The sequence below is a fragment of the Nyctereutes procyonoides genome, unplaced genomic scaffold (assembly GCF_905146905.1).
Source record: "Nyctereutes procyonoides isolate TBG_1078 unplaced genomic scaffold, NYPRO_anot_genome, whole genome shotgun sequence".
NCBI classification, from domain to species: Eukaryota; Metazoa; Chordata; class Mammalia; order Carnivora; family Canidae; genus Nyctereutes; species Nyctereutes procyonoides.
This window is the reverse complement of record NW_026575047.1, coordinates 18,485,150-18,535,847: the sequence shown is the minus strand read 5'-3', so window position 1 is coordinate 18,535,847 and position 50,698 is coordinate 18,485,150. Positions and strand designations below refer to the sequence as shown.

The following is a 50,698-nucleotide window of genomic DNA, read 5'->3' as shown; positions in this document are numbered from 1 at the left end:
TAAGAGGTAAAAAATTTTGGTTATAAAATAAGTCACAGGGATGAAAAGCATAGTATAGGGCACAGAGTCAATAATATGATAATAACTACTTCAATCAAAAATAAAAAGTTAAATCAAAAGTGAGTGCAAACTCTATTTTTTTTTATTTATTTGAGAGAAAATGAGCAGGAGTGGGGGGGGGGCGGGGAGAGCAGAAGAGAGAGAAGCAGACTTCCCACTAAGCAGGGAACCAATGCAGAGCTCTATCCCAGGCCCCAGGATTATGACCTGAGCTGAAGGCAGACACTTAACCGACTGAGCTACCCAGGTGACCCTATTTATTTATTTCTAAGAAACTATCATTTAAAGTTGGATTACCTATAAGAAACTGCATCTTAATTCTTAAATTTTAGTGATTGCTGATATTTAAAATGCAAACATTTAATACTGTAATTTATGTAACAATTTCAGTTATAAAATATTTTAGTGGATAAATTTTGACAGTCAGAAAGAGCAAGATATTTTGACTCTTTAATTTTAACCCTTGCCATTGAATCTTGGAGGATTTCACCCAGGGGATATTTGAAACTTGCCATTGGCCATTGTTCTACTAACATTTTATGCAGAGGGCAGAATGATTGAAAGTGTTTATATAAAACTTAGATTCAGATATAGTCAAAAAATCATGGACAATAAAAGATTCTTGAAATATCTGAGGGTGTATTATATTTCTCATAATCTGCTAAATCAGAGATGACACACTGGTGTTCAGCAAGTGGATTACAGGCCAGGTGTGAGATACTGACTCCCCCATATCGTCAGAGCAGTGAGACAGTGGCCTGGGTTTTAGGAACCCTGGTTGGTCTCCTGACATCCACTATCTGAGAAGCACCAGAGAAGCCAGCTGCAGAGAACATGGGTCAGCACATTATGTACAAAGAGCCCATGGAGCTTACTAGGGAAAGTTGTCTTTCAGGTGCTCAAGAATAAAATAACCAGTCTGAGGCCATATCAGGGGTAGGGGTAGGTAAGGAAGGAGGAGGTCTGCAAGAATGCTACCACAAAGAAAACTCACAAATCAATAAAATTTGATGTGGACAAGAGAATTTATCAATGAACCAACACGTTGTTCATAAAAAAAAAATAGATACTAACAAAAGTAATTTCAGTAAAATCAGAGTAGAAGAATAAAGAAGTGGTTTACTTGCCCTTTTAAAGAAAATTGATCGAGGAATTAGACTAACTTGATAGTGTAACATCAGGTTAATATTTTCTTTTTTTTTAAGATTTTATTTATTTATTCATGAGAGACACAGAGAGAGAGAGAGAGAGAGAAAGAGAGAGAGGCAGAGACACAGAGGGAGAAACAGACTCCATGCAGGGAGCCCGATGCGGGACTCGATCCCGGGACTCCAGGATCACACTCTGCGCCAAAGGCAGGCGCCAAACCGTTGAGCCACCCAGGGATCCCCCAGGTTAATATTTTATTTTTTTTAATTTTATTTATTTATTTATTTATTTATTTATTTATTTATTTATTTATTTATTTATTTATTTTTAGGTTAATATTTTCTTGATCAATTTCTTCTCTAGTAGGAAAATTATGGTTGGAATGTGTGTATTTATAAATAAAAATTAGGGAATCAAAACAAGGTCAAATGGGGAGTAGAAAGTCCACTGTCACTTTGCCATCTGTAGGATGGGAAAGAATTAAGGGACAGAGTCTCTTACCCCTTTCCACCAGCATCTTTACTGAAGACGCTGCCGGACTCGTAACACAATATATCTCAGTTCAGTAAGCTGTGTAGGCATTGACTCTCATCAACTCCTCTCTTCCTTAGAATGACCCTGATGCTATTCATAAAACAAGTCTAACGTTTGAAGTTCTAGTCCCATTTTGACTGTCCTTAGATTCAGTTTTTAAGGTCTCTTAACCCACTATTCCCATCTGTCCATCAAATCCCCACACCCAATCAGAAGATGAGTCAGTTCATTTGTATTCACAATCTATCCACAGGACAACCTCTGTTTCCTGCCTCCTGCTCCTCACTCACCCATTGTTTCATCAAGCCCAGGGTTGCAGGGGTAAGAGCAGATAGGGTGAATGAAAACAGATGGGGTGATGGAGGTACCAGAGGGAACCAGCAAGCAGAAATTGATTGGAGATACCCCCTACCATTTTTTTTAAAACCAGAAGGCAATGGAATAAAAGTATTTGTTTGCACATATTCTTTTTTAACCATGGACTTTTCTTACTCTTCATTTGTATTCTAAAACAAAGTATTTTACTTCACTGAGATTACAATGAAAGATCATTTTTTTGAAACGAGAACTGACAGTGTAGATTTGGTAACAGTTGTCACACTGTTTATAGGCATCATGATAATGAGGCCCATTCCACTGCCTTATACATGGTTGTAAAGTAGAATTGAGATTTTGGTTTATCCTTACATTCATCCTCACATTTATACTGTTTACTGTCTTACAGACACACTCTTTTCTGAACACCAGGATGCAGTTCAGCCTGGTACATATAAGGGGTCACCAATCATTTAATAAGCAAATGAGGAAATGGACATGACTGACCATCATTTTATTTTGGGTGTCTATATTGTGGGTTTATATTTACTCATACAGATTGGTAAATGTGGGAAAACAGCATCAAATCCAGATGAGAACAAGACCCCTTAGCCTCTTGAGATCTTTTTTTTTTTTTTTTTTTACTCTTTCTTGTTTAGAAGATAGTTTGAAAGTGTCTTCCTTATTAGATGGTAGTTTTCACAATGGAAAGTGACTCAAAATGAAGTCTCAGTTCAAGCCCTCTTTTTTTTTTTTAAGTCTTACCCAAAAGGAAGTGAGTATGAAGTAAATTGCATAAACTTAAAGCACCACAGAGATGAAGCCCGAAGCAGGAAGAAACATGCTACCGATGTCCCAGAAGGGAACACATTGTATCATGTGAAGAGACATGACAAAAACAGCCCTCTTTAAATTACTTTTGGCAATAGTGGTCACATTCATTTTAATTTTGCCAGAATATTTTAAGACATCAAAAGGTGAGTATGTAATTATAATTTATCTTTTCTTTTTCTAATTTTTAAAAATTATGATAGCTAATGGTTACAGGAAAGGTCTTTTTGGACACATGCTGCATGAGCTGAAGCTCTATGTCTGAAAAGTTAGGAAAATGAGATTGTAATTTTAGCTGTTAGAGAGCACAGTAACCTTATTCACAGTACGTAATTATTGTGGCACACAATAATGAGATAAAAAATGAAGAGAACTATTTAAACTCTATAGATTTTAAACGTTAATTTACATTAATTTTATCACATGATTTTGCTCTTTGAAGGAGTTTCCTTCAAAACAGTGTTAAGTATACTTTTACATTCTGGAATTATTTTATAAAGCAAGTAATATTTATTATGTTAAAATGCGTGATTTCCCTCCATCACAGCTATTTCACACAAATAACTCACTATTGCCTTTTGACAAATAAGAGTATTGAAAAATACAATTAAAATAAGATGAGTGAAAATTTCAGCAGGTGTGTGTACGTGGATTCGTAACTGATGAAAAAAATGAACTCTATGGATAATTCAGGGACTTGTGATCTGATTGCTGAAGCCTAGGATAAGAAAACAAGTAAATGTAAACTATTTTTAATTGTTTTGAAAATATATTAATATGACTGTTTAGATGATCACTGTGCTCCTCAGCATTTAATAAGAAAAAAGGATAAAAAGAAAGTGCTGTATTCTATCATTAAAGTTACATGAATTTGCTTAAAATCAGGGAAAAGCTTATTTTTGAGACTTGCTGGGGTGATTATGGTTGCATATACATGGCATTAAGTGGCCAGAGAACAATATTTTACTAAATAAACACTATGTGCAATTTTGTGAATGACTGGATTTTTCAAATTTTTCTTGCTTTTCTGGCATTCTGTTGCTTAGGTTAAACAATCATAACATGTGTTTTAAATTTTTGATTCCACTCAGTGAAAATATAAAGAGAATAGTTAGAATTGGAATAGAGATAACATATTTCAATTTTTAAGCTTTTTGTGGTGGAGAGTAAGCTCATTTAATAGTATCTAAGGTAGGCCATAAAGGTGCACCTTGTACTTCCAAAAAGGCAGGTTCATCTAATGAAAACCAGGTAATCAGCCTTTCATAAACTGTTTGCTGTCGGTTAGTGTTTTATAAGACCTGGTGATTGCTAGACAGTAATCAACCATCAATGATTTTTGTTTTCTTACTTTCATAACTGATTACATCAGCTCTCAATACTCCCTGTATTGCCTCCCCAAACTGAAAATGGCCATTTCTCTTTTCCTGGTCCAAGAATAGCATAGATATTTCCTTGGACGTTTTGGGGGGATGGATTTACTTAGGAATTTTGTTTCAAAGGGACCCTCCCTGGGGCCAACAAACAAAAATGTTTGTAAACCATCATCTTAATCCTGATGTCATGTTGTGGTAGAAGGAATTTTGCACAGAGCCACCATCAATGAAAGGTCGATGGTTGAGCAAAATATTTTACACATGCAATAGTGCAATAATAATACTTTATATTTTACAATGGCTTATGGATCACCAGGAACAAGTTCATATAGCCTCACCTTATATAGTTTAATATAGATTCAACTAAGGGCACATATCGTTTCACTTTTTCTCAGTACTTTTTTTTTTAAAGATTTTATTTATTTATTCATGACAGACACAGAGAGAGAGAGAGAGAGAGAGGCAGAGACACAGGCAGAGACACAGGCAGAGGGAGAAGCAGTTTCCATGCAGGGAGCCCGACGTGGGACTCAATCCCGGGTCTCCAGGATCACACCCCAGGCTGAAGGCGCCCCTAAACCGCTGGGCCACTGGGGCTGCCCCTCTCAGTACTTTTTAAATCACAATAATAGTTGCCTCATGAAGTGAGTTGACTTATCAACTATTATATTTCATAAAATAAAATATATGGTAAAATTATTTATATGATAAGCTAAGAGTGTTCAAGAAGTGCTAAAATTAACCGTGAGACTCTCCCTATCAGTTACTTGGGTTTTTTTTTTTTTTCAGTTTTTTCTTATAGTCTATTCACTTTAATTTCTAAGATAAATATTATAAAATGATTTTTACTTATAAATTATTCACAGATACTGTGTTGTTAAGATATCAAATTAATTCAGAAGGAATCTTAATGAGGAATAATGTATTCACGAAGTTTAATAGATTTGATTTCAAAATAATAAACCCTCTGAAGGCCTAAGTTAAAAATAGAGAACCGTGTTTGATCATTTTTCATCAAGAATGTATCTGAGACCCTGAATAATCATTACTCGGAATATTCAATTATCATAATTACACAGTATAAGCTATCTAGTCTAACTTCGCCAAAGAAGAGAAACTTCTTCAATGGTGTTTTGGACTTTTAATGAGTTTGCATTGAGCATGCACTGGCAAGAAAAACCACTTTAATACTTTCAGTTTATTTGAAAGGCAGCTTATCCTAAGATACAGTAGTTAATATAATGATTTGATACACGCATATTGCATATAGATAATAGAGATAGAAAAGGGAATGCATATATTTTGATTCAGAACTGCTTGCAATTAAGGGAGCCTGGGTAGCCCCAAACAAGAGACTTCACCAACCTTTTATTGAATTTACAGTGTTTAAGAGAGAACTGGTTAACTCCTATAAATCTCAGAGATCTTTTATTTATTTATTGAAACTTCCACTTATGAATAGTGCCTACCTGTGCTCGCTTTGGCCCATATACTGATATTGAAATGAATAGTGTCTACCTGTACCAGGAACCCAGGGCCACAGAAACAAAAGGCAATTCTTCTTTCAAGGAGTTTTCAGTTAGGGGGATGCCTGACTGATAAATAATTAAATATAATACTGTAATTACTAAAATAGCAATGTAAAAAGTGTGATGGGAACATAAAAGTTGCTTCCATTCCTGTCTGGGGTAGATGTTCCTTCCATTTTTGTTGCAAAGAAAAACCACTGGCACAGTTCTAATGATCAGCTAATATTTCTCCTTACCTGCTTGCAGAAGCACTTTCTAAGAGCAGTAATTATTGTTGATTTTCAAATAAAATGTACTCATCTAAATATCTCAGAAGTTCTGGAAACCAGAAACTGTAGTGAGTTATACAAGTGCCTTACTGATACTGAGGCAAGGCAAGACAGGAATAGCAGAGATGAAAATACCTGAAACCTAATTTTATCTAGCTGTCTGACTTCCTCACTTACATTTAAGAACCAAACTGACATAAACCATGTTTACCAGCTTTCATTTCCCCCTTGCATTTCACACTTTTTGATGGAAATGGTAGTATAATGGTCAGTGAACTTTAAGAAAACAATGGATAAAAGAACTTTACTCATGAACTATAGGATAAACCCTGAAGTATATGAGCCTATGTACACTTTACTCAGGTCTGTATGATAAAGAAGAGTGTTATCAAGGGTAACTGCAACTAATTTGCCTGAAAGGATTATTTTAGTTCTTAGAGATGGGCACTTTATTTCCCTCCTATTGACTGGCTCATTAAAAAGTTAATCAGTAATTCCCAGTGAGGTCTGGGAAAGAGACTAGTGACTTAAAAAAAAAAAAAAGATTTTTTTTATTTATTTGAGAGAGTAGAGAGAGAGGGAAAGAGAGAGAGCGGCGTTTATGACCAAACATGGGTGGGGGAAGGGGCAGAAGGAGAGAGAGAATCTCAGGTAGACTCCTTGCCTACCTCAGAGCCTGTTGGGAGGCTTGATCTTACTACCCTGAGATCATGAGCTGAGCAGAGATCATGACCTGGGCCAAAATCAAGAGTTGAAGAGCCCAAATCAAAAGTTGGATGCTTAACCAACTGAGCTACCCAGGCACCCCTAAAAAAGTTTTAAAAATATAATACTTACACATGTACCAGGTACCATACCAAGTACTTTTACATATAAAAGTTTTTTTAAAAAATATTTTATTTATTTATTCATGAGAAACACACACGGAGAGAGAGGCAGAGACAAAGGCAAAGGGAGAAGCAGGTTTCCCATGGGGAACCCAATGTGGAACTCCAACCCAGGACCCCAGGATCATGACCTGAGCCAAGGGCAGTTGCTCAACCACTGAGCCATTCAGGCATCCCATGTCTCATTACAACACATTAAATATTTCAAATCATTCATGGTGAAGCATCATTCTGAAGAGTGACTTTTCTTGAAATATTCAGAGAGAAGGAATAAAATTAGATGGATAGATTTACTTTGTTGTAACATTTTTTTTCTTATGGAATTTTCTGAATCTTTGTAGCATGGAAATGGATAATAATCAATACAATATGTTTACTTATATTTTTAGACAATAGGTGCTGGTTAAAAAAAAAAAGGATATTGATGAATATAATGCTTTCCACTGCTTTCTTTTTTTTTTTTTCCACTTTCACAGAACTGTTTTATTCTCTCCTCTCTTAGATTATATACCAGCAACCCTTGCTTGGGATGCTTTTGCTATCAGCTTGTCTTACTGCATTGGTAGATAAATGCTCTCTCTGTATATCTTTTTTGTTTTTATAGAAAAAACAACTTTCTTTAAAACAGCATGTGGTGATATATCTTACCCCTATACTGCTCTGTTTCTTTTCTCCATAGCACTTATACCCTATATAACTGACTTATTTATTATATATACTTCTTATTTCTCCAAATAGAATGTAAGCTCGTTGGAAATGAGATTTTTGTCTATTTGGTCATATTTTAAGCACTCAGGACAGTACATGTCACATTAGGAGGAACTCACTAAGTATTTGTTGATTGAGTGAATTTTCTGAGTCATATTGTAAAGGAGATAAAAGGGAAACATATTTAAAGGAAGCATTTTTTGGCTGATCCTCACAACCACCTTCTGATTCAGGCAGACCAGGCATTATTATCTTCATGTTACACTTTTGAAACAAAATTTTACTGCACACCTAGAATTTTTAGGGTCCTAGGATTGAGACGTGCCTCTAGCTTCTAGTTCAGTGGAGTGGAGAGTCTGCTTATCCCTCTGCCCCTCCCCCCAATTGTGCACACACTCTCTCTCTCTCCCTTCCTCTCAAATAAATAAATAAAGTATTAAAAAAATAAATTGTCTTTTCCAAATGTTCTATGAATAAATCCATTCGTAGGGATGCCTGCATTCAGGTCAGGTCATGATCCTGGGGTCCTGGGATGGAGCCCCACATCGGGCTTCCTGCTCAGTGGGGAGTCTGCTTTTCCTCTACCCCTACCTCCTGCTTGTGCTCTCTCTGTTAAATAAATAAAATCTTTAAAAAAATTTTTAAAAACAAAACTAAAAAAACATCCTTATCATATCCAGATTCCCCCATTCCTTATCTGGTAACACCATGGATATATTATTCATTTGCAACATGATATATTTTTACCCTTTCCCACTCAATATTACTAGAGAAGCTTCAGTTACTGAGCCCCAAATAGAAATAAAATGATTTGAGCTTTTGCTATTGAAATTGGTATTCTGTGAGTCGTTGCCAGTTGTTAAAGAGGCTGACCTGTGACCAAAGGACAGCAATGTACATTAACTAGTATCTCTGTAAATGAGGCCGCTAAGCCATAAGCTTTTTTCTCTCCTGGCAGCTAATATTTTTAAATTGCTGAATTATGATACATAATCTCCAATAATGATGAAAGATACTTAGAAACCATCGTCTGTGTTTTGTTTAGTTTCGTTGTTTTTAAAGGCACAACTTACAATAAAATACAAAGATCTTAAGTGTTTGGTTTTATAAATTTTGACAATTGTATGTGCCTCTGTAACTACAGCCCCATACAAAATACAGATTTTCATCAGTACCAGAAAGATTCCTTTTGCTCTTTCCTGTCAAATCTCCTCCTCTCCCCAAGGCAACTTTCCGACCTATGTCATCATAGCTTAGCTTTATCCCTTCTTATACTTTATATAGATGGAATCATCACATAGTGTCTACTTTTGGTCTGGTTTTTTAGCTCAGCATAATGTTTTTGAGATTCATTTGTTATGAAGTACATCAGTGCCTCATTTCTATTTATTGCTAAATATTCCATTGTAAGAATAACATCACATCTGTCCTTTTGGCCACTGGGTTGTTTCCAGCCTTTGGCCATTATAAATATGCTGCTATGAACCTTCTTGTACAACTCTTTGTATGAAAATATGTTTTTGTTTCTATCAGGTAAATAGTAGTAAAATAGCTTACTTTTATTAAAAAAAAAAAACCTGCATGCATCTTCAAAGTGGCTGTTTCTAGTGGTAAAAATTTCTTATTTTCTTCAGCTTGCATTTCATATACTGAAGAAATAACACCTAAAATATGTACTGTCTGAAATAATCAATGCTTCCTCCAAAGTTTCTTGACAACTCATTAACAGAGAAATAGCTTAGGTATTGAGAAAATATGACTTGACATATAGTAGTTTCTGGAGCTCCTATTGTCTGTCAAACAATGAAGATTTTCCTGTAAATTCTCACTTTTTTTGAAGGTCAACAGAGAGTTGAGACTTTTGTTCTTGCAGTTGTAACTTGGAAAATACTCTTGGCACAAAATATCTAAAAATGTGAGATTAAAATATTGAAGACAACAACCAAAAAATACATAGTTGAAGTAGTAAGAAAATAAGAAAACTACTTAAAGGTGGAAAAGGATTAGAAATTATGAATCCAGGGCAGCCCAGGTGGCTCAGTGGTTTAGTGTCGCCTTCAGCCTAGGGCGTGATCCTGGAGACTTGGGATCCAGTCCCACATCCGGCTCCCTGCAAGGAGCCTGCTTCTCCTGCCTGTGTCTCTGCCTCTCTCATGAATAAATAAATAATATCTTAAAAAAAAAAAAGAAATTACGAATCAAGATAGGTAAGCAAGAGTGAACAGATTGGTGTGATCTGAGGAACATCTACGAATTCCTGGTGGCCTAGAGTCTTGGTTTCCTGGGTCACACATGGAGGGACAGAAGCCAAAGCTTAACATTGGGATGCAAAAGGTAACACGCTCTGTGAGGGAGTAAGGAGTAGTCTAGGAAAAGTCTTGGCTGTGAGGAAATTTGTCTATCTCCATCTAGGCCGTAGAGAGAGCAAGGAAAAAATTTCCCTGGAGAGTTTGTGAATATGAACTAGCCATAACTTGGATATTAATACTCATTGCCTATGAGGTGTGAAAAGCCAAATCCAATTGGGCTTTAATTTAATTAATTAAATTAATTTTTGCTTTTGTTTTTTTTTCTTGGATAAATTTGACATATGACTTTGTATAAATTTAAGGGGTATAGCCTGTTACTTTGATACATTTATATATTTGTAATATGGTTGCCATCATAACAATAATTATCATATCACATACTTAAAGTAAAATGTTACTATGATCAATATACTGCACATTAGATATCTATGACTTATTTAGTACTTATTTAATTACAAATGTGTACCTTTAAATACCATCAATCTTGTCCCCCCAGGGGCACCTGGGTGGCTCAGTGGTTGAGTGTCTGTTTTTGGCTCAGATCATGATTCCAGGGTCCTGGGATTGAGTCTCACATCAGACTCCCTGCAGGGAGCCTGCTTCTCCCTCTGCCTATGTCTCTGCCTCTCTCTGTGTGTCTCTCATGAGTAAATAAATAAAAACTTTTTTTTTAAGATTTTATTTATTTACTCATGAGAGACAGAGAGAGAGAGCTTGGCAGAGACACAGGCAGAGGGAGAAGCAGTCTCCACACAGGGAGCCCGACGCGGGACTCAATCCCGGGTCCTCAGGATCACACCCAGGGCAATGACGGCGCCTAAACCGCTGAGCCACCTGGGCTGCCCCTAAATAAATAAAATCTTAAAAAAAAAATCTTGCCCCTCTATCCTCATCCCTTGGTTTGTTTTACTCTCTTTTTTTAAATGCATTTAAAAAATATTTTTAAGTTTTTATTTAAATTCCAGTTAACATACAGTGTAATATTAGTTTCATGTGTACAATATAGTGATTGAACACTTCCATACAATACTCTGTGCTCATCACAAGTGTCCTTAATCCCCATCACCTATTTAACCCATATTTCCAGAATGGCTGCACCACTTTGCATTCCCACCAACAGTACAAGAGGGTTGCCCTTTCTCCACATCCTTGCCAACATCTGTTGTTTCACGTGTTGATTTTAGTCATTCTGACAGGTGTAAGATATTTCATTGTAGTTTTGATTTGCATTTCCCTGATGATCACTTATATTGAGCATCTTTTCATGTGTCTGTTGGCCATCTGTACGTCTTCTTTGGAAAAATGTCTATTCATGTCTTCTGCCCACTTTTTAATTGGATTATTCATTTTTGGAGTGTTGAGTTTTAGTTTTGTTAAATGTTTCCTTCACACTGGAGAAGCTTTTTATTTTGATGAAGTCCAATAATTTCTTTTTGTGTTTGTTTCCCTTGCCTCAGGAGACGTATTTAGAAAGAAGTTGCTATAGCTGATTTCAAAGAGGTTACTGCCTCTAGGACTTTTATGGTCTCATGTCTCACATTTAGGTCTCTAATCCATTTTGAATTTATTTTTGTGTATGGTGTAAGAAAGTGATCCAATTTCATGCTTTTGCTTTTTGCTGCCCAGTTTTCCCAACACTATTTGTTGAAAAGCCTGTTTTTTCCCCATTGGATATCCCTTCCTGCTTTGTCAAAGATTAATTGACCATATAGTTGTGGGTTCATTTCTAGGTTTTCTACTCTGTTCTACTGATCTATGTGTCTATTTTTGTTGCCAGTACCATACTGTTTTGATCATTACAGTTTTGTAATATAACTTGAAGTTTGGAATAGTGATGCCTCCAGCTGTTCTTTTTCAAGGTTCCTTTGGCTAGTTAGGGTCTTTTGTGGTTCAACACAAATTTTAGGATTATTCCAGCCCTGTGAAAAACCCTGTTGGTATTTTATTAGGAATTGCATTACATGTATAGATTACTTTGGATAGTATAGACATTCTTGCAATATTTGTTCTTCTAATCCATAAGTATGGAATGTCTTGTGTGTCATTTCCTTGTGTCATCTTCAATTTCTTTCATCAGTATTTTATAGTTAGAGTACAGGTTTTTCATCTCTTTGGTTAGGTTTATTCTTAGGTATCATAGAATGAATATGGAAGTTTTCCTTTCTTTTCTATTTTTTGGAATAGTTTGAGAAGAATAGACATTAACTCTTCTTTAAATGTTTGGTAGAATTCACCTGTTAAGACTTCTGGCCCTGAAATTTTGTTTTTTGGGAATTTTTTGATTCTTGATTCAATTTCTTTGCTAATTATCAATCTGTTCAAGTTTTCTATTTCTTCCTGTTTCAGGTAATTTATATGTTTTTAGGAATTTATAAATTTCTTCCAGGCTGTCTCATTTGTTGGCATATACTTTTTCATAATATTCTCTTATAATTGTATTTCTATGGTATTGGTTGTTTCTTCTCCTCTCTCATTTGTGATTTTTTAAAAAAAATTAGGTTCTATCTCTTTTCTTTTTGATAAGTCTGGATTCTTTTTGATAAGTCTGCCATTGATAAGAACAGAACAACAATTTGTTCTATTGTTTGTTTAGTTTCTATATTATTTATCTCTGCCCTAATCTTTAGTATTTCCCCTCCTTCTTCTGGCTTTAGGCTTTGTTTGCTGTTCTTTTTTGAGCTCCTTTAGGTGTAAGGTTAAGTCATTTATTTGAGATTTTTCTTGTTCCTGCAGTAGGCCTGCATTGCTGTATACTTCCCTCTTAAGACTGCTTGTGCTGCATCCCAAAGGTTCTGAACCATGGTATTTTCATTTTTATTTATTTTCATGCATTTAAAAAATTTCTTCCTTTTTGATTTAAATTTTGTTTATTTAACATATAGTAGAACATTAGTTTCTGGAGTAGAATTCAGTGATTCATTACTTACATACAATACCTAGTGATCATCATTAATTTCTTCTTGGATTTTCTGGTTGACCCATTCATTAGTTAGTAGAATGTTTTTTAACCTCCATGTATTTGTGGTCTTCCCTATTTTTTTCTTTTGGTTAACTTCTAGTTTCAAAGTATTGTGGACAAAAAAAGGTGCATGGTACGATTTCAATCTTTTTGTATCCGTTGAGCCCTATTTTATGACCTAATACATGATCTATTCTGGAGAATATTCTATGTGCACTTGAAAAGAATGTGTATTCCGCTGTTTTACAATGAAATGTTTTTTTTTTAATTTTTATTTATTTATGATAGTTACAGAGAGAGAGAGAGAGAGAGAGAGAGAGGCAGAGACACAGGCAGAGGGAGAAGCAGGCTCCATGCACCGGGAGCCCGACGTGGGATTCGATCCCGGGTCTCCAGGATCGCGCCCCGGGCCAAAGGCAGGCACCAAACCGCTGCGCCACCCAGGGATCCCTACAATGAAATGTTCTGAATATATCTGTTAAATCCATCTTATCCAGTGTGTCACTGAAAGCCATTATTTCCCTGTTCATTTTCAGTTTAGATGATCTGTTCATTGATGTAAATGGGATGTTAAGGTCCCCTACTATTATTGTATTATTATTTATTATTCCCTTATGTTTGTCATTAACTGTTTTATATATTTGGGTGCTTCCATGTTTTGTGCATATTTATAATTGTTAGACCTTTTTGTTGGATTGTCCCTTTCATTATGATATAGTGCCCTTCTTTACTCTTGTTACAAGTCTTTGTTTTAAAAATCTAGTTTGTCCAATATAAGTATTATTACTCCAGCTTTTTTTCCCCCAGCTTTCTTTTGACATCCATTTGCATGATAAATGTTTCTCCATTCCCCTCACTTTCAATTTTCAGGTGTCCTTAGGTCTAAAACGAATCTCTTGTAGGCAGCAGATAGATGGGTCATGTTTTTTGTTTTAATTTATTCTGATACCCTATGTCTTTTGATTGGAGCATTTAGTCCCCTTATATTCAAAGCAATTATTGATAGATATATATTTATTTCCATTTTATTTCTTGTTTTGTGGTTGATTCTGGAGATTTTCTCTAATCCTTTCTTGTCATTTTGGTCTTTTCTTTTCACTCAAGGAGTCCTCTTTAATATTTCTTGTAGGCCTATTTAGTGGTCACAAAATTATTTAGTTTTTTTCTATCTCAGAAACTCTTTGTCTATCCTTTTTATTGAGTGATAGTTTTGCTGGACAGAGTATTCTTTGCTGTAGGTTTTTCCCATTTAGCACTTTAAGTATATCATGCCAATCTCTTCTGGCTTGCCAAGTTTCTGTTGAGAAATCTTCAGCTAGCCTTATGGGTCTTCTCTTGTAAATTAAGGACTTCTGTCTTGCTGCTTTTTTTTTTTTTAAGATTTTTTATTTATTCATGAGAGACAGAGAGGGGGGGGGCAGAGACATAGGCAGAGGGAGAAGCAGACTTCCTGCAGGGAGCCTGATGTGGGACTCAATTCCAGGACCCTGGGATCATGCCCTGAGCCAAAGGCAGACATTTGTTTTGGTTACTCTATCTTTCAGCCTAGTCATCTGCAGAGGCTCTCCTTGCCTGCTATGGGAAGTGTTTGGTCCTTGGCCAATTTTAACTAAGTGTGCTCTATCTGCTTGTGAGATGAGACCTGATATCACTTCCATCAGAACTGAGACCCTACAGAACTCTCAGGTCAGGAGATGTGCTGTAGGTAGGAGTTTGTGCTGGCCTTTCCAATGAGGGGCTCACCAAGCTGAGACTGAGGCAGGCTTGACCAAGAAGGGCAGTCTAGTCAGAGAGAAGGTGTGGGGGGCTTGGCGTAAGCAACACTAGCTAGTGTTGGTGCTGCCCTGCCTCCTGCCAGTGGCTCTGGGTCTATGCTGAGGGTCAAGGGAGGGAAATGGCACCAGCCAGCTCCTTTGTTCCCAGAGAGGAGTCTCCATGAGCACTTCCTCTCAGGGACATGCTCTGAGAAGAGCAAATAATCTCCCCACTGTGTGCCTCAGGCACTCTTCAGACTGTTGTTTTCATGCCATCTGCCTTCCACCCCCGGGTTGTTTGCCTGTCTTCTCTCCAGGAGCAGAACAGTGTCCTCTAGGCTCTATTTCAACCAAGCCTACTGACCTTTCAAACTCCAGGCTTTAAGCCCAGCTGGTTGCAAGAACTCACAAAATTCAGCCCCTCTCATTTTCCAAGTCCATCACGTCGGGGAATCATTCTCCTTGTGCATTCCCCTGTGTGCTCCTCTCTCTCTTTGCCTTTCTGCATGACCATGGCTTCCTCCCCTCATAGCACCTGTGATCCTATTTCTCCCCTAAACCATATCTCCACATTTCCTACCTTCTTTTATGTGGCCTCTTCTCTCTCTTTAGTTGTAGAGTTTGTTCTGTCAGTCTTCAGGTGATTTCTGGGGTGATAGGATGATTTGATACTTGTGTTCATGGGATGGGACGAGCCTACGGTCCTCCTACTCTGACATCATCCTCCCTCTCTCCCATTTGACCTTTTTAGATTTTACATATATATTATATCATATAGTAATTGTCTTTCTTTGTCTTAGAATAATCTGCTCAAGTGCATCCATGTTGTTACAAGTAACAGGATATTCTTCTTTCCCGTAAGTGAATAATATTCCATTGTATATGTAACATATCTTCTTTATTCATTCGCTCATTGATGGGCATTTGGGTTGTTTCCATATCTTGGCTATTATGAATAATACTGTGATAAACATGGGAGTGTAGATACCTCTGTGAACCTCTGTTTTCATTTCCTTTGGGTATCTACCCAGAAGTGGAATTTTTGGATGATATGGTCTGTTTTTAATTTTTTGATGATCCTCCATACATATGTTTTCCATAGTGGATGAACTAATTTACATAACAACAGTATATAAGGGTTCCTTTTTTTTTCCACCACGCCCAGAAATTTAATTTAAAGTTGTTTTGAGATAATGTGTTATTAGACACCAAGCAGAGGTAAACACCAATCCTCTCTGCAGGAGAATATCTTCAAACCAGATCTCAAATATTTCAAAACAAAATTCTTTTTTTTTTTTTTTAAAGTCGCTATTTTTTTTTAATTTTTTTTAATTGTTATTTATTTATGATAGAGAGAGACAGAGAGAGGCAGAGACATAGGCAGAGGGAGAAGCAGGCTCCATGCACCAGGAGCCTGATGTGGGATTCGATCCCGGGTCTCCAGGATCGCGCCCTGGGCCAAAGGCAGGCGCTAAACCACTGCGCCACCCAGGGATCCCTCAAAACAAAATTCTAAGGAACATGAGCTACTATTAAAAATCATAAAACACATGAAGACATAATAGACAAGAGTCAACAGAGACTAAAAGGGAGAATCAGATTTTTAAGGAATTCAGATACTGGAGTTATGAGATATATAACACAAAGTAAGTATTTGGTTTGTTTCAATAAAAATGATATAAAAAAGTATGAGTAGGAAACAAGACTATTAAAAATAATCAGGCAGATTTTTGAATCACTATATTGTACACCTGAAACCAATATAACACTGTATGTTAACAATACTGGAATCTCAAATTAAATTTAATTTAAAAATATAACCAGGTAGATTTGAAAAAGAGTCAACTCAAAATTCTAATTATAAAAATATAATAACATGATGTAGAAACACAAGGAATGAGTAAATGGATCAGACACAACTGAATAGTGAATTAATGACTGGGAATATAGATCTGAATAAATTATTGAGAACATATCACAGAGAGCCAGAGAAAGAGAAAATATGAAACAGAGGTTAAGAGACACAGAGAACAGAGGGAGAGATCTCTAACTGAAGTTACCAAAGGAGAGTTACCAAAATGGGGAAAAGACAATGTTTGAAGAGAGTGGCTGAGAATTTTACAAAAGTGATGAAAGACACAAATCCTCAGATTCAGGAAACCCAACATGTCCCAAACAAAATAAATTTAAAAATTCCATGGAACATGAAAACTAAAGAGATAAACCAGAGATAAAGACTGATGGTCTTCACAGGAATAATAATTAGCCTGGCAGCTCATTTCTTGAAAGCAACAGTGAAATTCAGAGGCCAGTGGAATAATGTCTGCAAAATGTTGAGGTAAAATTAATGTCAAACTGGAATTGGTGAGATACATTTTCACATGAGCAAAATCAGACAGTTTATGACCAGCAGATCTTTAGGGAAGGAATTTTTAAAGAATTAACTTCAGGAGAAAAACCATAATCCTAGAAGGGAGGCCAGAGATGTAAGAAATGGCAGGGAAAAGACTCTCAATAATTATAAGCATGTGGATATCTAAGTAAATCTTGAAAATATTAGCTGCATAAAACAAAAAAAACTACTAATTTGTATATCAATGAAAAAATAAGAGAACTAAAATGCGTACAAAAATAGCATTCCTTTCAGAAGCTGTAGGTGAGAGTCAATTTTGTTTACTTTTCCAGTTTCTGGAAGCTGCCTGTATGCCCCAGTTTGTGTCTTCCTTCCACCTTCAAAGCCAGCAATGGCCTGTTGAGTCTTTATCACATTGTGTTATCTGACACAGACTCTTTTGCCTCTCCCTTCCACATTTGTGATTATATTAGGCCCTTGGATAATCTAGAATAATTTCCCAGTTAAAACTTTTTTTAAAAAGATTTATTTATTTATTTTAGAGAGAGAAAGAAGGGGCAGAGGGAGAGGTAGAAAGAGAATCCTTGAGCGCACTCCCCACTGAGCATGGAGCTTGATGTGGGGCTGGATCCCAGGACTCTGGGAACATGACCTGAGCCAAAATCAAGGGTGGGACACTTAACTGACTGAGGTACCCAGGCACCCCAATAATTTCCCTATTTTAAGATAAATGTACAAGATACCTTCATTCCTTCTTCTGCCTTAATTTCTCTTTAGCATGTACCATAAACACATTTATAGGTTCTGGGAATTAGGATGTGGACATTCTTAGGAGGCCATTACTCTATTAGAATTGAATAATTAAAAAACAAGCAAGAACAAGTAAGAAATGTTAGGACTAGAAATGGACACAGTCGAAATTTAAAATGTAGTAAGAGTATTATGAATAACTTTAAGTCAATAAATTTAAAACATTAAGGACATATTTATGGAAAAATATAATGTACCCAAACCTTCTTTGGAAGAAATGGAAAACTGAAGAGTTGTAGAACTCAATTAAAGAAATTGAGCCAATAGGTTATATTCCCTGAAGGAAACACTAGGTTTCAATAATTTTACATGGTTTTCTGCCAAACTTTCAAGAAATAGATTCAATAGATAAATGCAATTTTACAATAAACCTTTCCAGAAGATAGAAACAGGGGAATATTTTCCAATTTAATTTTAAGTCTAATTTATCTTGGTACCCACGCCTAACAAAGATAAAACAAAAAAGAAAAACTTATAGGCAAATCTCATTTATAAACAGACAAATTTGAAAGGGGGTGCCTGAGTGGCTCAGTTGGTTAAGCATCTAACTCTTGATTTCAGCTCAGTTCTTGATTTCAGTGTCGTGAGTTCAAGCCCTGGGTTGGGCTTTATGTTGGGCATGGAGCCTACATTAAAACATTAAGAATCTACTTGGATAAAAATGATCAAATATGTATAAAAATGTGTAAAATTATCAAATTAGATTTATACTTGGAATTCATGATGAGTCAGCATTAGAAAATCTAATAATGTAATTTGCTGTATTAATGATTATGTATGAGAGACTACATAATCATCTCAAAGTTGTTGAATGAACATTCAATTATATTCAGCAGCCCTTATAATGAAAAACTGTTCCTTCTATAAGGAACAGAAGAGAACTTCCTTAAAGTGATACAGGTCCTCCAAAAATGATTATGTAAAATATTATTCTCAGTGATGAGACATTATAAGTATTCTTCTTAAGATTAAGAGCAAGCAAGGATGATCTCTCTCCACATGCCTGTTCATTGTGGTACTGGGAGTCATGACAGAGCAATAAGAAAAGTAAAAGAAATAGGACACCTGGGTTGCTCAGTTGGTTGGGTGTCTAACTCTTGGTTTTGGCTTGGGTCATGATTTCAGCGTTGTGAGATCAGACCCCACTTCAGGCTCTGTGCTCAGTGGGGAGTCTGCTCCAGATTCTTTTCTCTACCACACCCTCCCTCTCTGTTCCTCCCTCTGCTTGCACACATATGTATTCTTTCTTACTCTCAAATAAATAAATAAAATCTTTTTTAAAAATTAAAAGAAATAAACATATGGAGATTGGAAATCCAGATATAAAGCTGTCATTATGTATAATTGATATGCGTATCTGCATAGAAAGCCCAAAAGATTTAATTTGTAAGAAACAGAAGTTAATAAGGAAGTTTGTAAAGTGGTAAAAATAAAATTGATATTCAAAAGTTAATTGTGTTTCCATATACCACTAACAAACTGAAAACATATTCCTTAGAAGATAACGTTGGCACTGGAAACAGAAAGAACAGTACCTAGGAGGAAATGTAATAAAAGATAAATGAGACCATCACGGAGAGAATTTGGAAATTTCACTGAACAATATCAAAGAAAACTCATACAAATAGAGAAAGAAAGTAAGAAAAAAGTGATAGGAGGAACTCAGATTTTATCTTCTCCAGTGTATTTCAAGATTCAAGTCAGAATTGCAACTAGGTTCTTCACTGAACTTAAGCTGATTCTAAAATTTATTGCAAAGAGCAAAGGGCCAAAGTGTCTTTATAGGTAAGACACTCTTAAAGAAGATGAACGAAGGGACTTTTCCTATCAGATATAAAAGCTTTTACAAAGAAAATGTAATTAAATAAGTATAATATCTTTGCCAAGATAGAACAATGGAATATAGAACAAAATTCAGACCCCCAGAAACACACTCATATGTCTATGGATAATTGTTATGTGGTAGAGGCACTTTATAGGTAGTGAGGAAAAGATAGACAACCTAATAAATGCTAGTGCAATTGCTTATCACATGTGGAAAAACTAATGTGGCTTTCCACACTGAACCAATTTCAGATAGATGAGGAACATACTTGGGGACATCTGGGTGGCTCAGTCAGTTAAGTGTCTGACTCTTGATTTCAGCTTGGGTCACGGTTTCAGAGTCATGAGATAGAGCCCTGAGTTGGGCTGCAGGCTGGGTGTGGAGCCTGATTAAGATTCTCTCTCTCAGGGCACCTGGGTGGCTCAATGATTGAGCATCTGTCTTTGGCTCAGGGTGTGATCCCGGGGTCCTGGGATTGAGTCCCACATCGAGCTCCTCTGCGTCAGCCTCTGTGCTCAGCATGGAGCCTGCTTGAGATTCTCTCCTTTTCCGTCTCCCTCCCCTTCTACCTCTCCCCCTTCTTGCACACACACGGGTGTACTGTCTCTGTCAAATAAATGAAGAAATAAAAAAATTTAAAATATTAAATAAAGAACTTAAAATTTTAAACAAAAAAAAATAAGGAACTCCTAAATAGTAATAAGAAAAAGACAAACAGGGGCACCTGAGTGGTTCAGTAGGTTAAGCAGCTGCCTTCCCCTCAGGTCATGATCTTGGGTCCTGGGATCAAGCCCTGCAATGGCTTCCCTGCTCAGCAAGGGGTTTGCTTCTCCCTCTACCTCTGTGCTCTCTCTCCCTCTGTCACTCTCTCTCAAATAAATAAAATCTTAAAAAAAACAAAAAGAAAAAACAAAAACAGAAAAAAATGGAGTAGAAAAAATGAAAGAAAATACACTTTTAAACCATCATAAGATTCTATTTAACACTGACTAAACTGGCAAAACTTGAAAAGCCTTGACCAAGATGTATGTCAGATGGAGCTTTTATACATTGCATGTAAGAGTATTAATTGGTACAATCACTTCATATAATGAATTGACATTTTCTAGAAAAATCGAAGATGTGCATACTGAATACCCAGCAATTTTACTCAGTATGTATACTAGAGGAACTTCTGTATTTTTGTACCAGCAGATACATTCATGAATATTCATAGCAGCATTATTCAAAAATAAAATTTGAGATAAAATATACATATAACAAAATCTTCTCATTTTAAGTGTATAAAGTTTGACAAATGTTTACACCAATGTAACTAGCACTACTATCAAGATAAAAACTTTCCAATATCCCCCAAAGGTCCCTCTTTCTCCTCTGCAGAAAAAGCCTTCTGCCACTGTCAATATACTTTTTCATTTCCCAGGATATCATATAAATGGAATAATGAACTATGTAATCACTTGTGTCTTGCTTCTTTTTCTTGGCATAATACACTTCAGATTCGTTGTGTACACGTTGTTGTTTGGATCAGTATTTTCTTGCTTTTTGTTGCTGAGTAGTATTCTATTATATAGATATGTCAGGAATCGCTTTAATAATTCAGTAGTTGTTGGGCTTTTAGATTGTTTCCAGTTCTTGGCTATTACAAATAAAAGAGCTGCCATGAAAATTCATGTACAGGTATTTTTATTTTTCTTGTGTAAATTCCTAGGAGTAAAATTATTGGGTCAAAAAACAAGTATATATTTAACATATAAGAGATATAATTCTGTTTTCCAAAGTGGTTACACTATTTTACATTCCCACTAGCAATATATGAGGGCTATGGTTCATAGCAGCGTTATTCATAACAGCAAAAATAGAAACAACCCAAATGTTTACTGTCAGAAGAATGAATAAATTATGGTATATTCATTCAAAAGAACACAACAGACAATTAAATTAACCACAGCTATATGGAGCAACATGACTAAAACTTATTTATAAAGGCAAGTCATAGATGAATACATAAAGTCTATTCCATATATATATATACATATATATATCTACACACACATGTCTAAAATATGCTAAATGAAACAATGTTATTTAGGAATATATACATTTTGGAAAGGCTCTAAGATAAAGCAAAAGAGTGATAAACACAAAATTCATGATAGTGGTTAACCTCTGTGAAAGGATTATGTAGGGATGGGAATGGATAGTGTTTTTCAAAGATATTGGTAATATTGATATCCTTAATCTTCATGATAGATGCATGGCGTTTATCTTTGTTATTCTTTAACTGGCACCAACATTTTACATATGCTTATATATGATAAAGTTTTATAACAAAAAATTAAAAGGAAAACATATTTGATATTTCTTTAGCCTTACTGTCAGGTTTCCTTAAGAAAAAAAAGATTGACTTGAGCATTTGTCCTATACTGTAATATATTTTCCTAATTCTATTTAGTATTCTGTATACTCTGCTTAGAGATTGCAGTCATAGTACTGGAATAATTCTGGAATGCATTTCTTTCTATGGGAGTAAGAAGCTAGATGTCTGACTCCCAGCAATATTAATGGCAGTAATTAAATTCATATATCCTTGTTTATGGAGATGAGAATATAGTCCACCTGATAACAAAAATGATTGAATAGAATTCATTATTTCTTAAAATTATGCCAGGGAAGGATATATATCTTCTATTTATTTCCTTTCCAACTGAATAATTTAAAACTAGGGTTTAAAAACCATCATAAAATGACCTCAAAGTCAAAAATATGTCATTAATTCTAGAAAGCTGGGTGGTCACTTATTGGGTAATAGGACTATAATATAGACAGTAGAAATTTCTCTATTTTGGTTGTATCTTAGGCATACAAGTTCAAGAAGTGGAAAATTTTGTAAGATGAAAAATCCCAGTGAGTAAAATAGAAACATGCAAGAAATGTTTTTATGTATTTTAGTAGTATAAAAAACCCCATAGGTTATAGAGTTCCATCAGATGGTACATTTCTGCCTCTTTCCTGGGATATTATTCTGAAGACAATTGTTTAAAAAATTAGTTACAATTTGATCTTTGTTTATCTACTTTGTTTGTAAATATATTAAGACATAAAATTGTGAATTTGAGTAAAATACCATCTTCTCCCCCCAAAAAACCTTTACAGCAACTCAAGTATGAAACGTGTTTGTAGCTGGAAATCACATGTGAATTATTACAGAAACAACTTCAAATGTAGAGGGCTGGTAATGAGCTTCTCATTTTATTAAATGATAAAAATATAATAATCGTAATGAGATACTTAAGGAATTACTATTAGAGTACAAATTCCACAAATAAAAAATTCCTTGGGATCCCTGGGTGGCGCAGCGGTTTAGCGCCTGCCTTTGGCCCAGGGCGCGATCCTGGAGACCCCGGATCGAATCCCATGTGGGTTCCCGGGGCATGGAGCCTGCTTCTCCCTCTGCCTGTGTCTCTGCCTCTCTCTCTCTCTCACTGTGTGCCTATCATAAAAAAAAAAATTCCTTAATACCAATCAATAGCCTGGTTTACTCTTAAGATTGAACCAAGTTGTATGACTAGCAGTAATCATTGTAAGAACTAATGTGATACTTTCATTGTGCTCCACATTATTTAGAAAAAATTTAAAAAATTATTTTGCCCTATATGATTAGACAAGAAATGGTAAAGAAAGCCACATAAAGGTACAATTGAGCATGTGAGTTATTTTCTCATACTAGCAAATGATTGTCAGACTAGGAATACCTGAGAGAGAGGTTTCCTATTCCTTAAATGATCATCACTGACAAATAGGGATTCTGGATTTTTATACAGTGAGCTTTAATTACTTGTGTGAATTGGATCACAGATAATCCTACTCTAAATGAAGGTTGAATTTTCAATTTTCACTTTGGAATATAAGTTTGAATTTTTTAAAAAAGATTTATTTACTGGGGCACCTGGGTGGCTCAGTGACTGAGCATCTGCCTTCTGCTCAGGTGGTAATCCAGGGGTCCTGGGATCAAGACCCACATCAGGCTCCCTTCATGGAGCCTTCTTCTCCCTTTGCCTATGTCTCTTCCTCTCTTTGTGTGTCTCTCATGAATAAATACATAAAATCTTTTGTAAAAAGATTTATTTACTTATTTTAGAGAGAGAGTGCACATACATGAGTGGGGGGAGGGCAGAGGGAGAGAATCTTCAAGTAGACTCTACACTCAGCATGGTGCCCAATGTGGGGCTGGAGCCCAAGGTGGGGCTCGATCCCATGACCATGAGATCATGACCTGAGCCAAAACCAAGAGTCAGTTGCTTAACCAACTGACTGTAGAGATAGGTTTGAATTTTAAATAATATACATTTGTGCAAATTTCAAAAATGTTTTCATATGTACCATACACTTGAAGCTACTATAACCCTATGACGTTAGTGGGATCTATAGTTACTTTTCTCTATTTTGCTGATGAGAAAACAAGACTTATGGAGATTAATTGTCCAAGTATCTTGCCTAATGACTGGAGTCCTTGTATTATACTTTGAATACAGTGCTCTTTCTTCTGTATCATCATTTCCATATCTGATGTTTGTCTTCAGACAAAAATAAAAATTATGATGTCATCTTGTTACATTTCATCTTTGGAGGTTCAGGTAGGTTGAATAATGGCTACCCAAAGATATCATGTGCTAATGCCTGGGACTTGTACATGTTACCTTATGAGGAAAAAAGATTTCCACAGATGTGATTAACTTCAGGATCTTGAGATAGGGAGATAATCCTGCATTATCCAGGTGAAACTATATCCCATCAGAAGTGTCCCATATAAGATGCTTATAAGAGAGAAGCAGAGGGATATGACACAGAAGAGTAGAAGACAGAGACACAGAGGAAAAGGCAACGTGACCAGAAAGTCAGAGACTGGAGGGACGTGGCCACAAGCCAAGGAATGCCAACATCCAGCAAAAGTTGGAAGAGGAACAAAGAACAGAGCCTTCCCTGGAGCTTTAAAAAGGAATGGTGGTCAATGCAAACACTGAGATTTCAGACCAGTTAAATTGGTGTTGAACTTTTGGCCTCTAGAGCTTTCCTTTTTTTTTTTTTTATAAATTAATTTTTATTGGTGTTCAATTTACCAACATACAGAATAACACCCAGTGCTCATCCCGTCAAGTGTCCCTCTCCGTGCCCTCTAGAGCTTTCCTAGGAGAGAATGGTTAAAATGTTAGGGTTTATAAGAATATCTCTAAAGACGATCCACTGGAAGAAAGACAGTCTCTTCAATAAATGGTGCTGGGAAAATTGGTCATCCACATGCAGAAGAATGAAACTAGACCACTCTCTTGCACCATACACAAAGATAAACTCAAAATGGATGAAAGATTTAAATGTGAGACAAGACTCCATCAAAATCCTAGAGGAGAACACAGGCAACACCCTTTTTGAACTTGGCCACAGTAACTTCTTGCAAGATACATCCACGAAAGCAAAAGAAACAAAAGCAAAAATGAACTATTGGGACTTCATCAAGATAAGAAGCTTTTGCACAGCAAAGGATACAGTCAACAAAACTCAAAGACAACCTACAGAATGGGAGAAGATATTTGCAAATAACATATCAGATAAAGGGCTAGTTTCCAAAATCTATAAAGAACTTCTTAAACTCAACAGCAAAGAAACAAACAATCCAATCATGAAATGGGCAAAAGACATGAAGAGAAATCTCACAGAGGAAGACATAGACATGGCCAACATGCACATGAGAAAATGCTCTGCATCACTTGCCATCAGGGAAATACAAATCAAAACCACAATGAGATACCACCTCACACCAGTGAGAATGGGGAAAATTAACAAGGCAGGAAACAACAAATGTTGGAGAGGATGCGGAGAAAAGGGAACCCTCTTACACTGTTGGTGGGAATGTGAACTGGTGCAGCCACTCTGGAAAACTGTGTGGAGGTTCCTCAAAGAATTAAAAATAGACCTGCCCTACGACCCAGCAATTGCACTGTTAGGGATTTACCCCAAAGATTCAGATGCAATGAAACGCCGGGACACCTGCACCCCGATGTTTCTAGCAGCCATGTCCACAATAGCCAAACTGTGGAAGGAGCCTCGGTGCCCATCGAAAGATGAATGGATAAAGAAGATGAGGTTTATGTATACAATGGAATATTACTCAGCCATTAGAAATGACAAATACCCACCATTTGCTTCAACGTGGATGGAACTGGAGGGTATTATGCTGAGTGAAGTAAGTCAATCGGAGAAGGACAAACAGTGTATGTTCTCATTCATTTGGGGAATATGAATAATAGTGAAGGGGAATATAAGGGAAGGGAGAAGAAATGTGTGGGAGATATCAGAAAGGGAGACAGAACATAAAGACTTCTAACTCTGGGAAATGAACTAGGGGTGGTGGAAGGGGAGGAGGGCGGGGGGTGGGGGTGAATGGGTGACGGGCACGGAGGGGGACACTTGACGGGATGAGCACTGGGTGTTATTCTGTATGTTGGTAAATTGAACACCAATAAAAATTAATTTATTAAAAAAAAGAATATCTCTAGTTCTCGTCTCTGAAAATTAATAGGGAATATTTACATATTTTAAAAGGAAATATTTAAGTGAAGTAGATATTGTTAATTCATGTAAAAACAAAGTCATATCACTGACAAACTGAAATATACTGTATCCATCTAAGAAAAACTGGGAGCTTATTGTGTATTTATTTGAATGACAAAACCTCAGTATTTCATTTCATAGTAAACAAACTTTTTTCTTTTATAGGAAATATATTGGAGCTGTCATGTCTGGAAGTATGTTTACAACCTAATTTCAATTATTCACTCCCCTCTTTAAATTTTTCTTTTGTGACTTTTCTGAAACCAGTAAGAGAAACTCAGACTATTATGGGAATCTTTCTAAATCACTCCAACTTTCAAAACTTCACCAGAATTTGCCAAGGCATCACAGGTGAATTCAAAATGTGCTCTCCGTGTTTGGCTTGTAAGTCCAAAAAGAGCATGGATTTTATTTCTCAGGAACGAACATCAAAAGGTAAAATGATAATAGAATTTATCAAGAATAAATTACCTTAGTCTGTTAAAAAAATAATGATATATTACAATTTTAAATCCAATAGTATCAGAACACTCAGCAGTGTGGCTTTTGATGAGTGACTTGCAGGGCTTTAGGATATTACTCGTTCTTGGTTTAGTTTATCTAAAACAAAATATCTACTTTTAAAAGATATCAAAATTCCACCATAATTTATGTATGTTTGATGGTTAAAAGATTATTTAGCATGCTCTCTTCAGAGGTATTGCATTTTTTTAATTGAAAAAAAAATCTAAGTAAACCTGTAGGCTCTCAAGTAAAATCAAACTTTGATTTCCTAAGAGGTCATTGAATCCTTGATACATTTGTACCTTCTCCTGCCTAACATTTATCCACTGTGTATGAATTGTCTTTTTACTTGTCTAACTGTCCAGTGAGCCACTTGATGTTAGGGACTTTGTCTTTATTCACGATATTTCTAGATCTTAGAATAATGCCTGCCATTAGGCACTCAATAAATATTTCTTTAATGAATAAACAAACGAAAGAATAACCATGTCTAACTGAATCTTGCATCTATTTTGAGATCAATATATGTTATTTAATTAAATTAAATCAGCTTTCATCATTGAGAAATTAAATGACTCATTTGTAGTCATAAAATATACTTGTGGCCTCAGGTCCAAGCATCAAATTTATTATTTATACCCTATTCAGTGAAATTGCCCTCTATATCACTCCATATTGGCATCTTTCCCCATTCTTTCAGGATGGGAATGAGATTTCTTGGCATGGAATTTGGATAAAAGACAAAAGATCTTTTTCTGGGTTCTTGCTCATGTAGTGCTGTAACTATTGCACGGTTCTGGGTCAAATTCACCAGAGAGTAAGCTGAGGTGATAAACCTTTATGCTGAGAGAGAACTAGGAAGTGTTTTGAGGGTTGGTAACTCATGGATGCTACTTCTCTGAAGTGAAATGTGAGACACTGCATTGATAAGTTATGCCTGTTGCTATGGCTGTATAACATACCACCTGGAAACTCAGTGGCTTGACACAATGGCAATCATTTTATTCTTTCTCTTCCTTTCCTTGTCTTCCTTTTCTTTTCCTCTGTCTCCCTTCTCCTTCTTCTCTGGTTGGCCAGGGATTCAGAATGGGCATAATGGGGACATTTCTGGCTTGGAACATTATAATCTGTCCCACAAGTCCTCAGAGAAAGGTCTCTATTTTGTTGAGATACTCCAATTCTATTTCAACCCTACTGTGACCTGGTTTTCACAATTAAAAAAAAAATGTAAACAGTACTTTATCTGTAGAGGAAAGATGGTGTTTAGTTTTGAGTGGTGTGTGTCTTCTTAATATGTATTACTAGTTTGCAAATAATATTTTCTTAATCTCTTTCTAGTTCTTACCATGAAAGGATCAACAGAAGTGAAGGCAAATGATTTTCATTCACCCTGTCGACATTTTAACTTCACTGCAGCTCCTACATTTGATCCCTTGGAAGAATATAACATTACTTGTAATCTAAAAACCCACACGAGAAGGTTAGCAATCATGGAGGAAGATCCACCCAAGGAAAAGTCTAGGAACTATACTTGTAGGACTATGGAAATCCTGAACAATTGTACATACATTTCTTTGTACCTAGAAATGGATGTCAAAAGTAAGTACTTAAGGAAGTTAGAGGGAAAAGAGAATTGGATACAAAATCAAATAAAGGTTTACTAAACCATTAACTTCATTAAAAGTTAAATAGTTGAAGACTTTGTTGATGAATATGACTAGAAAGAAGCTAGTCCTTTTACCTGTTTATATTTTTTCTTTCAAAATTTGCTTTTCCTGAGTACAGCTAGACCTGTACTGAGAAACAGAGAAGGCATCTGTGGGTTGTGATTTGAGGGGCACTAGCAAGACCTCAGAGTAAACTTTGGACATGCCTTTTAGCTGTGCTTGAAGTAACACTATGACACCTTCATAGTGTCACAGAGTATTAAAGGGTGAAATTTATTTATTTATTTTTGGTGAAATTTATTTTTAAATGTAAATATCCATGTACCTTGGGATGAGCTATTAAAATCTTACTTTGGATAGACTTATGTCTTCTAGAGTTGAGAACCAGGACTAAATAAAGATTTTTGATGAAAAGCCATAGAGATAGGCAGTGTGCAGATGAGGCATTTTGGGTCACTGGATAGCTCTGAGGGAAAGGGAGTAGCCCAAAAGATAAACATCACACATATCTTACTTCTAAAGCTTATTAGCTTCCTAGGCACCCTATTGGGAATTACCACAATTGATCCTTTCCACTAAGCAGTATGCCCCACTTTACCTATAAAATCTATTTTTGAAGAGTATTTTATGATATAACCATTTAATAAGTGCCTACTGTATGGCAAGCAATGTGCTAGCATTAGGGACACAAAAGTAGATGAATGTCAAACAATTCAGGAAGTGTGTCCAGCGTAACAGAAGCTATGGTAGAGTAAGTTGCTGAGCTTTTTGATACTCCAGACATATGGAAGCCTTTCGTATTGCCTTAGAGTGCTTTTTTAAAAGCTTTAATTTTTTAGAAGTAATTCTTTTATTTTTATTTTTAAAAATATTTTATTTAAATTCAATTTGCCAACATATAGTATAACACCCAGTACTCATCCCATCAAGTGCCCTCCTATAGAGGTAATTATTTAAAAAATATTATATATATTTCCAAGCAAATAAACTATGTAATATGTATGCATTTTTAAAGTAAAATATAAGGCTTCAAAGGAATTTCTTTTGTGAGTTAGTCTGCAGGGCCGTACAGCATCTGCAATTAGGGGTTATTTCAAGGTGTGTGTATGTGTGTAAGATACGGGGAGGATCTGAGATGATCTGAACAGAGGTCAATTCTCTTGGGTTTAGGAGTGAGGTTAGAAGGTAGGGTTTGGAAGGATTGCATAGAGATGGTGACAATGATGAAATGTGAAAGATAAAGAGGTTTAGATTACAAATATTAAAAATCATATTTATTTCCATGTATCCATCGAATTGCTTTTTTATGTTTTCTAAAACATGAAGTAAAAATAAGCATTTCTATAATTATGATTTCAAGACAATTTCTTTGTTAATGAAAAAAAATCCATAAATGCTAGTCAAAGTGAAATAGTAGTTAACATAATTCAGAAAGATAACAGTCTAAACAAACATATAGTCTTGTATTCTGGAAAAAGTATATCTATTTGCCACATGTAGAAGATATAACATTTATGTGTATTTTACTCTGCTGTGCAGAGACTAATTTGATCTCCCTTAAAAGCCCTATCCCCCAGCAGGTGAAAGTAAATTTAGTCCAATTTGGTAAATTTACTCTGAAACAATAATTTAAATTCTCTCTTCAGATTTTTTTTTCAGATTCCTGTCTGTTCCCCCTTGCTTCTCTCCAAGATGACTGCTGGGATGGGGGATAGGTAGGCAGCATGGGATGTGGGAGAGAAACTCTTCTGTATTTGCATCTGTGCTTTGGTGGCTGTACAGGCTGGCCTGGCCCCAGTTGCACACATTCTGCTATTGCTAGATAAAGTTGGTGAATGTGTCATTCTTTTTTCATAGATTGATCAGTGCCCAACAACACTTTGAGCATTGGCCCACCATGGCTCTTGCTGGCACTGTAAGGCTTCTATTCCAATTAACTGCAGGCTTTTAATTTGCTGAGCAAGGAATGCAAGTTTGTAGCTGAATAGCATGGGATGATTTGGGGGACACTGAGAGATGCCATTCCAGTCAACGTTTACCTTTTTAGCATTTAGCCTCTTTTCTAAATAAATGTTGGATGGCTATATGATGTACATCTGCTCATGGGGGTAGGTCCTGTGAAAGGGGTACCCAAATAGTGAACCCCACAAGGACAATCATCCAAGGGAATAAACAAGTTATATATCCTGCTAACTTTGAGCAAGTGTTGTGTTTTGTGTTCAAGAAAGAGGGTACATAGGATGGCTTGGGAAGACAGTAGACAGTTATATCTTGGACATGGCGAGGTCACCTTTCATTATGTCACTGATTCCTAGGTCCACTGGCCAGTGTATCTTTATGAGACCAAAGGAGATGGTGCTAATGTTGGATGGGGACTATCCTTCCCGTGTGCCTCACTGTCATTTGAATGAACAAGTTTTTACTTAGGGTAACGGCATGTTTAATTGATGTGTGCACCTGCTCTGATCATTGCAGAGAGTCCATGCAGAAGGGGGGTTCTGATTATTCATCTGCCTTGGCTTCTCATATGCTCAGTTCAACCTTTTCTCTGCATTTTTCTTTCCTCTACATCTTTCTTACACTCACTATATCTTTGTTGATTTGAGGGCCATAATTACAAATGGCCTTGACTCTGGAACTCAGCTTGTTGTAGTCTTAGCTTTGTGATAACAACCCCAAGGAAACTATCACCAACATAAATAATCTGTAACTGAAATTAATCCTACAATTTCAGAATTAGAGGGATCCCTGGAAGCTCTCTGGTCAAATTTCTTCACTTAATACAATCATTTGACATATCAGAGAAGAAATAAAGATAGCAAATGACCCTATAACAGAGATGATCATATATTCAGTGTTTCAGTTAGGGCCAGAATATGTAGTAGAACACAACTACTCCACCATAAGGCCTCTCTCTGTTGCATCATTTTATTGTATTTTTTTTGTGTGTATGCATGTGTTTTTATTGTATTTTAATAGTACTTTTTTTCTTTGTAGATTTCACTTGTTCCATGAAGATGACTTGGTATGTTTTAGTTCTAGTCGTTATTATATTTTTTCTCATCCTCACTATCCATAAAATACTTGAAAGCCACAGAAGAATGTGGAAATGGCAGAGTAAGTATTGAGGGATAAATCCATTGTTTGGGACAATCCATTTAGGGTCTTATTTATAGATTTACATTCTTTTTAAGGTTCAATTTATCACTTATTGAGCACCTACTATAAGTGGCAGTTCTAGGTAACCCAAGGAATATAAGCATAAGTAAGACACAGTATTGGCACTCAAGGAGCTTTGTGCGTCTTTCTCTACTTAGACAAGCAAATAGGGGGGAAGGCTGAGCAGACGCTTAATGAACGTGAAGACAGAAGACAGAAGAATAAGGAGTGGTGATAAAGAATTTCAGAGTTGGAGATCTTAAACAGAGTGGCTCTAGGTGATGAGGGTGAATGGGAATGAATCTTTAATAAGTATAAGGGTGTCAGTAGAGTTTTGGCTGGGCAGAGGTATAATGTGTCATTGGAATCAGGCAATAGGGATGATACTAAAATTTTTAACTAGCATGACACAGGCATCCACCTATCAGGATGGACACTGACTGGAAACTACTCAGGTCACCCTAGTGGTGTGTACCTGCACACATATACCAAACCTTCTCGTGTGTACCTATGCATATACTGACACTACTAGTAAGTACCCATACATATACTGCCTGAATATCAGGCCTGAGGGATGGGGGAGAGGGAGAGAAAGAGGGAGAATCCTAAGCAGGCTCCACACCCAGCACAGAGCCCCACATGGGGCTCGATCTCACGACCCCGAAATCATGACCTGAGCCCAAATCAGAGTCAGATGTGTAATTAACTGAGCCACCTAGGTGCCCCTGTTGCAGATATTTCTGAGAGCAGTTTCAAATCATTGTCCTTGATACCTTAGTGCATAGTTTTGAGTTTCTTGATCTATTTTGCCATATAACTGCATATCAGGAAAGAGAGATAGAAGCCAGATAGAGAAAATGTCTAGAAAGGAACCAATAGTGAGGAGTGAACATCCCTATAAACATTCACCCAAATGACGGGCTTAGCGGCCTCACAAATCCAAGCGTATGAAGTAATGAAACATGTCTCGCCATTTAGGGCATTAAAATAATTAAATATTAAATATGCATTAAATATTCTGTAAATATCTATGTATATATAATAATGTAAATAATATAATATTCTGTACATAAGACCTGGTGGTTTTCATTAGAGGCGATGGCATGATGGCTCTGGCGGTCGTGGAGAAACCACTTGTTTTAGAAAGAACCTGTGTTTGCTCATGGAAAACCACTTAATGAGGAAAGCCCTTAATGTCTTGTTACTCCTGGCTCTATTGTAAATGGCCCATTTTCCTCAGTAAACTTTTGAATCAACATGGGGAATGTATATTAAGAATGTGCTTGTTTTTCATTTAAATATTTAATTTCTTTTCTTGGACTAGGTCATAAATACAAACCTACATCTGCTCTCTTAGGAGGACAGGATTCTGAGAAACTGCAAACACTGCACGTGCAGGTTATTTCAGGTGAGTTTTGTGGCCTGCCAGCAGAGCATGGCTTTGAAAATCCCAGTGCTTCACCATTTTACTATAGACCCACGATCGAATGATCTGAGCTCCTTTAAATTAGCCTTGTATCTGGAAGAAAGGAGCTGCGGGCAAATGAAATCTAGTTTAATATGTCTCATTATCAGGGGGCAGTTATGATCAAAACTAGCTCCTTAAATAATGGAAAGTTTGCCTAATTGGCAAGAAGAAATTCATGTGAGTGGGCAGAGGAGAGAAAGCAATAAGGAAGAAGCCTCAGATTTATTTTTAAATGAGACAAGATACCATTATTCCTCAGAATTGCAAGAGGTAATTGCAGAGTGGGCATGGCTTTTGCTGGAGCTTTCACTTAGCAAAGGGTGTCATTGTGTAAAGAGAACTTCTAATAGCCCCAATTAAAAAGTCCCCTGTCCTCTCCCGAGAAAGAGGAATGGAAGGGGGAACCCTAATTAAGGCAGCGACGGGAGCTGTTAGCACAGACGCTGTGGTTCGATCTCCTAATTGCGAAGCCTCCTTCGGAATTCAAGCTGTCACATCCCATTAAAAAGGGAGAGAGGGAGAATGTGACGCGAGCAAAGTCCTCTTCTTCATCAGGGAGACATCATATCCTCAGCTCTTTGAAAAACCGCAGCATGATGAGTGATAATTTCTCCAGCTCCTTGTGTACAGCCAGTGAGCAGTCGTCTTCACACTTTGAGAAGTCACATAAGGAGGCTTCAGGTCGGGTGTATGATCGGTTTCCAAAAATGAAAGGAAAGTGAACAAAGCCCAGTCCCCCACCCCCCACGCCCCACAGCTGCATCTGCAGCCACATGCACATCTGCGCATTTCACTGGAAACTCTGCTCCCGAGGCTTTTCTCACCTATTTAAATTAGCAGCGACTCAGCAACCCTGAGCTGGAGGAAAAATCAGATGGAATGTACCTAGAGAACTCAATTTAAAAAAAAAAAAATCAGACTTTCTGTTCTCAGCATTAGCAGTAAGTATTCGCCTGTGGCTGACAATAGGCAGTAGCTCAGTAGTCATTTGATACCAGCTAAATGTGGGGACCATTGATGGAAGTGTTGTGTGCTCAGTGACAGTTCTGTTTGATTAATGAAATGAAAATCAGCAGGTTGTTTCAAATGCCCAAATTCACCTTTATAGGGGAAAAAAAAATGCCATTCCTCTTGTTCTCCCCTCTGTGGCTGGACCCAGGCCTTGACATTCACGCACCGTTATAACCTTGTTCTGTTGAGCTTTTTCCGTGGCCTCAGGAATCCTGGTCCTGCCTCTCTTTTGAATCATAATTATGAGCACTGCAGCTTCGTCTGAGAAAAAGGCAATAGTCCCCCTGTCAATTCACTTCATCAGGGGGATCACAAATTTAAAGTACTAGCTAACCACAAGGCTAACCTCACAAGTTGTTTTTATGAGCCTTTGATTTTAATTCAGCAGAGGAAACGGTCTTGGCCATCCGCTCCCTTTAACAGCTCTCACTAAAAATCCTCAAGCTTTATCACCAGATATATAATATTAATGTTTCGAGCAAGCCAAGAGGGGAAAGACTTTAAAAAAAAAAATCAAGAGTCCTTTTGAGGCTTAGCATCTTAAGGGGGGGTGGGGCAGGAAGAAGCAGATTCTTTCTTGTTATTTATAATCCTTTAACCTGAATGCCATTTCCCCCTCCTATTATAAGTTGCTCTTTCTGAGAGAGAAATGGGAAGGAAATAATGTCTCCCTCGAGTGCCGTTTTTAAGGCCTCTCTTTGTAATGATGGATTACAGGCAGCAGTGAGAATGGAAGGAAAAAACGTGCCAGCCTGGTTTTCTGGCGAAGCAGTAACGCAAGTGCAAAAAAACCAGTTCAAAGGGGGTTGACTACTGTCACATTCAGTGGAGCAGCTTGCTGCTGTCTCAGGCTGTATGTTCCAGAATGTCTCTCCAGTTGTTCATGTATTACAAAGGAAGTGTTGTCACTCAGAGATAGATGGGCTTACATCCTCGAAAGATGGGAGAGAAATAAAGGGAGATGACCTTGACCTTGGCGCTGCGTGGTACCTGGCACGGCCCGGAGCCTAGTGACCACTGGCAGAAGACGTGCGTCTCCTGGCTGCAGAAAGCCATGTCCCAAAGAATCAAATCCCAAGCTTTTATATGCCTCTGATGTTTCCTTCCTTGTTCTGAGAAGCGTGATGGCTTCTGTTGCCTGCCTTGGCATTTATCTACATTTTATTCAGCCGAGTGTTACCTTCACAAAGGTGCTGACTCTCTTTTTTCAGCTTTGGATCCTTGTCTCCAGCATAATATCTGGCACTGTAGTTAGTGTGTGCACCAGAAAAGCTTATTAAGTCACATAAAGCCTAACAGGAAAGGAGTATAGAGTGAAAAAGAGCAGATGAGCAAGGAATGAATCTTAGGGTTTGAGAAAGGTGAAAAGAGAGAGTGATCAGAAGAGACATAATTCAACTTCATCAAAGAATATGTAACTTGGGGCATCTGTGTGGCTCAGTGGTTGAGCATCTGCTTTCGGCTCAGGTCGTGATTCTGGGGTCCTGGGATCGAATCCCGCATGGGGTTCCCCGTGAGGAGCCTGCTTCTCCCTCTGCCTATGTCTCTGCCTCTCTCTGTGTCTCTCATGAATAAATAAAATCTTAAAAAAGAAAAGACTATGTAACCCTATAGAATTGCCAAGGATATTAAAGAATCATAGAATATATCAACTGTCTAGAAGAAGAGATTTTGAGAACTATGCAAAAGTAAATTTGAAATATATCCCTAGAAACAGTGTTTAAAGGTTGATCACATTGGGAGACCAGAGTCAAGAGCAGGAGCAGGGGACTAGGACCCCAATAATCGGATACAAACAATAGCAATCAACGTGGCTGGCTTGGCAGAAAGGAAATGTGTTGGAATACCAGCAGGTAACCCATAGAAACAACGGGAATGTTAGGCATTCAGAGATTGAAGATGAACAGGAGCTAAGGGAGGCCAGGCAGCCAAAAGTACAATGAAAGTCATGATGGGAATGGTCCGGTGAGAATGCCTCTCTGCTGGTATCACCACCACTAGACATTCCCTCGGAGCTTCCAGACCTATCCTTTGATCATTCAGCTTTGCATCACTGTCCAGGATTGCAAGCCCTGACTGAGTGCAGGCCACGGATTGGTACTCTGGGTGCCAGGAAGCAGGGAGAAGGACTATCTGCCCCTCTGGCTTCCTGCATCTTTGAGAGCACCCCAGAGATGTCCCCATTGTTGGATTGCCAATAACTAAGTTTCTATGACACCAGGTTTCTAGGATTAGAGCCTCCACAGACTCTTGCTGCATGGGTTGGTGAAGGGGCTTACTTCATCTCTCCACTCTATGTCCACTGAAAATGGTGAAATCTTTAAAACTTGAAATTCTTCACCTTCAACTATTCAACCAAAATCTGTTGGACACTGACTAAGGGCTGACGCTAAGCACTGATGATACCGTGGCACAGCCCAGCACGGTCTCCGCTTTCACAGAGCTGATGTCAAGGTTAAGGAGATTCTATACGCCCCCCCACCCCCCACCCCTCCACCTACCCTGTGGCCTTAGGAGAAGGGAAATCTGGTTAAACTATAAACATTCACTAAGCAACTTTCATAGACCACATTTTATTTCACAAGAATCTTACTTTTTTCCTGATGAGAAAAACTGGAACTAAGAGTTTCAGTAACTGACCCACAGCCAGTTCCTGGCACAGTCAGGGTTCAAACTCAGTTTTGTCCAGCGGGCTTTCCGGCACGGCACTTACCGGCTTTGGTGCACTGGGGAGTTTACCCCTGCTGGTTCGAGTCACAGATCAAAACTCACCTTGTTCTTTTACATTTAACATTGGAAACTGAGATGAAACATTTTTTCCCTATGCTGTATAAGGTTGTAGGAGCTTGTGTGTGACAGTGTGAGTCACCCTCAAAGTAACACTTCAGCTTTAGTGAAATGTTTTTTGCAGTTAATGTGGGTGGGTTCTTAGGGACCATGAAGCAAACAAAATGGGATTTTACTGTGAAAGAGAATTACTAAATGCCAAAAGTAAGTGGATGACCCTATAATTTGTATTACCCCAAAATACAACTAATGGCAACGTAAAATTATAATTTGCAACATGTTTACGGCCAGCATAATAAAGACTAAATCCGTTTCGATTTCCAGCAGAGAAGATAAATTACCCATGCCAGATGTCCAACAACCAAGCAAAATAACATGGAAATTTAATTTTTACTTGCTTAACTATAATATTTATGACTCTTAGAGTACAGATTTGGGTTCATAAAACAGTAAAGGTTGAAGCCATCTGCTTGATAACAGAGCAGACTGTGGAGAGTGACTCTGTATGCTGAAAGAATTTCTTAAGTGTGGAGAATCTACAGGCCAAATAGAATGATTTATTCTGTTCATTCATTGGATGCCTTTATGTGATGGCCTTTTGTGCAAGGTCTGGAAGACCTGATGATAAAACATATACAGACCAACCTCTTCTCCATCTTTGCACAGATTCTCCTCACCAGGACCATCCTGCCTCCCTTGCCCCTCCTTGCAGATCTCCCCTCCTCTTACCCTGCTTTTGTCTAGCTCATGCCAGCCCTCACTTCTGATCTCAGCTCCACAAACACTTCCTCAGAGAAATTATACTGGGCCTCCGAGTCTAGGTCAGTTCCCCTTCTTACCCTCATAACACCACACATCTCTCCCTGTGCCGGCTGTCACTACTGTTATTTTATTTGTGTTATTTTAAAAGGGATTTTTATTTATTCATTCATGAGAGATACAGAGAGAGAGAGAGGCAGAGACATAGGCAAAGGGAGGCAGGCCCCTGTAGGAAGCCTGATGTGGGACTCGATCCCAGGACCCTGGGACCCAGGACCCTGGGGTTCACACCTTGAGCCAAAGGCAGATGCTCAACCACTGAGCCACCCAGGCATCCATATATTTGTGTTATTTGATTGATATGGTTCCCATGAGCCACCTAGCTCCTTGAGATCAGGAACTCTACCTAGTAATATTCATCACTGCATCCCCAGCTCGTAGCATAGTGCATATGGGGGCACAGAGTAGGTACCAATAAATATTTGTGAGATAAATACAGTTCTACATTGACTATGTGGAAAGTACAGCTGCTGTGGTGTCTTACGAAGACCCTTCAAAAACTCTTCCCCCCCTAAATTATAACTGAGATCAGAAGTGAGGGCTGGCATGAGCTAGACAAAGGCACTTCATCAGCTTCATTCCTTGAAGTGCCAAGGATATCCACAGTGTGAATGAACTAGGAGTTGAGACAATGGCTCAGAATATTGGCAGCTGTCTGTTCTCTTTAGTCGTTAATTCTAGGTAATTTTGCAATCATGTACTTTCCCATCCTCATTTGATTTTCACACTGGCCAGATTTGGAACAGCTGAGTGGTTTTAGGATCACTGTTAACAGATGGAGCTTTGAATGTAGTAGAAAGTTGGCTCCTTGAATAATGGAAGTCTATTTCAAGCTGCCATAATTGGTTCTATTAGCCCTAAAAAGCAAGTAGCTATCTTGGGCTTGCACAAAAGTGCCCAGGTTTTTATGTGCTAAAAAGGTCAGAATGATGCATAGCAACGCTGAAGTTTTGGGTTCCTGGGGCAGTAAGAAGAAATAAGACTGGAAGGTTTTTTGGAGCCAGATTAGAGAACTGATTAAGAATCACCAAACCATCTGAAAATGTCCACATCCACCTTGACTACGGTCATCTGGGAGGGTTAATGTGAATTCCTTCTTTTCTGGGGAAGCTCTTATAAGGAAAGCCGGTACTTTGTGGGTACCAGGGTAGACATTATTGCCATTGGCACCACAGAGTCATAGCTGAATCTTCCAAAGTACGGGGAGAGGAAGGAAGCGCTAAGGTCCCCATTTCCAAGGTCAGCCATCCTGCTGAGCACCTATGTGGTCCCACCCAATTCCAAAAAGACCCCTCGAGTGGGCTTAAAAGGATGCTTGAAAAAATACTCTGTTTTACAGTTGGTAGTGCTTTCTATTTTTCAAAGTACATCAAAATACACCTTAATTACCTCAATTACCCTTACCTTTAGTTTCTTCCATGTAGCTTCAAGGCAGCCACACTAGCTTTGCTGATGTCACAAGGAAGTTCAGGTGTTGTACCCACTGCTGAACCTTTAAAGAGAACCTGTGGGGAGAGGCCAGCGGGGGCTGCCTCACTGCTCCACCCACCAGGCAACACGAGTGCCTCATGTAGGTGACTCTACTTGGTCCAGGGCCTTCCTTCAGGCTTGTAGGCTCAGCCTTCTGCAATAGCGGCCTACCAAAAAAGATCCATTGTGTGATCCAGCCCACAAAACAGGTTAATAAGAGCAGAAGGCCAATGCATTAATTCACAATGAGCAACACAATCGAGAGAAAATATGGACCAAAACACTTCAGACAGCTAACACGTGTGTCTTCTCTCCATAGACAAAACCGTGTGGGAAGTCAAACCACGGCTAAGGCTTGTTTGGTAGGTCTTAAAAGTAGATTCCTTTGCCAACACAGCTTGACAGTCCTTCTCCCCAACTTTAGGGGTAGCCTGACTGGCTCACTTAACAAAGCACTTTTAACACATAATAGGCTTTAACTTTGTTTGGAGTGATTTCTGAAGACGACTTTGCATGTTTCCGTGTAATCATGAGTTGATTTTACAGGCCAGCTCTCAGAGGACAATCTTATTTTCTTATCCCCAAATTCCTAGGTGGCACCTCAGAGTTGACTTCTTGTACTGCTTGCACCCCCACACTCTTATTAAGAAAAATGAAACTCAAAGAAGTTAGGTGTCATTCTTTCAGTCATTTAACACATTTTTTTTTTTTTTTTTTACCTGTTATGGGTCATGCCCCAAGGTTGGTTTTGGGGAAAATGGGTTGCATAAAATACAGTCTTTGTACACAAGGAGGCAGGAAAATAAGCAGTTGCAACAAAATCGGATAAATTCACTATCGGGAAATAGAAGTCACAAGATTATAGTCTGGATCCCTAGCTCTGCCTACTACTCCTTGTTTTGTTGGTTGTTATTTTATTTCAGCTTTCCAATTTCATACCCAAGTAGAGCTGAACAAGTAGTTTTGTAAATACAAATATAAAAAATTGATGGATCGATGGGGCAAAACTCTCTAAGCAGCCAAGAGATTCCCAGCTAGGACGAGGAGGTTTTAGATGTACCATCACCATGGGGGATGCGCCTTGTCTTTGACATGAAAATCATCAGGAAGCAAAGTGAAGAAAAGACCTTGCAAGTTTCCATTACTCAGTGGGAATCAAAAATTACTTTGGAAGGGTGAATTAAGGTTAAATACCAGATGTTATAGACATAAAGCACTTTTGAAAAGTGATAGAGATCTAAAAAAAAAAAAAAAGAAGAAGAAGAAGAAGAAAGGAAATATCAGAGGGCCATCTGGACATTGTCATGGCCAATGTGACAGGGGCTTATTCAAGAATATAAGGCATGGAATTTTAATTCAAGTTTCTACTGATGGAAATTCATTTTGTGTACTAGATTCAGGCAGGTCAAAACTTTTTTTTTTTTTTTTTTTTTTTTATTTTTTTATTTTTTTTTTAACAATTCTTTTTTTTTTTTTAATTTTTATTTATTTATGATAGTCACAGAGAGAGAGAGAGGCAGAGACACAGGCAGAGGGAGAAGCAGGCTCCATGCACCGGGAGCCCGACGTGGGATTCGATCCGGGGTCTCCAGAATCGCGCCCTGGGCCAAAGGCAGGCGCCAAACCGCTGCGCCACCCAGGGATCCCCAGGTCAAAACTTATACTAAGGTTCTTTTTAATTTTTAAGGCTCTTCCAAGGTTCCTGAAAAAAAAAAAAAAGTCAAATAAGTATTTGGTTCAGACCTTTGACAAATTCATGAATAGACTTCTGTGAAGATTTAAAATATTCCTGACAGCTTCTGCTGCCTTAACTAGTCCTGGTGAATTAATATTATTTGAAAAAAATTCTATTTCCCAGTGTAGAACCAGAATAATATCCCACTCACCTTAGCTATTCTGAAGAAGGCCTACCTTTTTGCCTTTTTATCAATTTTTCAGAAATTTCCCTATTAGCATATAAGTTACATTTCCTTGGATATGAGGAGAAACAGAATATAATGCACTACTAGAAAATTATTTTGGACTAGCCATCATTTTGACAGATAATAGCTTTATATAGTAAATTATGGTTACACCATATTATCCAACATCAGCAAACCAAATAACTCACAAATGATGAACAGTTTGGCTTTCCAACCAAAAGAGCTCTGCTAATTTTCTTTGATAATTATTTAATATCATGAATAGGTTCTTTTGATATTTTATCCATAGAAAGAACTGCCTCCAAATCTCAAATTCTGTACATAAGATACTTTGTCAAAGATTACCTAAGCAATTATCTGCATTCTGAAGCCTTAATGTGTATCAGAATCAACTTGGATGTCTGTAAAATTTCAGGCCCTTGGACCATTTTGAAGAGAGATTATAATTCAGTAGATTTGGGACAGGGTTCTAGAACCTGCATTCTAAACTCAACTTCTTGTGGTTTGCACGCCAAGGGTCCGTTGATCACTTTATTCGTTTTCTATTGTTGTGTGACAAATTACCACAAATTTGAAGCCTTCAAATAATACTCTTTTGTTATTTCAGTTTCTGTGGGTCAGAAATCTGGCCATAGTTTTGCTGGATCTTGGGGTCTGACAAGGCTAAATCAAGATGAGAGCTGGCCTCTATTCTCATCTGGAGGCTCTACTATTTTATTTTATTTTATTTTATTTTATTTTATTTTATTTTATTTTATTTATTTATTTATTCATGAGAGAGGCAGATACATAGGCAGAGGGAGAAGCAGGATCCCCATGGGGAGCCAGATGTGGGATTTGATCCCAGGACCCCAGGATCATGACCTGAGCTGAAGACAGATGCTCAGCCGCTGAGCCACTCAGGGGTCCCCTGGAGGCTCTACTTCTAAGCTCATTTAGATTGTTGGCAGGATGCATTTCTTTGAGGTTCTATACTAAGGGCCCTGGCTTCTTACCACCTGTCTGCCTGAAGTACCTCAGCATCCAGAGGCCACCTGCAGACTCCCACTAACTGACCTTTCCATAGACAGTTCACAGCATGGCAGTTTGCTTCCTGGAGCCCTACAAGAGATCCTCTCCAATTTCAGGTGGGCCCAGTCTCTTTTGTAAGGGCTTTTACCCCATGAGGTCAGGCACACCCAGAATAATCTAATAATCTCCCTTTTCAGTAACTCAACATCAACTGATTTGGAATGTTAAATACACCTGCAAAAATCTCATCTTTGCCATATAATGTAACCAAACCACAAGAGGGAAATCCCATTCATGGTCCTGCACACACACTCAAGGGAAAGGAATTAGAAGAGGCATTGTGCCAGGGGGTGGGAATCTCAGGAGCTGTCTTAGAGTTCTGCCTACAACACTCACTCACCCGTGGAGAAGGTGAGATTTAGAAAGACAAAAATCACAGATTCCTAGGAACTTTCAGTGTGAGACAAATAGAGCTTATAGAATTATCCCCATATATGTGGTTGTCCTTATAGATAATAAGGTAAAAATAAAGGATGCTAAGGTAATCAAATGCAATGGGTCTGTGAGGAAGAGAGCAAGGAGATGAGAGTTTGGTGTCCACGTAAAAACTGGTCTCATTTTCTCACCTTTGTCCCAGCCAGTCAGGAAAGCTTTGTCAATCACTTTTTAGAAGGCTAAATATTGTGTAAGAAGAAATTCTGGCTTTGGTGGTTATTTTAGCATTTTCATAGGAATGGAAGGGTCCTCAATGTCTGTTGAAATGGCCCCTAAAAGGCATCATTCCTGCCCCTTAAAGAGTAGTTGCTACTTTTTAACATCTCTAATTAACATTGATAATTTTCTGGAAAAATTTACAAAACCTGATACCAGAGGAAATAGAAAATCTAGACAAAACCATTATCATAGAAGAAATAGAAAATTTGTCAGTTATCCCTCAGAAAGTAACAGAGCAGTTCATGGGGGAATTTTTACCAATCACCAAAGAATAGATTTTCTTTTTTTTTTAAGATTTTATTTATTTATTTATTCATGATAGACACACAGAGAGAGAGAGAGAGAGGCAGAGACACAGGCAGAGGGAGAAGCAGGCTCCATGCCAGGAGGCGGACGCAGGACTCGATCCCGGGACTTGAGGATGGTGTCCTGGGCTAAAGGCAGGCGCCGAACCGCTGGGCCACCCAGGGATCCCCGAGAATAGATATTTTCAATGTATTTATTATTGACCATAGAAAAGAAGGCTGCTTCCAAATTCTATTGTAAACATTAATAATATTTTAAACTAAGATTGTGCCTAAAATGAAATCATTGAGCAATATTGCTTATGTATATAGATGCAAAAACCCTAAACAAATATTATCAAAAGAACCCAGTAGTAGCACAGTTTAAAAAATATATGTATCTGGGCAGCCCGGGTGGCTCAGTAGTTTAGCGCCACCTTCAGCCCAGGGCCTGATTCTGGAGACCTGGGATCGAGTCCCACGTCAGGCTCCCTGCATGGAGCCTGCTTCTCCCTCTGCCTGTGTCTCTGCCTCTCTCTCTCTCTCTCTCTCTCTCTCTCTCTCATAAATAAGTAAATAAAATCTTTAAATATATATATATATATATATATATATATGTATCTATACATACATATATACACTCCTACTTATTCCAAGACTATAGGAACAGCTTGCCATTAGGAGATATCTACTAACATCACTCATTAATAGATCTAAGGGAAAATTTGTTTGGTTATCTTTCTACATCCTAAAAATGCATTTGACAAACTCTAACGTCCATCCTTCATAAAACTCCCAACCAATAAAAATAAGATAAACAGGTACTTCCTTAACATGATAAAATATATCTATCTCAAACAAAAACCCAGAATTATATTTACTAGGGAAACACTAAAAGCATGTCTATAAAGCCAGCAATTTTCAAGACTGTCCACTGTTGCCACTTTACCTACCATCATCACAGAAGTACTGGTCAACATAATTAGGTAAGAGACAGAAATCGGAAAGGTAAAATGATCACTTTATGTACAGGAAAATTTAAGAGAATTCTCTAGAAAAATTTAAAAGTAAAATTCAATAAGGGGCAAGGTATGAAATTAATACAAAAAATCAATACCATTCATATATTTAAACAACTAGTTAGAAGATATGCTGCATTTAAAACAACCATAAAAAGATAAAATAACTAGGAATAAAATTAATATAAAGAAATGTGTAAGAGCTTTCTGAAGAAACCCAGAAAAATGCTCCTGAGAGACATAAAAATGACTTGAACAACAACAAAATGGTATATCATGTTCTTGAATAAAAAGATGAATATATAAAGTTGCCAGTTCTTCCTAAATCATAAACAAGGTCATTTTAACATCCTGATGAAAAATAAGCTGTCAGTAATAGCCAGATAAAAATTGACAGAAAAGACTAAAGAAGAGAAGGATCTGTTCCATCATGGTACAGGCACATAAGTAGATAAATATATTTAATGAGGGGCCCCTGGGTAGCTCAGTCAGTTAACTGTCCAACACTTGGCTTTGGCTCAGGTTGTGATCTGAGGGTTGTGAGGCTGAGCCCTGCGTCCAGCTCCCCTGCTCAGCATGGAGTCTGCTTAAGATTCTCTCTCCCTCTTCCCTTCCTGCTTCTGCTCTCTCAAATAAATAAATAAATCTTTAAAAAATATATATCTAATGAAATATTAGAAAGTTTAAGACTTGAGTAAATGATGAGAGTCGCATATTTAATTGGTAGGAAAGAGAAGGATTACTGAATGAATGGTATTGGGACAATTGAATAACCACCTAGGAAAAAAAATTTCCTTTTTTTTTTAAGATTTTATTTATTTATTCATGAGAGACACAGAGAGGGAGAGAGAGAGGCAGAGACACAGGCAGAGGGAGAAGCAGGCTCCATGCAGGGAGCCTGATGTGGGACTCGATCCTGGGACTCTGGGACCATGCTCTGGGCCAAAGGCAGGCACTAAACCGCTGAGCCACCCAGGGTTCCCCGGAAAAAAATTTTCTTACTCCAGAGTTCACACTAGTATGAGGGTAAATTTCAAATGGATCAATAATTTTAATGTTAACATGAAACCATAAAAGTAATAGAAACAATGGTAGAATTAATTTATAATCACAAAGTAGGGCTTTCAATCCATGACACAAAATTCAGTTAAAAGACTGATAAATATGACTATGTGAAAAAGAATGTACATAGCAAAACCCACTAGGAAAAAATTATTTGCAGTTCGTCACATATGATAAGCAAACTTTCCTGGTAAAAAAGGAAGTTCTAATAATTGATAGAGAGAAGATCATTACCCAATAGACAAATGGATAAGGATATAAATGGACTGTTTACAGAAAAGAAACTACAAATGGCTCTTAAATATATGAAAGGTTGTTCAGTCTCATTAACAATAAATTCTTTCAAAAGAAACTTTTATTTTGATGTCTACTATGTGCCAAATAATATTGGCCTTCTGGGTGTAGGAGACACAGCAATGAGCCAAACAAAGATCTCTGTTTTGTTGAGCTTACATTCAGGTGGCAATGAAAATTAAAGTTACATGGAAATGCCATTTTCATCTACCAGACTGGTAAAAATCCAGAAGTTAGATATATTCTGTAGCAAGGGGCAATAGGCATTCTGCATTCTCATACTTGGCTAAGGCTAAAATGAGTAACAACTTCTATGATATGTAATTTCAAAGTTACAAATATACAAGCCCTTTGAGCCAGCAATTCTATTTCTAGGAATTTTTCCCATGGATTGCTTACATATGACAGAAATGACAAAAGTACAATGTTTATTGCTAGTGTGTTTGCAGTATGAGACTGGACACAATCTAATAGGATGTGTTTGAAGACAGGATGATACATCCTTACTATGGAGTACCAGGAAATTGTAAAAAAGAATGAGGAAGCATTTATGGAAAGATCTTAGCCATACCATTAAATATACATATATATGTATAGTATGCTACCAGCTGTGTAAATAAAGACAAAAATAACATATATGTACATATGAAAGTGTAAATCTATCTACCTATTATCTATATAACTATCCCCCCATATCTAAAAGCCTTGGTTGCCTGTGGCAAAGAAAGGAAAGAAGGAAGAGAATTATCTGGTGTGGTAGAAAGTGGTTGTCTATAGCAAATGGAGTAAGAGGGAGACATTTTGCTGAATATTCCTTTATAGTTTGTAAAATTTTAATCATTCAGAAAATTAAATCCCCAAAATAAGTCTTTCTTATTAAATGTTTTTCTAGGGATCCCTGGGTGGCACAGCGGTTTGGCGCCCGCCTTTGGCCCAGGGCGCGATCCTGGAGACCCAGGATCGAGTCCCACGTCGGGCTCCCGGTGCATGGAGCCTGCTTCTCCCTCTGCCTGTGTCTCTGCCTCTCTCTCTCTCATTCTGTGTGACTATCATAAAAAAAAAAAAATTAAATGTTTTTCTAATTAAAAGTAAATAATTCCAAAAAAAAATGTTTCTTAAAGTATATAATTCCAAGAGATGGTTTGACAGTATTTCTATTTTGGTAACCTATTCCAGTGTTTAATCATCTTCATGAATAAGAAGCATGATATTCTTTTTTTTATGCATATGGAAATTTCTTTAAAATTTAAAAGCGTTTTTGCTAAGCATCATATTCTTGATTACACTTAAGTCTTTTTGATTTGTCTTCTTCAGAAGCAGCTACTCAAACTCTTTAAATTATAGGTCACCTCATTTCCATTCATGTCCATGGCTTTGTATAAAAAGTAGAGACATCTGTGAAGCAAAAACCACATGTATTATGTAAAACTCTAGTTTCAGTATAAAAACTAGAAAAGCAAGGCCCCAGATCCCAGTGGAATGAAAGAGATACCATATGCCATGGGCCTGAAATTTCATCTTCTACCTTGAAGTCAGCTGCAGATAATATTAGAAGGATTTGATGCCTCGTAGTCTTTGAAAAGGAGGACAGACTAGAATTCATCTGATTTGTAACTTGGTTTCTTGGTAAAATTGTCCCTGAAATCAAAGATGTTGTTAATAAAAATTCTTAGGGACCTATTTTAACAAAATGCAGAGATGGAAATGTTTGCAGTCAATTTCCATACTAAAGTTCTATTCTTTCTACTTGGCATTGTATGGAAAAAATGGTTTTCTCTGCTTTGCTCCTCCTTTAACAGTGCTTCGGGGCTTGTACTCAGGAAGTGGGGAGAGAGGAGAAATGAAAAAAACAGAGTTAAGAGAAATGGGTAAAAGGTATCACAGTTGTAGGCAGGAAATTCAGTGAGTGATGGAAACTGCCAGTATCCTTGCCAGATGGAGGGCATGATTCTCTTAGTACGTTGGAAAATGTTGCATCTGTTTTTGCATTGCTATTAACTAAACACAGACTGGAACAGCTCTCTTTCTTAAAAACTAGAGACCAAGCAAAGGCTGCCCTTGAATCAGGTCAAGAAAGTGCTTCCTCCAATACCAGAACTAGAAGTTACTTCCACGGTGCATCCGCAAGATCAATATACACGGTGAGTGATGATTTGGCCTTCTTAATGATTTGCCTTTATCCAATTAAAAACATGAAAAAACATGAAAAGACCTGAGGAGGTACAGTTTACCCCAACCTCCCAACCTTCTTTTCTATCTGCGTGTAGGATACAAAAAGTGATGAACTTGCAAAAGCAGTTTATATGAATTAGATGACATGAAATAAAATCACTATTTCTTCCAAGGTCTAGGAAGTACGAATAAACTAATCTCTGTCTGTTAAACAGCATCTGCCCCTGAAATGTCAGCTCATCCCTTGGCTGTTTCCGGGGTTGAGTCGTAGATGATTCTAGCAGGCCAATCGTTGTTTCAGTCAGAACATGAGAGAAGAGAGAATGCAAATTTATAAGCCGAACTACCCACTGACCCTCAATTACTGAAATTAAAAAAACTTTCCTCGACATAACATCTGATGACCTAATTAACATGCACCGATTTTCAGGTGGGGGACTCCAGACTGTGGTCAGAAGTGTCTTAGAAATTGTTTTTCATTCATTCAACAAATATTTATTAAGTAGCTATTATGTTAATACACTATTAATAGCTATTGTAGAGGGTATAAAAATTATAAGGAAGAGGGGAGACACTAGCATTTACTAGTATCCTTCTTTTGTGCTTGGTGGCGATAGGCTACATCGTTTACTCTTTTTTATTTTTTTCAGTTTCAGGCATAGAATTTAGTGATTCAAAACTTACGCACAACACCTGGTGCTCATCACAACTGCCCTCCTTAATCCCCATCACCTATTTCAACCATCCACCCCCACCCCTCCACCAACCTCCCCTCTGGCAACCATGTTTGTTCTCTATACTTAAGAGTCTGTTTCTTGGTTCTCCCTTTTCTTTCCCCCCTATATTTGTTTGTTCTGTTTCTTAAATTCCACATGAGTAAAATCATATGGTATTTGTCTTTCTCTGACTTATTTCACTTAGCATAATACTCTCTAATTCCATCCACATCATTGCAAATGGCACGATTTCATTCTTTTTTATGAAAGTGGTATATCTATATCTCCCTATTTACTCTTCATGATACTTGGGTAGTTACCAGTCAAGATTCTAGCAGGAAACTAATCGTATACTCAAATTGGATCATTTGAGGTGAATTTAATAAAGGGTCTATTAACTCAGGATGTGGGAAAATCCAAAAGGAGAGCACAGCACTGAAAACTAGTAGTAGTAGGGCACTGCCACTGTCCCTAAGACTAAAGTGGCAAGGAACCCAGAGAGACAGAGGCACACACACTCTCTCTCTCTCTCTCTCTCTCTCTCTCTCTCTCTCTGATGGACTACGTGGGGAGGGCTACTGATAGGAACTGTGATTTTTAGTCAAGTGACACAACAGCCTGTGATCACCCTGAAGAGAGAGAATACTTCAATTTGGCTGTCCTGTTCTCTTTCCCCCATGTGATAGTACTTCCCATTGGTCAAACCCAACCAGAGCCAGAAGACACTGGAGCTGGACTGAAGCAGTTCATATAGATTGGCCTCCCAGGGTACCAAACAGGATGGCAAAAAATGGAATGCAGATCTAGAGAAGCAACCAAAGGGATCGAGTGTAGGTGGCTCAATATGTCAAACTGGAAACTAAGGGCTAAGGGAGATAATTGTGTTCAGGATTAGAGAGAAGCAGTTCTTAGTGGAATCAGAGTCTGCTATGGGTTCAGAAATTGTTAGGTAGACTAATGTAATCATACAGTTGTTTTAATGAAATATGATGTTTGATACCTCTCATTCCAGTCCTTATTCTGGGATGCTTAGCCTTGCCTATGAGGAGATTCTCTTTGTTCATTCACCTAATGCTTTTTGACACCTACTGTATTTCCAGAGTTCTGCTATTCATTGGCAAAATAACATGCAATCAGTGGGGAAATCAGATTGATCAACTGGTTTCCTGGGTCCTAGGCTGAGGAGTTGTTACCACTAACCACACTGTCTTCCTAGGCTTATTATGGAGGTTCCATTGTGTAACACAGGATTGGAAAGAAATGTTAATTAGGGATATTGGGAGGGTTTTGGGTATTCTTATTAGACACAGTTTATTTTTATTTTTTTTTTTTAATTTTTATTTATTTATGATAGTCACACAGAGAGAGAGAGAAGCAGAGAGACAGGCAGAGGGAGAAGCAGGCTCCATGCACCGGGAGCCCGACGTGGGATTCGATCCCGGGTCTCCAGGATCGCGCCCTGGGCCAAAGGCAGGCGCCAAACCGCTGCGCCACCCAGGGGTCCCCTAGACACAGTTTTAATAAATGGTTTAAAAATTATTCTCCACTAATTCTTTTCATTTTTGTGTAAATAATATTTGTCTTTTTTTCCGTTTCAATCTTTAGAATATCCTTATGAATTCCTCTGGACCGTTTGGACTGAACCCTTTTGAAGAATACTCCTAATTTTACTTTGGGAATGAGTTAACTAGTAAATATATGGGTTCAGCTGAGAATTCACAATAGGAAACAGTAGGAATGCTGACTGGTTGATGAAAACTGGCTCAAGAGCATTCATTTGCCCCACGAGATCAAAGAAATGAGTTTTTTTTCCAGGAAGGCATCATGAGTCATGGAAAACAAGCTGATGAAACCCATGGAAACAACAAGGGAATGCTCACTGTCCTTGCATATCTGTCATCCTACAGCTTACAATGGACCCAAGATTTAGATTTTGAAAGGAACCAAAACCAGGATCAAGGAAGAAAATCTTTTCTCTCATTAGCCCACATTGCAGATTCTCATGTGATAGGTTTTCTTATATAGATGGATTCTATTTGGTAAATTACTTAACAGTGCCTGGGTTGTTTGTTTATACATTTGTTTGGATTTATAAATTCTGCCTCCTTTCAGCACTGAGGATGTTTTAAAAAAATCAAAGATATCAAAATAAAATGAATTTAAATGAAATACTAAGTGAAACTTGAATATTTAAATCTAATAGCAAAATGTTTCCTTGATTCTTTTTGGTGTCATATTTTTCATAGCTGTTACTGATGTCAAGAAAAATGATAGTTATTAATTACAATAAAAGCACATATAGACAAAAGGGCATCTCTTAACATTGAAAAATAGAAAAATAT

At 37.5% G+C, this 50,698-nt stretch overlaps 1 protein-coding gene across 2 annotated transcripts; it reads left to right on the top strand.

Moving 5' to 3' along the window:
• The first annotated feature begins 2,887 nt into the window (after positions 1 to 2,887).
• TMEM156 (transmembrane protein 156) lies at positions 2,888 to 50,485 on the top strand. Of its 2 annotated transcripts, none has more exons than XM_055326893.1 (7): positions 2,888 to 3,035; positions 26,545 to 26,712; positions 28,120 to 28,380; positions 31,446 to 31,565; positions 32,932 to 33,015; positions 47,507 to 47,609; positions 49,962 to 50,485. In XM_055326893.1, exons 1-7 carry the CDS (start codon positions 2,948 to 2,950, stop codon positions 49,972 to 49,974), a joined length of 837 nt encoding a protein of 278 aa, XP_055182868.1. In that variant the 5' UTR covers positions 2,888 to 2,947; the 3' UTR covers positions 49,975 to 50,485. The 2 variants fall into 2 exon arrangements, with proteins under 2 accessions (XP_055182868.1, XP_055182867.1); XM_055326892.1 differs by having other exon boundaries at positions 26,443 to 26,712.
• The last annotated feature ends 213 nt before the right edge of the window (positions 50,486 to 50,698 follow it).

Coding starts and splice junctions, on each gene's coding strand:
- TMEM156 (XM_055326892.1), top strand. CDS start 2,948: ATGACAAAAACAGCCCTCTTTAAATTACTTTTGGCAATAGTGGTCACA. Junction 3,036..26,442: donor ATATTTTAAGACATCAAAAG/GTGAGTATGTAA, acceptor TTTCTTTTATAG/GAAATATATTGGAGCTGTCA. Junction 31,566..32,931: donor AAGAATGTGGAAATGGCAGA/GTAAGTATTGAG, acceptor TTCTTGGACTAG/GTCATAAATACAAACCTACA.